Here is a 60,141-nt window from a genome sequence, read left to right as displayed (position 1 = left end):
TGCCTACATTCCATTTGAATGCATTTTTTGAGGACAAAAAAAAAAAAACTAAAGCGGTTGATTTTATTTGTGACCACGACCTCATTATCACGCCCCAATAGCTTCCCAATGTGTGATGAGCAGTCCAACACATCACACCCATCAAATGGTCCAACAAATCACTTCAGTATAGTCCACTCATAATAATCGATTTATATAACCTACACTTGAGTGACTAAATGGAAAATCAAATCAAATTTTATTTGTCACATGCACCAAATACAACTGGTGTAAAGTTTACCGGGATATGCTTGCTTACGAGCCCTTCCCAACAATGCAGTTTAAAAATGTAAATAAAATAGTAACACAATTGGAATCAAATAAAATACATAAGAATCGAGCTATATACAGGGAGTACCAGTACCAGATCAATGTGCAGAGGTACGAGGTATTTGAGGTAGATATGTACATGAAGGCAGGGTAAAGTGACTAGGCATCAGGATAGATAATAATAAGGTATTTAAGGTAGATATGTACATGAAGGCAGGGTAAAGTGACTAGTGATCAGGATAGATAATAATAAGGTATTTGAGGTAGATATGTACATGAAGGCAGGGTGAAGTGACTAGGCATCAGGATAGATAATAAGGTATTTGAGGTAGATATGTACATGAAGGCAGGGTGAAGTGACTAGGCATCAGGATAGATAATAATAAGGTATTTGAGGTAGATATGTACATGAAGGCAGGGTGAAGTGACTAGGCATCAGGATAGATAATAAGGTATTTGAGGTAGATATGTACATGAAGGCAGGGTGAAGTGACTAGGCATCAGGATAGATAAGGTATTTGAGGTAGATATGTACATGAAGGCAGGGTGAAGTGACTAGGCATCAGGATAGATAATAATAAGGTATTTGAGGTAGATATGTACATGAAGGCAGGGTGAAGTGACTAGGCATCAGGATAGATAATAAGGTATTTGAGGTAGATATGTACATGAAGGCAGGGTGAAGTGACTAGGCATCAGGATAGATAATAATAAGGTATTTGAGGTAGATATGTACATGAAGGCAGGGTGAAGTGACTAGGCATCAGGATAGATAAGGTATTTGAGGTAGATATGTACATGAAGGCAGGGTGAAGTGACTAGTCATCAGGATAGATAATAATAAGGTATTTGAGGTAGATATGTACATGAAGGCAGGGTGAAGTGACTAGGCATCAGGATACATAAGAGAAAAATAAAGAACCTGACTTAGAAGTTCCTCAGAAGCTTTGCTGTGGTGTTATTGTATCATACTACAATTGAAGGAAACAGTTAGCAATTATTACTTTTTTCTAATATTCCAGCCGTAGGCAAGACACCCTGTTTTGTTAAGAAAGAAAACAAAATAAAAAGTTTGCCTTCCTATTTTCTAGGCTAATATTCTACCAGTAGGCAAAAACTGTCAGCCTGATGACCACACAAGTGTTACACACAGAGCAGAGCAGTGGATGGTCTGACACCAGGCAGCCAATCGCGAGAGGGGTGATGTCACTGGGAGCTGGGCTGAGTCTGACAGCAGACCATTGGGCAAGGAGGCAAGCTCACAGACAGACTGTGTTGCTGTGGTAGGGACACCCACTGCAACTGGACTGAAGCAGACCTGGGATCAAACACTATTTCAAATACTTTAGCTGTACTTGATTGAGCTTGCCTGTTGCAATGAAACCAATAGCAGTCTCAAAAGTACAAACCCTGGCACTCCAGGCAGACTAAAGCAAACGCTCAAAGTTTTTGAAAGATTTCAAATAGTATTTGAACCCAGGTCTGGACTAGAGTCAGCCAGTTTCAACTCTGACCATGTTTGCATAGGCTAACTCTTCACTGTCCAGGCACAAACTGGCCATTCAGGAATAGTACAAGGAGTGGAATGTTAGCTGAACAGACTGCTACGCAGGCGAAAATAATTATCCTGTCTATTTAGTTGGACTTATTTAGATCTGAGAAGAGAGATCATTTTCAGTGGTGGTTCTTATCGGCTTGAAACTAATATATTCTCCAGTAGGGGGTGCAGATATGTTCGTTTTTGAAGAGAAGTTGGCCGACTGCCAAACTGAAACCGGTATTTTAGCTGTCTGCGCCCAAGCTTTATCAGAACGGTTCATTCAACTCACGATCAGTCAATGCACCAAAATGAACCCATTTAGCAGAGGCTGAAGAACAATACCATAGATAAACCAAGACTCTGGCACACACAGAAGACGGCGATCAGATAAAACGGATCAGATAAAAACGGTGAAGCAGTGTCTTGTTGCTGCTCACAGTGTTGGCCGGAGAGGACAACATGCATAGCAGGCGCCCACGGCCTGACGTTATGAGATAGCTTCAATAGGTGAGTGAGTCATGCACGTCCCGCACAAGATGGAACTGATCAGCAGGTGGCTGAGGAACTAGAGGAATGTGAAGAAACAGGAAGCAAGCACATCATGTCCAGAGAGAGAGAGCGATCTGAGAGAGAGACAGAGGATGTGTGTGAGAGCGGGTTAGCTGGAGAGGGAGAGTGAGTGAAAGAGCAAATTGCATTCAACCTGAATGACAGTCTAGGGAGCCCAGGAGACCAACATACAATCGTGAAACAACTGTTTAAGGAAGTGATGACATCTGTCGGCAAACAAGAACTTCAAGTCGTTATGAAAAACACTTAGGCCGACTGGTATGCATGTCGTCTGTCAGGAGGCACACCGACTAAATACACCAAACCTTTAGTTTGAGGCCTACGGTCAGGTTAAGGATTTGAATAAGCAATGTGATAGGTAAATACCACATTCAAAGGAGCTGTACAAGTGCTATGTATTTTTCTGTGCTTGGTGTTGCATGATAGTGTAAAGTTTATATTCTAGTCTAAAATACCATGATTCAGTAAAGGGAAGAGAGATTGTGAGAATAGGTCACAGAATAGTGAAACAGCATCCACCCATTGCCTGGGGACAAGGCCAGTCAGAGAATGGTCTTCTACAATAGCTGGAGTTTTAATTTATAATCACTTTAGGCAGTGGTGAGAATAACGCAGTATTATGCTGCATACACAGCACACCTTCACCAGGGGTGTATTCACCAGGAACCAAATGTGCCGAAGTGGGAGGGACTAATCTGAATTGTACAAATAAGAAACGCTTGTTTTCGTTTCATAACATTTCCCAATTAATATATTTTTTTAATGATCTACGGTGGGCACTTTGCAAAACAATTACATAGACAATGCAGCTGGGACGGGACCAGTAAATGCTAAGACAACGACATGTCTTTTATTCAATTAGGAACGGAGAGATTACAGAATTACAACAAAACTGACAGCAGAACATACTTTCCAACATGTAGAAAATTTGGTTTATTTACGGTACATACAGTGGGTAAAACATTCCTTGAAAAAAATGCGGCAGTTTTTTTAAGGCATTCAGACTTCAAGAAGTTAACACTGTACAAAATAATTGCACTGAAAAAAGTAGACCAAAGTGCGACAAATATTATTACAATTTGATGAGTTCATAACTAATCTGGAATCTTGTTTCTTCAGAGCCAAAACATTCGTTGAAATATTATGCAAAAATTGATTCCTAATTCCTCATCAGAATCTGATACTTTAAAGAATATCCCTAGATGTAAATCATATGGTCTTTCCTTTTACTTCCAATTTAAATAAGTGCTATCCGTTACTCTAGCTCTCATACTGTATATCTTGGGATATTCTCTCATACATACTCTTGCATCTTGGGATATTCTTTCAAGTATATATATATATATATATATATATATATATATATATATTTTAAGACAGTCATTAAATAACAACCCCGGTACCAAAGCAAATCTCTCATTCCTAGAAAGTGGAATTCCTATAGTTTTTCACGATCACTCCTAGAGTGTTCATTTGGTTGGACATCAATTGTTGGCGCTTTCTTTCCCTCCCCTATGTTGCATCCATCTTTTTCTAGACATGGCCATGTCTACAAGCAAAGTACATAACATTACTTCCATAAGGCATCTTGGGCGAGTCCTGACAAAATGTTTTTCTTCAAGATATCGAGACACGACATGTACGCAAATGCTCTCAAAGCCTCTTTCTTTCACATTGTCCTATTGGAGAAGGGAGACCGAAGTCCCGTATTCGTATTTCAACTGCAGTAAGAGTAAAAAATAAATACAAACAAGTATTTCTTTGTATAATAAAGACTGATCAGTATGTCATTTCACTACATTTCAGTGCAGAGGTGTCTCTGTGAAGCAGGATGGGGAAAAAACACCAACTGAAGTCACAGGCACCTTCACCCACACCAGAGGTATAAATCGTATTATACACAAATGACCCCGAGACCTTATGTATGTCCCAAACGGCACCCTATTCCCTATATAGTGCACTACCTATGACCAGAGCCCACATTGGGCCCTGGTCAATAGTAGTGCACTATATAGGGAATAGGGTGCCATTTGAAACTTGGAGAACTTCCTTCATCCTCTTCTGCAAGGAGGAAAGACTCCTGTTAAGAGCAACTTGGACAGGAGGAGACCACTGGTGCTTTCATGTGTAATGCCGCAGCAGAAGTGAACTTCTATGCCAGCCTATATAGAATAGGGTCTGGTATATAATGACAGCTAAAACAGTACGTTGACTATGAAGTAGGTAGGGCTGTTTCAACAGCAGCTTACAGTAAAATAAGACTGAAGTTGGGTGCCGTGATAAAATAAAACGTCAATAAACTAGAATTTTGAACTTGACAAAAGCTAGACTTCTCAGGACTTAAGACTACTCCACTCTTATGAAATGAACATCAGCAAAGCGCGACTGATTGCGAGATCGATCCTGACATATCGAAGAGATCATTTTTTGTCCGAATTGAACCAAACGACATGATCAAAACAAAACTTGCCTGCGTCGCCTTAACGTCAAGAAACCTCAAACTCCATTTTTTTTTTTTTCACTTAACAATTTCAAAAGTGCCACAGAGGGTTAATTAATAATAGCACATGAATAAATTAGAGGTTAATGTTCTTCCATCTTCATTGTTGGTGCACAGATGGCACAGGCAGGTAGTTTGGTTGGTGTAATGTTTCACACATTACACCATCTAGCTCCGCCACACACTTCAGGCTATTCCACAGATAACAAGACTCTCTAATCAAGACTCTTCAAGTGTCTGTGCCAATATGCCCATTCTTGCCACTATAAGCTCGCTTTGGCTAATAGTCACCTCACACAGCATTCATTTAAAAAACACAACATAAAAAAAATACACAATTTACTGAAAGGTCTAGGACCGTTTGCAAGCCAATATTAGTCTGAGGAACTCAGGAATAGGTTTTTAACTAATATAGAAATGAAACATCAATGAACCATGGTCTGATCACTACTATGTGCAGCACTACTAACTCCATCATCATCGCTGCAATTTACTACAGCTACATTCTTTCCATCTTTCGTTGGTTTGGCCTGTTTTAACATATCTGGTATCGGTCTTATCAAGTCCGTAACAGTTTGAGGCGGTTGAGACAACATTACTCAGCCAGTCTTGTGGCTGCCGTCACCGGTTCTCTGGGCGCGGGTCGAGATGAGGTCGCGGGACACCCTCTTGCAGTCCTTGGCCAGGCCCAGGAAGCACATGAGGTCTATGAAGGCGGTGGTGATGTTCAACTTCACGCCGAACTCACTGGTGGCGTAGTCGAAGGGAAAGGTGTGGTGGTAGTTGTGGAAGCCCTCACCTGGAAGGAAGGACACAAGACAGGACATTTTTTTTCATAAAAATGTTAAGACCAACAGGCCGATGTGCTATAGTTGTGCATCTATGAGAGTTACTTTTCCTCCCAATAGGCTTGAAAACATAATTTGATAAGAGTACAGGTGATATGTAAACTAAAGCACATGGAGACAGAAGTTCCACAACAGGGCTGGGTAACTTCAGTCTTGGTGGGAGGCTGTGTGGAAGCTTTCGTTCTAGCCTAGTACTCAAACACATGATTCAACTAAGTTAATTATAGTCTCCAACTTGAAGAACCAGCATTAGATGACTCAAACATGCACCAACTACAGCAGCCCTCTAAATCCAGAGTTGTAAGTATCTGAGCTATATTAGTTTAATCTTGGTTGATAGTCAATTACAATTCCCACTTGTTTTAAGCTATTCAACTAAAGCATGATTTTCACAGCTGACAAACAGGCAGCTCCTACAGAAAAGAGGTTACAGTAGCACAGTGGTATTCAGAGTCGGGTGTGAACTGCAGTGGGGTCACCAAAATTATTTAAATGGTCATTGGCTGTGTCTATACTCCTTTGAGGGCAAGGCTCTGGCCAAAAGTATTGCACTATATAGGGAATTGGGTGCCATTTCAGATTTGCCAATTGGGAAACCTGCATTAATTTATTATACCATCTATGGTCCCAACTTTTCTTATGCTATAAGAATACTTTATAGTGCCCGGGATTGGTTGCGAAATACAAGCCACTGCCCCCTGTGCAAAAAGTTCAATCTAAGCAAGCCTAAATGTTTATATTGAGTGATAATTCACATAAGTGTGTGGGGGGGTTTCTTACCAAGCTAAATTAACAGATCATGTTACTTATTGTAACCTAAAAAAGGATTAATGCAAGTGACTAATCTTATTTCAAGATATTTTACCTTAATTATAGGGTAAAATATCTTGAAATAAGAAGTTACTTGTATTAAGACTTTAGGTTAAAAATAAGCAAAATTATCTGTTATATTGGGATTGAATCCCATTCCCACCACACTTGTCCATCAAGCCTATCCTATCAATAACACTACTCAAAAATAAGGAAGGAGAGAGTGGCAGGGTTGAGGTCAATTGTATTTAAATTCACAAAGTAAACCAAATTCCAATGCCAAATTGCCCTCATTGAAGAGAATTGGAATTGAAATGCAACTCTGGAGTGGATCTCCCCTCACTCCCTTTAAAGAGAAAGCTGATCCGGCCTTACCGATGGCGCTGAAGGCCACGAAACGATTCTCACTGGGGTTGATGTTGCGGTCGTAGGGTCGGTTGCCCCACATGTGAGCGGCAGAGTTGACCAGCCAGGTAGCGTTCAGCACCAGAGCGTACCTCATGAGGCACGGGACGAAGTAGCCCACCCACAGGGACTCATCCCACAGGAACCAGGGCACCCACGTGGGCACCAGGAAACACAGCAGGACCACAGACAGCTTGTAGTACCTAGAGGGCAGAGATGAGACGTTAGAGATACACTGAGAAGAGAGACATTGTTTGAATCTAAACATAGTTACTAACGCTGAAAAGTCACCACCACCAAGCACCTAGATTCATAAACAGAGGTACTAAACCGCGGTACGTCACACCTACTTCTCAGACCACATAAAAAACATGTTTGGACAAAATCTTCTGATCAGTTGATTGTGTCTACCACCATATGTTAAATCACCCTTTTCTACAAGAGCTGTGGTGATACTAGTTTGGGACTGCATCCAAGAGTACCCGCTGCAAGTTGACCAATGGCCAGCCAGTCACTGTACTTTGTGTGGGTATGGCCTGATCAAGGTCCTGGCAGAGATGACAGCTCTTATCAAAAGATCAGCCACCAGCACCATCACGACCCAGACTACCACTTCCTGTGGTCGTGACTAGAATGTGGAACTGGTTCAGAGAGCAGCAGTGCAGAGAGCACAGTCAAGTTACTGGGGCTACTCTCATGCAACATACACAGAAGTATAGCTAACTACGGCATAGGTTTCTCATGTCTGGTCACATGGTCAAGAAAGCACCTGGTCCTAACAATGAGACATTTGTGTGGAGCACTCAAGAGTTTGGTTTACCTTAGATATTGTCATGCATAGACAATGATTTCAAAAACATCTAAACATTGATGAGTAACTGGTCTCACAGAACATACACACGTACAATAATGTGGAACACACCGGTTTTGGGTTGCTTGATTATCTTGTAGTGACAATATATGGTAGAGGGGGAAATGCAAAACTCAATGGCATCATCTGATCACTAGTCACATGCAGTCCGAATCTTGATGCGACATTCATTCTGTAACCACCGATTTCTATGGTGGATTTTATACAGAGGTCTTTCAAGTGTTCAATGAGTGCTAAATTGCCCCTCTGTGGTACATTGTGTGCCGTGCCACTGCCAATGGAGGTTTGGTACAACTTTTCCAGAATGCAAATAGGCTTCTAGCTATAACACTGCATGATTCAAAGCAAGGTTACTGCCAAAGGCCTTGGCAGGGCCAACACCTTTAAAAAGGCCCAGTTCAGTCAAAAATTCTATTTTTACTGTGTGGTGTATCACATTGTACAACAGCTGATGAAACTAACACTAAAGGTGTGAACAATTTTGATCATTGTTATTTCCTGATAGTTGCTGTTTGAAAATATAATCTATACAGGACCTTCTTATCAGCCTGTTTACATGGGAGGGAATTTCAGCTTGGTTAATAGACCAATAATAGACCGGTAAATTGGTTAATAGACAGTTCCAAACAGCTCTGCCAATAACAGCTAGTTTTAAGTTACCTCCCACTTAGACCACTCCTAGCAAAAATCTTGCTGAGAAATAGTTTGTTAACCTGTCAAGGTATAGGGGGCAGTATTTTCGATTTTGGATGAAAAGCGTGCCCAGAGTAAACAGCCTAATACTCGGGCCCAGAGTCAAATATTTGCATATTATTAGTAGATCTGGATAGAAAACACTGAAGTTTCTAAAACTGTTTGAATGGTGTCTGAGTATAACAGAACTCATATGGCAGGCAAAAACCTGAGAAATATCCAACCAGGAAGTGTGGAAATCTGAGAATTGTAGTTCTTTTGAATCCCTATCAAAACTACAGTGTCTGTGGGGTCACGTTGCACTTCCTAAGGCTTCCATTGGCTGTCAACAGCCTTCAGAAAGTTTCCATATTCTCCTGTAACCGGGCAGAGAATAGGAGCTCAGTCAATGAGTGGACTGCCTATAGACAAAGGACTTGGTGATGCGCGAGCCCGATAGCGTATTCATTCCAGAAGAAAAAGGAGGGGCGCGCTATTGTCCGGTTGGAATATTATCGAAGTTTTATGTTAAAAATACCCTAAGGATTGATTGTAAACAACGTTTGACATGTTTCTACGAACAGTAATGGAACTATTTGACTTTGTCTCTGGTACTGGGCTAGCGCATTATACCTTTGGATAGTGATCTGAACGCACGAACAAAACGGAGGTATTTGGACATAAATATGGAGTATTTCGAACAAAAACAACATTTCTTGTGGAAGTAGGAGTCCTCAGAATGAATTCTGACGAAGATCAGCAAAGCTAAGAGAATATTTATAATACTAATTCAGAGTTTTGTTGATGCCAGAACTTCGCGGGTAGCTGTATAGCTTGCTTCGATGGCTGAGCTATGTACTCAGAATATTGAACAATGTGCTTTCTCCGTAAAGTTATTTTGAAATCTGACAAAGCGGTTGCGTCAAGAAGTAGTGCATCTATAATTCTTTCAATAACTGGTCAATTTGATCAACGTTTATGAGTATTTTTGTAAATTGATGTGCACATTCACTGGAAGTTTTGGTGGGAATACATTTTCTGAACATCACACGCCAATGTAAAATGCTGTCTTTGGATATAAATATGAACTTTATCGAGCAAAACATATATGTATTGTATAACATGAAGTCCTATGAGTGCCATCTGATGAAGATCAAAGGTTAGTGAATATTTTAGCTGTATTTTGTTTTTTTGTGATGAATGTCCTCACTTGGAAAATGGCTGTGTGGATTTTCTTGTGAAGTTTATGTCCTAACATAATCTAATGTTATGCTTTCGCCGTAAAGCCTTTTTGAAATCGGACAATGTGGTTAGATTAACTAGAGTCTTATCTTTAAAACGGTGTAAAATAGTTGATTGTTTGAGAAAATGAAATTACATTTTTGCTGTTTTGTATTTCGCGCCATGCTATTTCACTGGCTGTTGAATAGTGTGGGACGATCACATCCCACCCAGCCCAGAGAAGTTAAAGCTATTTGTCTGTTTTAATGGAAAACTATTACAGCAAGGTACTTAATTGTTACCCAGAAAGAGAGATAAAAACAGCTGCATTGGGCCTTTAAAAAAAATACTTTCAACTGAAAAGTGACAGCAAGCTACTGTATGTAGATTTTTTAAAGTACAACAAGAATCCAGTTCCTCAAAAACAAATAAACACTGTTCATAATTGGTGGCCTGAGGGTATAACTGTTCTTATGAAAGTAGAGGGTTTTACGCACATCCAAGAACAAGCTCCAATACATGGAAAAGGGGAATGTGGCTCACTGTTTTGCTGCTCCCAAATGTTATCTTTTGATAAAGTTAACAGGTGATAAAATAACGCTGACGGAGATAGTCTTTGTTAGGTCAAGCTTTATCAAAAGATCACGTTTGAGGAGCAGCAATCTCTCTAAAGCAATATCTTTAAGTATTAAGATAACGCTTTATCTTTTTTCACAGAAATGTGCATTGCATCATAAATAAACTCATTACAGGAGATGATAGACAACATACTGTGTGGTTCAGTTGGTAAAGCATGGGGCTTGCAATACCAAGATCGCAAGTTTGATTCCCGCTGGGGCCACCCATCCAAAAATGTTTCCACTACCATGATCAACTTTTGACAAACGCGTCTGCTAAGTGGCATATAAGATGAAAGGCATGGAACTAGGATGGTACAGGGCATAGACTGGAAAACTGGCATCTTACTTTTTCTGGAACATGACGACTTTATCTGCCTTCAGGTCCGTCAGCTCCAGCTTCTTGCCCTTCTCGATGACGTCGGGGTGCTTGCGTACGAGCAGCCAGCCAATGTGAGCGAAGAAAAAGCCCCGCACTGCATTGTGGGGGTCGGCATCCGTCTCAGAGTACTTGTGGTGAACCCGGTGGTCCCTCGCCCACTCGTAGATGTCGTTCTGGAAGAAATAATGGTGATGTGGTTGTTTAGGAGCCACTTATATCCAACCTAAAAACACCACAAGAATCTGGGGCCGTGTGTATCAAGCGTCTCAGAGTAGGAGGGAGAACCTGATCACCACTCTTACTCTGAGATGCTTGATATATACAGTTTGGCCTTTCTACTATAGAGAACCATTAACATTGATTGTCATGCAAGCTGAAGGGCTCATACCCGAAATGTTCGGCAATACAAATGTACATTTAAGTATATTTACTGGAGTGCTGTCCCATTTCTGTTCTTTGTACCATAGAGATAAATACATGGTTTCTCTCTATGCTGTAATTCTACAAGACATTGAGATGTCAGAACACATTAATATTAATATGTATGGGCACAACACCAGAGAGAGGGTTTAAACACAGTATACTATGCATTTATAAACCTAGAAAACATATAGTAGAGAATTACAGTTCAATACACAATGTGTATTAAGAGGTGACCATCAGATTAAACAGGCAGCATCAGTCAGTCAGCACAACGCAGATTATACAGGCAACAGCACTCAGATTAAATGCAATCGTTAATTCCAGTGGAAATTTGCTAACACTCAATCATACTTTATATACCAGCATATTGCACAGTGGGTCACTCATTAATTAAGTTGTTATTGGTGGGGACTGGCATAGACCTTTTTTAACCAAACCCTTAACCTGATTGCATTGGTCACTTCTTTAATTAAGTCAAGTCATCAGTTTGTAAGGTTGTCATTGGGCCACGTGATGGTGCCTTCATAGATCTAATTTTGGAGATTTCTAGAATAAATTGGGTCTATTTCACAGGGATTTTGTACGAAATTTGGATAGGTATTCGTGTGTTGATGAAGGCTGGCTAAAGCCGCTAAATCGTTGGCACTTGGCGGTAGCCTCTGCTAGCTCTGTCCTGCTGTTTCTAACTTTCCCTCACAGATATGCCAACACAATAAAGGCCTTTTAATTGAAGCTACACTCGAGAAAGAGCCTTGGCGTTTTGGAAGAGCCATGTTGGTTGTTCGCACAAGTTTAGCCTTCAAGTTTATGATGTGTGTATGCCTGTGTCTGTTTTTGTCCCTGTAGGGGTCCTATACTGCATCCTCTCTGGGGTTCAATAAAGTTTTCCTTTGTTTACCTGAAAGGCCATGGAGTTAGCGAGGGCCAGAAAGACACGGAGAGGGGTGGAGGCTTTGTAGGACTTGTGACTCCAGAGGCGGTGGGCCCCCGCAGTTATACCCAGGGCACTGAGCAAGAAGCACAAAGCAGCTAGGGGAAAGAAAAAGAGATTAGGCTAGATATACAGACACCCATGTCTGGCTCACACACACACAGAATCATGTGAAACACAGAGACATTTGACTCCTAGTAGTTACAAGGGATATCGTGTCCCATGCCTGTTCCCCATCCCTGCCTAGTTTCTGTCATTATAGAGTTATTTCTGTTGGGAACTGGCAATGGCAGTACGTATGCATGCATGTCTACTCTCAGGGTTGTTGTTGTTGTAAAACTGTTGAATGTGTTTCTATGTGCAGCCACACAAGGCTGCTTAGGATGTGAGACCTGGGACCACTAACTGGTCCAGGCAGCAAAGAAGAGACATTCTGTTGTGGTGCCATGTAGCCTCACAATGGAATGTCTATTGGAATGCCGATTGTTCTTTGTCTTGCCCAATGGAATAATATGCAGTTCAGCATATGAGAGCTAGAGCGAGAGAGACAACAGTGGAAACACAGTTTTGGTTGTTTAGTATTCGTTACAGTATAATCCAAGTCATGAGTTCTGTCTATCTATTCTCACAAAAACAGAACTAAAACCCCTGCAGGTTTTTTCCTATGTCTAAACAAGCAAACAAAGATGGGTGCAGCTATTTTCTAATTCAGAAATATATTGTGAACAGACGTGCCTCGGGCCACACATTCCAAAAGTCTCTCCATCTGCACAACAGTAGGCCTAGCCTATGAGCTGTTCGTTCAATTGAAGATAGATGGTCCGTAAACTGTTAGGCTACATATTATACTATACGAGAGAAGTCACCCAATAGGCCCTTATGACTGTATGTTTGTTATTTCCATGGGGAAAATATTGAGTAGGTGTGCCCCGAAATAGATTTACCAACATTCAACACTATTCTTATAGGAGGGCGGGCAAGTAGCAACATGTCGGTGTAACACCACCAAACGCCTACTCCACAAATGCATCACCCGGCTCAGCACATTCTCTTCTCGTTGGTCGACCAGATAAACCATGCTGCGTAGACCCACAACTTTAACGAGGAAAAGGGCGTAGAAACCGATATAAGTGCAACAACATTTGAATAAAATGGCACATTAAGTAAATGGTGATACTTACTCCAAGCCAGAGTCAGGGCCGACGCGGAGGGCACGATCATCAGTCCATAAAGCGCTCCAATATGTAATAAAAACATTAATATGATGTTTCTCCACACCAGTCTCATCGGTGGTTTAGGGCCCTCTTTTGCTCTATAACTATCATCAAAAACATCATCCCTCGTCGACGTTTCTGGCATCACGGCATCTCCGTTTTGTTGCTTGTTGGGGTTTGTCGTCTCTGTCATTTTTGCTGTAGAATTCTGTAACGTGCCCAGTGTTGAGATGAGATCTGGACTTAAAAGAGGACAGATAGCTTATTCAGTTTACATGACAAACACCGGCATCATGGTCCATCCAACCAGGAAATCGAGCACGCACTTCACTGTGAAAGTGCGTGCTAGCAGCAAGATGAAAGTGGGTGCTCGATTTCCTGGTGGGCAAGCATCACTGTTTGCAATGCTAGGATAGCATAGGCTACTCTAAAACGAACACATCATTTGCTATCAACTGGCATCAAATACATAACTTACTGCGTGGAATGAAGAGAATCGTTAAAATGTACCAAAAGGGGCACAACGTGGAGATGGCTTCTTCGGGCGAAATTTGACAATTGAACGCGTCGTCTGCTCTACTCGTAGTGATGACTCCGCTTACCTAACCTGCTGCTGAGTTTCATCTTCAGACCTCGTTTTATAGACTGCAATTGGTCGAGGGGCATTTGATGCCACTTCTACCCTAATCGTTTCATTGGTTGCCTTCGTATCTGATGTTTATTTTACAACCCCTGGCAGTGAAATGTTGAAAGTCATCCAGATAACACCCCCCACCCCCCCTTTTTTGTTTGTTTCTTTACAGTCGCACTCATGTTAATTTATGTGATCACAAATTACGCAACTTGTGTCAACATGGTCGGATAGCTGTTTGTTTGATAGGCGTTGTCTATTTCGATAGACAGACACCACCTTTCCAAAGTCAGTGCCCAGCAGTAACCTTTCCATAAATTGGTCATTACAATAAGGAAAATTGCATTTTGTTGTTCATGGAGAGGATGTGGGGTGATGGGAGTTGAATAATACATTCCAACATTATGATTCATCACATCACTAGAAATATAGGCTAGGCCTACTTAATATAATATTGCAGAAAGTAATAACTATGAATATAATCTCATATACATATTCCAAATGTTCATTATTCAAGGTAGAGCTTGTCCTTTTGACACTCCTGAATCACTTGAATCAAAAGAGCGAGGCCAAAGGGTGATGGGTATTTTCTGTTATAATGTTACTCATTCTGTGTTATATTCTGTGAGTATAAAAACGATTAATATAAACTCATATACAGTGGGGTCTGAAATCATTGGCAGATAGGGGTCAACATTACTGGCACCCGTTGTCAGTACCTTTTAATACCTAACCTTGCTATGATAACAGCACTGAACCTTTTTCTAAAATGTTTTATGAGATTGGAGAACACATTGGGAGGGATCTTAGGGACAGATACAAATTATTGGGGGAGGGGTGGTCCAAAATAGGGGACCCATTTTTTTTTTTTGCTTTGAGGAGGGTTGTGTGTTTTTGGGGGGGCACAGGGGAGGGTAGTGTGTTTTTTGGGGGGCACAGGGGAGGGTAGTGTGTTTTTTGGGGGGCACAGGGGAGGGTGGTGTGTTTTTTGGGGGGCACAGGGGAGGGTAGTGTGTTTTTGGGGGGGCACAGGGGAGGGTAGTGTGTTTTTTGGGGGGCACAGGGGAGGGTAGTGCATTTTTGGGGGGCACAGGGTAGGGTAGTGTGTTTTTGGGGGGACACAGGGGAGGGTTGTGTGTTTTTTGGGGGGCACAGGGGAGGGTAGTGTGTTTTGGGGGGGCACAGGGGAGGGTAGTGTGTTTTTTGGGGGGCACAGGGGAGGGTTGTGTGTTTTTTGGGGGCACAGGGGAGGGTGGTGTGTTTTTTGGGGGGCACAGGGGAGGGTGGTGTGTTTTTTGGGGGGCACAGGGGAGGGTTGTGTGTTTTTTGGGGGGCACAGGGGAGGGTTGTGTGTTTTTTGGGGGGCACAGGGGAGGGTAGTGTGTTTTTTGGGGGGCACAGGGGAGGGTTGTGTGTTTTTTGGGGATAACAGGGGAGGGTTGTGTGTTTTGGGGGGGCACAGGGGAGGGTAGTGTGTTTTTTGGGGGGCACAGGGGAGGGTTGTGTGTTTTTTGGGGGCACAGGGGAGGGTGGTGTGTTTTTTGGGGGGCACAGGGGAGGGTAGTGTGTTTTTTGGGGGGCACAGGGGAGGGTGGTGTGTTTTTTGGGGGGCACAGGGGAGGGTGGTGTGTTTTTGGGGGGGCACAGGGGAGGGTAGTGTGTTTTTTGGGGGGCACAGGGGAGGGTAGTGTGTTTTTTGGGGGGCACAGGGGAGGGTGGTGTGTTTTTTGGGGGGCACAGGGGAGGGTAGTGTGTTTTTGGGGGGGCACAGGGGAGGGTAGTGTGTTTTTTGGGGGGCACAGGGGAGGGTAGTGCATTTTTGGGGGGCACAGGGTAGGGTAGTGTGTTTTTGGGGGGACACAGGGGAGGGTTGTGTGTTTTTTGGGGGGCACAGGGGAGGGTAGTGTGTTTTGGGGGGGCACAGGGGAGGGTAGTGTGTTTTTTGGGGGGCACAGGGGAGGGTTGTGTGTTTTTTGGGGGGCACAGGGGAGGGTGGTGTGTTTTTTGGGGGGCACAGGGGAGGGTGGTGTGTTTTTTGGGGGGCACAGGGGAGGGTTGTGTGTTTTTTGGGGGGCACAGGGGAGGGTAGTGTGTTTTTTGGGGGGCACAGGGGAGGGTTGTGTGTTTTTTGGGTTGCACAGGGGAGGGTAGTGTGTTTTGGGGGGGCACAGGGGAGGGTAGTGTGTTTTTTGGGGGGCACAGGGGAGGGTTGTGTGTTTTTTGGGGGGCACAGGGGAGGGTAGTGTGTTTTTTGGGGGGCACATGGGAGGGTAGTGTGTTTTTTGGGGGGCACAGGGGAGGGTAGTGCGTTTTGTCCCTGGTTTCCATATGCTCTTCTGCTCAACTGACTCCGACAGTTGAACTTGATATGAGGAAGTCTGTTTTAGGCCTACCAGAGTTACTCCTATAATCTAACAATATAATGCTTATCTTTATACAAAATATTCTGAGAGAAAATGTACAAATTAGCCTCCTGTACGTCTATATCTGTATAGAAGACGTAGTAGCCATCTGACATAAAGAAATGCATGTCAGTGCCGTAGCATGCCACCGCATGTCTCTATCTCTCTCTATCTCTCTGGGGTTAGGCCTATGCTTCTCTTCCTTTATATAGACTATATACACAGTATATATTTCAAAAAATATGAATATCATAGCCTATAGGCCTATGCATGCAATGCTCTGATACATGTAGTGCTTAAATCTCTGACAGCTGAACCGTGAGGTGGACAATTATTATTTTAGGAAAGTATACAAAAACACATTGAAACAGACTATAAAGTAATGCATATGCTACACATCGAAACACAAGGAATAGTGTTTTTTGTAATTTGTTATAACTGTTTTTAAGGACACGTAAATGTGGCTCATTTGGCCGACATCCCTTGTTGTGTCTGTATCTATGTAATGGTATTTATGTAAAAAAAAAAAACAGGGACCACAATGGAAATAAGTTCCCGACTTTATTGTGCAATCCCGGTACACTTCTAAAAATATTTGTGTATATGTATTTTTTGAACTGACAAATAAAATCAATCAATCAATTCAAACTGTGCAGCGGCCAAATGATGAATGGTAAGAGTCATCTGTTACAAAACATAAAAAATTTGAATGACATTCGGAGATTGTCAAGCCAAGCCTTCGATACTGGGTAAGCCTACAAGATAGGGAGTGATGTATTTTCTGTTTGTCGAGATTGACATAGTCTATTTATTGTGGTGTTGAAAACGCAAACCATGATATTGAAGTGCCCGAAGTCGGTATGGTTTGTTTATTGGTTGTGTGGTGCATTGGCACAGACACCTGTTGGTTGAAAATGAGTTGCATACTGTATATTTTATATAATTATAAAAATGGCATCAAAATGTTGAAATGTTTTCCTAGCTGATCATTGTCTGCAGCCGGCTCTGATCGTAGTGTAATGAAAGAGGTAGGGAGAGCTCCTCTGTGGTGGTCAGCGAACCTACAACCTTCTGGCCCGTAGCCCTGCGTAGCATCAACTGTGCCACAAAATCATGATGAAGTGGCGAAGTTGATATCCACGTTTATGAACGCAGGGTCGTGACAGTTGTTATTTTTGGCCGTAAACATTATTTTGAGTTAATTCTGTGAGGGGGGAGGGTGTTCAATTTATTTTGCAGGGTCGTGAAAATAATTTGAATGTTGGCGAGGGGGGTGCATTTTTTGTTGTTGATGACACCTTGACTTGGACCAGCCCCTCCCCGTAGTACATTTTGATCTGTCCCTTAGGCCATTTCTCCATACAGAATCTTTCCAGATCCTTGATATCCTTTTTCTGCACTTATGGACTGCCCTCTTCAATTCAAACTACAGGTTTTAAATGGGCTTCAAGTCCAGAGACTGAGATGGCCATTGCATAAGGTTGATTTTGTGGTCAATTAACAATTTCTTTGCAAATTTTAATGTTGCTTGGGGTTACTGTCTTGCTGGAAGATCCATGTTTCAGCCTCCTCACAGAGGGAACCAGGTTTTTGGCTAAAATGTCCTGGTACTTGGTAAAGGTCATGATGCCGTTGACCTTAACAAGGGCCCAGGACCAGTGGAAGCAAAATAGCCCCATAACATCAAAGATCCACCACCAGAATTTGCAGTAGGTATGGAAGAAAAGAACCCCATACCTACTGAAAAATCAGGTGCTGGATCTTTGATGTTATGGGGCTATTTTGCTTCCACTGGTCCTGGGGCAGTTGTTATGGAAGAAAAGAACCCCATACCTACTGAAAAGTCAGGTGCTGGATCTTTGATGTTATGGGGCTATTTTGCTTCCACTGGTCCTGGGGCAGTTGTTATGGAAGAAAAGAACCCCATACCTACTGAAAAGTCAGGTGCTGGATCTTTGATGTTATGTGGCTATTTCGCTATCTACAAAGAAATGGTTAATTGACCAGAAAATCAACATTTTGCAATGGCCATCTCAGTCTCATGAAGCAAATTGAAACTGCAGTCCATAAGCGCAGATGAAGGATATCATTCTGTGTGGAGGAATGGTTTAAAGATCCCTCCCAATGTGTTCTCCAATCTCATAAAACCTTTCAGAACAAGGCTCAGTGCCTTTATCCTCGCAAAGTGAGGTATTGAAAACAGAGTGCCAATAATTTTGAACCCTATCTTTTTCATTTTTATTAATATTACTTGCTCAACAAAATCTCTTTCTCTGAGCAATGGCATTAAAATAATCTAATTTCTAAAAATGTTTAGCATACAATACAGTTCAGTATTTGTATTATTTATTTTATACAGTGTTTTTTGCTCATATTTATCAAGGGAGCCAATAATTTCGGATCCCACTGTACATATTCGCCATACTAATTATAAAAAATGTAAACCTTTCCTTTGACTCTCCTGAATAAGCTGAATAAATAAAGGTATGCTTTTGCATAATGAAAATATTACTCATCCTGTAGACCAGACTCATATTTATATAACAAGGACATTATGAATGAGAGGACTCATGTTTCAAAAGCTGAAGAACATGCGCACATCCAGGTACATTTTCAAGGTGCTGGAGTTATAGGTGAACTCATGAAAAATCTAAATGAAAATGCGCCACACTGCTGTTCATGCTCCCAGGCCATTTTATTGATACAATGTTTCAACCCTTAGGTCTCCATCAGGCATCCATGACCTAAGGTCAAAACGTTGTATCAATAAAATCCCCTTGTAGCATGAACAGCAGTGTGGCGCCAGGGGCGGAAATCCCGGGGGGGACGGGGGGGACACGACCCCCCCATCCTGGGAAAAATATGATTTGTCCCCCCCAATATATCACTGAAACATAACTATATAATTTAAATAATATTAATAATACGCAATGAAAGCAATTGTGCTGATTATAGACACTTAATAGCTCGTGTTTAAGTTTCAAAAGATTGCGACCCCCCCACCCTTTGCCTCACAATGGTTTGATCCACTGCCAGTTCCTTAGCTTGCTCCGTAACAGAGAGGTCGTATCTACTGTCTGAAAGGCACGCAATGCACGTAACTGACGTGAGGTTAATCCAATATTAACTATTAAACTAGCTAGTACCTATTCCATTTATGTGGCGTCGTCAAAGATGGAATCTTTGCTATCGTCAATTTATTCCAAGATCAGCATGCATGTAAGTTAGTGCTTCAAAGTCCCTGTGATAAGGTTAGCGATAAACTGAACAGAACTACACTCTCTTCTACCACTGTTTTAAATATATTTAATGGTCTCGTTGCAAAAGCTAAATTGTCGCAAGGGAACTTTTATTTATATATTTTATTTCACCTTTATTTAACCCGGGTAGCAAAGATTATAGCAAACACCACTGAATTGGTGCTCGCTAGCTTTGCAAATTCAGCTATTGTTAGAAGCCAGCCAATATGAAACAAACGATTAAAATGACAAAAGGTTGCAGCATATGTTGTGTAAATGGTGAACTCATACAGCTGTCAACTCTTGTCACTGCAATCCGTTTCACATTTGCTAGCTACCTTTTAGATCGAAGCCCATATAGAATGATAAAAGATAAGATGATAGAAGCCCATCTCCTACTGTAAATAACCTACATACTGTGTGTGTGTAGCCAACCAGGTAGAAAAATGGCAGGAAAATGGCAGAAAAAAGATGGACATCAGAGTATTTTTCAGTACACCAAAACGCAAAGTAAGAACCCTAGTAGCCTAATATCTCAAAGACTAGTTGATAAAATGTTCATAAGAAAGAAATGAAATTCTAATGGAAATGTTTCACAATGATGTCATTAGGCAGAGCAGGCAACAGATGGCACACAGACAGAGTTGGAGACAGATATGCAGCGACAGACTGGCAGAGACAGGGAGTCTCAGGTAAGTTTGTTGAGTCTTTGTTTGGCAACATTATGAAAGGTTCTCAATTTTTTTTACTTGTAAAATAGGAACATAATTGGAAAATGCCATGGATACCTCCACTCTCAACTTAAACTGGTGACTGAACTAAGATTTGTTAAAGGCAATGGTATTGCTGTTGTGATTAGTTGTGTAGTTTTGGGTACCGGTAGTTAGGAGTACGGCAAACACCTTATTTCTTTGGTTCCCCAATATACATTCACCATATTAAACGTAGGCTATGTGTTACAGCACTACTTTTGGTGTCCCCCTCAGGAATTGCTCTTGAGAAAATGTAATGTAATTGTCCCCTCCAAAGTTGATATCAGATTTTCACCCCTGTGTGGCGCATTTACCTTTTTATGTTTCAACTCACGATCAGGCATCAAGGCTCGGGTGTTAGGCAAACACACCATAAAACGTGCCATATTGGAGAGAGTCTCAGTCTTAAATCATTTTCCACACACAGTCTGTGCCTGTATTTTGTTTTCATGCTAGTGAGAGCTGAGAATCCACTCTCACATAGGTACATGGTTGCAAAGGGCATCAGTGTCTTAACAGTGCGATTTGCCATGGCAGGATACTCTGAGCACAGCCCAATCCAGAAATCTGACAGTGGCTTAAATTCAATTTTCACAGAACCGCTTGTTGCAATTTTGATGAGGCTCTCTTGTTCAGATATCTGTAAGTGGACTGGAGGCAGGGGATGAAAGGGATAACGAATCCAGTTGTATGTGTCATCTGTTTCGGGAAAGTACCTGCGTAATTGCGCAGCCAACTCACTCAGGTGCTTTGCTATATCACATTTGACATTGTCCGTAAGCTTGGGTTCATTTGCACACAAATCATACAATGATGTAAAGACCTGTGTGTTGTCCTTGTTAATGCAGACAGAGAAGAGCTCCAACTTCTTAATCATAGCCTCAATTTCGTCCCGCAAATTGAATGTAGTTGCGGAGAGTCCCTTTAATCCTAGATTCAGATCACTCAGATCAAACATCACCCAGGTAGGCCAGTCATGTGAGAAGCGGTCAGACAAGTGAAAATTATGGTCAGTAAAGAAAACTTTAAGCTCATCTCTCAATTTAAAAAACGTGTCAATACTTTGCCCCTTGATAACCATTGCACTTCTGTATGTTGTAAAAGTGTTACATGGTCGCTGCCCATATCATTGCATAGTGCAGAAAATACACGAGAGTTCAGTGGCCTTGCTTTAACAAAGTTAACCATTTTCACTGTATTGTCCAGAACGTATTTCAAGCTGTCAGGCATTCCCTTGGCAGCAAGAGCCTCTCGGTGGATGCTGCAGTGTACCCAAGTGGCATTGGGAGCAACTGCTTGCACGTGCGTTACCACTCCACTATGTCTCCCTGTCATGGCTTTTGCGCCATCAGTACAGATACCAACATGAGCAGCAGCTATGTTTGGCTACATACAGACCGTTAGTGGAATTCCAGCGAGAGAGTAACGGTTAATGTGATTGGATATTAATTATTTGTCTAGGCTACCTGTATTTGACATTGTGTTGTTATATCACTGGTTTATATCGGTGGTTTAATTTGAATTTTGGCAGTGAAACGAGGCTTCGCAGGTGAGAAAAAAACCTCACCCAAATGTATAGCCCAGTTGGAAAAGATAAATGGACTGTTTGAAAATGTGAAGAAAAAAATAAGTATTAAAAAAAAAAATGCGATTCACATTTTTATTTGGCCTACCCTCAACGGCATTGCGCGTACCCCAGTTTGGGAATACCTGATCTAATACAACATGAGTATGAGGATATTATGAGTATATATTCCATATTGTCATTATTCAAAATAGAAGCTTTTCTGTTGACTCTCCTGAATCCCTTGAAACAACAGAGTGTTAGAGGTAGCCTATTGCTGCCATAATGTTAGTCAAGCTGTAACGTTAGCCTCATGTCATGTTTATAGAATAATGATTACATAATAACTATGAATAGAATCTCACATATTCAAAAATATATATATTCGACTCTCATGAATCACTTGAATAACTTGAATCCTCAACGGCCTATTTGCAGTAATAATATTGGTCATCCTATAGCCTAGACTCGTGTTTATATAATAGGGATATTATGAATGAAATGACTCAAATGTCAACACATGTTCAGGATCAAGCGAACACACCATAATAACGGCCATATTTTACCTGTTGAAACATGACCTCAATACTCCAATGAGTCAACCAACCATATACAGCTTAGACTGCAGTGCACTACAGATAAAGATCTTATTTCATTGCTTGAAAAGAACAGAAATAAAAGTATATGGATGCATAATATATATTTTCCTTTTTGCACGAGTAGAGCACCACCGGTCATACATGGAGTTTCCCACCTGGTTGAACTTTGACCAAGTATTTTCAATGACCAAGTATTTTCAATGAATTGGAAGGATCAAGAACACCATATTTTAAGCTTCCTGTTAAAGCCTTTAAGACTATCATTGCAATGCTAGAAAACTTGCTTTGTTGGTCCATTTGGATGGAAATCCTGTATTTGTTGCTGTAACAGTAACCAATCGGACACTTATAACACACAGTTAAGGGCTGCTGGAGCAAAGAACCTTGCTCTAGTGCACAACGGTGCTAGGTAGCATACGGGATGTTGAAGCCGGTAAACCTCTGGCTGCCGTCTCATTCCCTGCAGATTTCACCCCAGTCAGTTTGGGGATTGAAACAATGCAAGCCTCCAGTTACCAGACCGCTTCTCTAACCATGCCTCCGCCAATCAGGTTGGTTGACTCATGGCATGACTCAATCAACTTTATACAGTTTACTTGGTACATCTACACTGTAGATAAATATCTCATATCACTACTGAAGAGTTGTAAATACATAGTATATGGTTCTGTATTGCACAGAGCACAGCCGTCATACATGGATTTTCCCTGCTGGTTGAACTTTAACCTAATATTTTGCCAAAACGAGATCCTTAAAATGATCAAACACACAATTATAATCACGCGCCCTATTTTACCTGTTGGAACATGACAAGTGTTCAAAACTGCCATGAGCCATCCAATCTTACAACTCTTTGTAGGCAGAAGCATGCATTCTCTAATTTCGTTAAGTAAACATAACTTTTGACTGGTCAGTTCGAACTGTCAGAATAAGGCCTTCAAGATAGGCTTGAATACCCTATAAAGTACAGTATACAGTATGTTTGGATAATAAACTCTCTATTGTTCAAGTGGGATGGACACAGAACACCACACATCATATATTGTCTGCAGGTACCCTCGAGGTTAGAGCATTGGGCCAGTAACCAAAAGGTTGCTGGTTTGAATCCCAGAGCAAAGCACTTAACCCTGGCTGTAACCCCACCTGCAGGTGTCTCAGGGGGTGTTGGGATATGTAAAAAACTTGTGTAATTGCACAAATATAAGCACACCCCAAATGATTTGTTGTACATACAATTTACACTCTTGGTTTGATTTGAACCTGATATTTTCTGGTTGGTTTTTAACCTGATATTTTCTGGTTGGTTTTTAACCTGATATTTTCTGGTTGGTTTTTAACCTGATATTTTCTGGTTGGTTTTTAACCTGATATTTTCTGGTTGGTTTTTAACCTGATATTTTCTGGTTGGTTTTTAACCTGATATTTTCTGGTTGGTTTTTAACCTGATATTTTCTGGTTGGTTTTTAACCATGTTCACTTGCTCAATCACTGGATCCGTTAACAGGTGTAGTGTACAATAGATAAGGTATAGACTATATGAAATCAATCACTTTCTGAATGCACCTCTTTTGATTTGAACGAAACCTTCCTTACATGTTTGCCCAGTGGTCAGAAAGTGACTTTTTGAATCTGAATGCCTAAACGTCCAGGAGATAGAGGTGCTCAAAGTCGCTCATTTGCATACCCCACCACACCATGAGACTGTTGGGTTTGATATCATTTGGTTGGGTTTGATATCATTTGGTTGGGTTTGATATCATTCGGTTGGGTTTGATATCATTTGGTTGGGTTTGATATAATTCGGATGGGTTTGATATCATTTGGTTGGGTTTGATATCATTTGGTTGGGTTTGATATCATTTGGTTGGGTTTGATATCATTCGGTTGGGTTTGATATCATTTGGTTGGGTTTGATATAATTCGGATGGGTTTGATATCATTTGGTTGGGTTTGATATCATTCGGTTGGGTTTGATATCATTCGGTTGGGTTTGATATCATTTGGTTGGGTTTGATATAATTCGGATGGGTTTGATATCATTTGAAAGCTTATAAACAGGGTTGTCAAAAGATTTGATTATTACTTGAAAAAATGTTGTATTACATTTTTTTCTTTTTTTTTACCGGATGCCAACTTGAATGGGAATTCATATTCTATTATCTATATTTCTAGGATTTCAATAGGTTTCCTATGAAAGATTGACAGTTTAATTTAAAACATTGAATATTCCCACTCAAGTCAACATTCTCTGATATGTGTATCTTTGTAACCTATGACAGGGCAGGCAAACCGGTGACCCAGGGAGCTCCAATGTGCACACCTTGTCTTATCATGTGAATGATAATGGCAAGGAGAAGTAATCAACATTTTAAAATGAATAGATTTGGTAGATAGTTTTTCATTATTTGACCTCCCCACGCTATAATTTAAAGAGGAAGTGTAAACTCTAACATAGCCTAGTGGCTAGAAAGGTAACTCCAAAACATTTCCGCTAATGCCATGTTCACATACTAGACGTGTAGTTATACACGTGCCGCATATAACCAGTTAGCAAGGCATAAGAGCACCTGTTTAGCTGGTTAAAGGCCCAGATGTGTTTTTCCTGTGTTTTATGCAGCATATGTTTCTACACTATGAGGTTGGAATAATACTGTGAAATTGGGAAAATTATGATAATGCCCTTTTAGTGTAAGCACTGTTTGAAATTACCACCTGAAATTTCGGCCTGTTTTGGTGGGATGGAGTTTTGGCCTTCCGTGGTGTCATCACCATGCAGTACATTAGTTAATAGGCCAGTACGAAAGAGAGTTCCAAACCTCTCTGCCATTAACAGCTACTTTTCCGTTTTCCCCTCTCCACTCAGATCACTCCCAGACAGTCCTAGCAAAATTCTTTCTTGAGAAATTGCTCTTTGCTAGAAGCTATTTTTGTAACTTTTTGACCATTTTAATTGAATACTCAAATACTCCAGTGAGTGTAATTGGCTCCAATGAGTGTAATTTGCTCAATATTAGAAATTTGCTCACTAGAAAAACATATATTATCATCTTTTCTACTGTAAGTACTGTATGTTGGGGCGGCAGGGTAGCCTAGTGGTTAGAGCGTTGGACTAGTAACCGAAAGATTGCAAGTTTGACTCCCCGAGCTGACAAGGTACACATCTGTCGTTCTGCCCCTGAACAGGCAGTTAACCCACTGTTCCTAGACCGTCATTGAAAATAAGAATTTGTTCTCAACTGACTTGCCTGGTAAAATAAAGGTGTAACATTTTTTTTTTTTAATTCAAATTTTATTTCTTCTGTTGGTGCTAGCAATATTCATAAAAATGCATTATATACATTTTTGAGGACCCCCTGTTGAATACCCCTGACCTAAAAGGCTAAACTGATTCTAGATCAGCACTCCTACCCTAAGACGCTTTATGATTACAAGTTCCAATGTGATGTTGACTGATATATCAGAGAACATTCTTGAACTGTTTGATGCAAATCTAGATAAGCAAAAAACCAGGTAACTCCCCCTGTAAGACATACCATAAAGTGGCACTGACTGACACACACGCAATAAAGATAAACAAAACATGCCAACTCATCTTGACCCCCTGGAATGCATTTATCTCTTTCTCAACTACATTTGACTATGTGGTCATCTGTCTAGCCAACCTGGCACTATTGTACTAGCCTGGTCCCATATCAGTTTGTGCTGTCTTGTCAACTCAAATGCTGGTTTGCCAACTAATATGGTCATTGTCACAAGACAGCACAAACAGATCTGGGACCAGGCTTCTTATCTCCTGGCTTAGTGGCCAGTCTGTGACTAGGCCTGCTGGTCAGCAGGTCTGGTGGTCTAGGTCTGGCGTGACATCATCCCTCTGACCTCTTGTGTGGGGAAAATAACACCCCGTTGTTAGGCAGGCCAAGGGACAATTGTTGCAACACATTACAACACATAGAGTGTAACCTCTCTGGCTCAAACAGGTTTTTTTCCTGCTGTATATTTGAAACATTGCTTGCACATTGAGTGCAATAAGTCAGTCAACTAGACTGTCAGTGAACTACAGTGAACCAGTACCTAAAAACCAGGGCTCGAACTGAAATGCTTTGAGATGATTTGGGACACATGCTAAACTGTATAAGTTGTACTTCATTTAAAGTGGGACTGACAATTACTCACTTCCTACATTGACCCCAACATTGCCAAATTATTAGGTACATCACCCGTTCATGAGAACTGATCGCTCCTACAGACAGTTAGTCACGTGGCCGTGGCTTGCTATATAAAGCAGGCTGACAGGTGTTGAGGCATTCAGTTACTGTTCGACTGAACGTTAGAATAGGCAAAAAGAATGACCTAAGCGGCTTTGAGTGTGGTCTGATTGTCGGTGCCAGGCGTGCCGGATCCAGTATCTCAGAAATGTCCGATCTCCTGGGCTTTCCACTCACAACAGTGTTTAGGGTTTACCGAGAATGGTGAGAGAAACAAAAGAATCCAGTCAGCGGCAGTCCTGTGGGTGAAAACAGCTTGTTGATAAGAGAGGTCGAAAGAGACAAACAAATAACTGTGCAGTACAACAGTGGTGTGCAGAACAGCATCTCGGAACGCACAACTTGTTGATCCTTGTCATGGATGGATGGGCTATTGCAGCAGACGACCACACCAGGTTCCACTTTTATCTGCTATAAACAAGAAGACGCGGCTCCAGTGGGCACACGATCGCCAACACTGGACAACTGAGGAGAGGAAAAACATTGCCTGGTCCGACGAATCCCAGTTCCTGTTGCGTCATGCTGATGGCAGTCAGGATTTGGTGTAAGCAGCATGAGTCCTTGGACTCATCCTTCCTGCTTTCAACAGTACAGGCTGGTGGCGGTATTGCACTGGTGAGGGGAATGTTTTCCTGCACACGTTAGGTCCCTTCGTGCCAATTGAGCAACGATTTAATGCCACACCGTATCTGAACATTATTGCTGACCAAACCCAATAGAGCATATTTGGGATGAGATGGAACGGGCTGTTCACAGCATGAATGTACCACCGTCCAATCTGCAGCAACTACGTGATGCCATTGCGTCAGCATAGACCAACCTCCCTGTGCAACCTTTCTGACACCTTGTAGAATCCATCCCCCAAAGAATTCAGTCTGTTCTGGAGGCAAAGGGGGGTCCAACCTAATTAACTGGCCACCGAGTATGTCCATAATGTCTTTTGTTCTTTTTTTTATATATAAACCATGGGTTTTTAGAAGGGAGAACTGATCAAATACTGTAGATTTCACCCTAATGGTGATTCAATTTAAGGGTTCTTCCTGTCTTTTATGTCAGCAATAATGTAAAACAGGTAACTCAAGGCGACACATTGGAAGTTTATAGTTGACTCCATAGCACCACCTAGTGTACATATATGGAGTTTACGCCTATGCAGTTCAGGCATGCAACATGACATAACAGATGGAGTACAGCATGTGCCTCAATCAAACACAGAAGAGAAGAAGATAGAAGAGAATCTACTCCAGCATTTTGTGAGCAAGCAACCCCAAACACATTTCACCCTGCTCTCCACCCATTTCCTACTTTGATCCATTTACAAGGCAGACATTTTTTTGATTCACTGCTGCTGTAGGATATAGAGACACAACCCCTCACAATGCAGTATCTGTAGTTTATGCTTCTGAATAACGTACAACATTGATTTAATATTCTACATGACATTGAAAAGCTGTTAGAATTTGTATTTTTAAGTAATGATCACTTTCCTTTTTGAGAGGATTTTGGAATTGAATTTCCACAGATTCGACTATTTTATCTCTGTAGTCAACACACAATCCAGAGGACAACATTCACAATGTATAAGAATTATAAAAACTAGAAAAGGTTCAGATGTAGTGTAAATTGTAGTTGTAGTGGTAGTAATGAACTATCTCTTAAAGACCAGCAACAGTTTGGAGTGTGGTGTGTGAGGGAACATATCCACAGGCACAGTTACAGTCAGACTGAACGCCTCCCATGTCAGCTTCCTCTATGGGTCAGGACTGCAGCACAGATCCCTGAAGTTCCTCATGGGCTCTCCTTCGGGTTTACAGGAGATATAGAGCAGCCTGCGGGTAGATGAGGGATTTCTTAGAGCCCGGGCAGGGTTCACCACAGCTGTGAGTGGGCAAATGTCTGAGGAATAGCCCAGGACCTCCATGATCAATTGATTTGGAAATGTCAGTCCTTGTTCCACAATAACCTACATTGCTAAACTATTCCCATGTAGTTACAAAGCAGTTACTATGTAACTACATGATAAAACAATGTTGTTCTACAGTTATTACTGTGAATTTTCATAGGTATAGAAGGGCAAATTAAAGGGATAGTGTACCCAAATGACTAAATTATATATTGTTTTCTTACCCTGTAAGCAGTCTATGGACAAGCTATGACAGTGTTCCATGCGTTGGTTTTGTTTACCTGGCTACTGTTTCCAAATGCTAATTTCCAATCTAATGGAAGTCAATTATACTGATATTGTGTAGCTCTGTGAAGTTACTTATAGATGATTTGGAAATTAAGTGTGAAAAATGTGAATACCGGTACCATTGACCTGCATTGGATTTGTGCCACAAAGCTAAAAAGTTTGCATTTGGAAACAGTGGCCAAGTAAACAAAACCAAAGCATGGATTGCTGCCATACCCTCACAGCATTGTTTTCAGGATAAGGAAATCAACATATCATTTTGTAATTTGAGTGAACTATCCCTTTAAGGTAAAAGGTTACCAAATAAAACTATACCATTCTCTTACTATAGCCTTTTTATACACTGTGCATGTTAATATATTGTGTACTGTATTGCATTCTATTCATCACTTCCTGTTGTATGTGTGGCAGGACATGCAGCAGCTTGTAGGGGGATTCCTCGTGGCTGCAGCGACTCGTGGGACTCTCCTGGAAGTACTGGGAGTCTAGCTGGCAGATAGCACCAGGCCCCTTGGTGAAGTACTCCACCAGGAAGGACTTATGGACCTCTATCTCATCCGGGGTGAGCCTCTGTGGGTGTGGTGTGGCATGCTGCGTTGGTCCTCACTGTCACCTGTGAGCGTGTAATGTATAGGGTTCATTTCAATAAATGAGTACTGTGTGTCCAAGACGATTGAACCCCCGGGGACAATAAAGCTTATCTTATCCCAGCCTTTCTCATCCCAGTTCTTTGGGCCCAACAGTCGCTCCATATATTTGAAGTATTCCAACACAAACACACCTGAAATGAGTTAACTAATCTGAAAGCCAATGGGCTTGTTCGACATTGCAGCCGTCACCGCGGGCAACTGCCGACTGACTGATTTACAAATCACCTTGCATCATAAATAAACTACTTGTTATTATTTGTAGATCACTCAGTCACAATTTACCCACAATGCATCACGGATTTGACGCTCTTGACACTGTCGCCCCTAGTTACCACAGCCACAAACTCATAAACCATGCCTATTTCTACAATTTCTTTTATTAAAATATGATTATTTTAAATCTAAACATAACCACACTAGTTACCTTGTTCCTAGCCTAACCCTAACTTAAGACCAAAAAGCACATTTTTGTTTTAATGAATTTTACAATATAGCCAATTTTTACTTTGTGGCTGTGCAATCTAGTGGAAACTCTTGAACACAGTTGAGTTCCTGCCTGACTACGTTACAGACGCATGCCAGATCTTACAAAGCATGGATAGGTATTTAACATATCATCTAACCACATCATATGACATAGCTATCTGATGTCCAACTGCACAGTCGATGACATGGTGTGCAACCATTGGTTGATGCAATGCAACGCCTGCTCATAATGTTGGGCAGGAACTCAACCAATTGTGGTGTTCCTGCCTAACTACATTGCGGACTATGGCTGTGTTTGAGATTATCAAACTTGTAATGTATCATGGGTAAATTGTGACTGACTGACTGATCAACAAATAATATTGAGTTGTTATTTATGATGCAAGGTACTTTGTAGATCAGTCAGTCGAACACGGCTATCACAGCTTTGATGCTCTTGAACACGGCGGTTGCATTGCATCAACCAATGGTTGTGTGCCACGTCATTGACTGCACAGTCGGGGATCAGATTTCTATATTATATGATGTAGTTAGCTGATATGTTAAACACCTATCCAAGCGTTGTGAGATCTGATCAGGCAGGAACGCCACCAGTGTTGATTTGATTTGAATCAGTTGTGCTGGTGTTAGGGTACATCAAATATATGGAATGACTGGTGGGCCCTTTGAACTGGGTTGAGAAAGGCTGTCCTATCCTATCCTACCTCCCTCCAGTGGCCTCCGTTGTGGAACAGCAGACAGGCCTCCAGGGGTGAGTTGAAAGAAGTCCTGGCAGCACCTGGCCACAAGCTTGTGTCTCTCTGGCATGTTGAGGAGGTGGTCCCCATTCACATACAATGTTGCCCGCCTTGCCCATGCCCATCTCTCCTCAGAGCGCAGCTGTTCATTTAATGCATGCTTGTTCCTGGAATTATTTCTCCATTTCTTCTTTGTTAATGGTGGTAGTTTCCCTGGGTTTGTGGTGGTATCATCCATCCATGGCTGCAGAGCATAGACATGCCTTCACCAGAACTGTAAGGGCTTATGTTTACGTAATGCTGCTTGTATTAAAAGTATGGCTAAGGGGGAACTATCCGACTAAACTTTACACATAAATACACAGGTTTAAGTGGCTATACATACATTGTCAATATTGATCATTGGAAGTGCTTGACTTGGACTGAAATAGGGGCCGGTATTCATTTTGGCTGCCGGTACTGTTTATATTTATGTGCAGGAGCTCCACAATACCTTTGAGCTAATATTCTGTTACATTCCCCAGCAAGAAAACAAAAAAATGTCGCTCAAACATAAGGGGGAACTAACAAAGAGTCACTGACAACAACCAAAATGAAACAGGTGGGGTTCTAGGAGGGGTTCTGAAAGACACTCATGGGGGTGTCCACAGAAAGTTGCACAATAACAACAACTGGGACCTAAAAGACACCCACCATGAGCACCCACTAAATTTGCCCACTAAGAGGCAAACAAGAAAAACTCACACCAAACTTAAAGACAGGAAGCAAACCAAAAATGAGGCGTAAAATGAAAACAGGGAAGATCAGACAAATTAACACAAATAGGGCGCGACAACTTAAAACCTGTTGGGGCTAGGGGGCAGTATTTGCACGGCCGGATAAAAAACGTACCCGATTTAAACTGGTTACTACTCTTGCCCAGAAATGAGAATATGCATATAATTAGTAGATTTGGATAGAAAACACTCTAAAGCTTCTAAAACTGTTTGAATGGTGTCTGTGAGTATAACAGAACTCATATGGCAGGCCAAAACCTGAGAAGATTCCATACAGGAAGTGCCCTGTCTGACAATTTGTTGTCCTTCAGTTGCATCTCTATCAAAAATACAGCATCTCTGCTGTAACGTGACATTTTCTAAGGCTTCCATTGGCTCTCAGAAGGCGCCAGAAAGTGTAATGGGGTGTCTGCTGTCTCTGGGCAAAGAACAGCAGGAGAATTGTGAGTGGTCAGCCTGGGAACAGTGACACTGGAGATGCGCGTTCATGAGAATTCTATTTTTTTTATTTCAGCCTTTGAATGAATACAACGTCGCCCGGTTGGAATATTATCGCTATTTTACGAGAAAAATAGCATAAAAATTGATTTTAAACAGCGTTTGACATGCTTCGAAGTACGGTAATGGAATATTTTGAATTTTTTTGTCACGAAATGCGCTCGCACGTCACCCTTCGGATAGTGACCTGAACGCACGAACAAAACGGAGCTATTTGGATATAACTATGGATTATTTGGAACCAAAACAACATTTGTTGTTTAAGTAGAAGTCCTGGGAGTGCATTCTGATGAAGAACAGCAAAGGTAATCCAATTTTTCTAATAGTAATTCTGAGTTTGGTGAGGGCCAAACTTGGTGGGTGTCAAAATAGCTAGCCGTGATGGCCGGGCTATGTACTCAGAATATTGCAAAATGTGCTTTCGCCAAAAAGCTATTTTAAAATCTGACACCGCGATGGCATAAAGGAGTTCTGTATCTTTAATTCTTAAAATAATTGTTATGTATTTTGTGAACGTTAATCATGAGTAATTTAGTAAATTCACCGGAAGTTTGCGGTGGGTATGCTAGTTCTGAACGTCACATGTTAATGTAAAAAGCTGGCTTTTGATATAAATATGAACTTGATTGAACAAAACATGCATGTATTGTATAACATAAATGTCCTAGGAGTGTCATCTGATGAAGATCATCAAAGGTTAGTGCTGCATTTAGCTGTGGTTTTGGTTTTTGTGACATATATGCTTGCTTTGAAAATGGCTGTGTGATTATTTTTGGCAGGGTACTCTCCTGACATAATCTAATGTTTTGCTTTCGCTGTAAAGCCTTTTTGAAATTGGACAATGTGGTTAGATTAACGAGAGTCTTGTCTTTAAAATGGTGTAAAATAGTAATATGTTTGAGAAATTGAAGTTATAGCATTTTTGAGGTATTTGTATTTCGTGCCACGCGATTCCACTGGCTGTTGACTAGGTGGGACCCAGGGAAGTTAACATTTTACATATTTTAGCAGACGCTCTTATCCAGAGCGACTTACAGTAGTGAATGCATACATTTCTTTTTTTCTTTTTGTACTGGCCCCCCGTGGGAATCAAACCCACATCCCTGGCGTTGCACACACCATGCTGGCGTTGCAAACACCATGCTCTACCAACTGAACCACAGGGAAGGCTCAAGTTAAGGTGTTGACCCTCCACATCTCTCAAGACCACTGGGCCAACACAGATGAAACCTCTTCCAACTAACGAAATGGACAAACCAGCACAGGTTGAACACATACTGACCAACGAGGTGACGCCAATCAAATCAAATAAAATTGTATTTGCCACATGCACCGAATACAACAGGTGTAGACCTTACAGTGAAATGCTTACTTACAAGCCCTTAACCAACAATGCAGTTTTAAGAAAAATACCCCCCCCCCCCCCAAATAAATAAAAGTAACCAATAATTAAAGAGCAGCAGTAAAATAACAATAGCGAGGCTATATAGAGGAGGTACCGGTACAGAGTCAATGTGTGGGGGCACCGGTTAGTTGAGGTAATTGAGGTAATATGTACATGTAGGTAGAGTTATTAAAGTGACTATGCCTCAATAAAAACAGAGAGTAGCAGCAGTGTAAAAGAGGTTGTGGGGGCAATGCATATAGTCTGGGTAGCCATTTGATTACATGTTCAGGAGTCTTATGGCTTGGGGGTAAAAGCTGTTTAGAAGCCTCTTGGACCTAAACTTGGTGCTCCGGTACCGCTTGCCATGCGGTAGCAGAGAGAACAGTCTATGACTAGGCTGGCTGGAGTCTTTCACAATTTTTAGGGCCTTCCTCTGACACCGCCTGGTATAGAGGTCCTGGATGGCAGGAAGCTTGGCCCCAGTGATGTACTGGGCCGTATGTACTACCCTCTGTAGTGCCTTGCGGTCAGTGGCCAAGCAGTTGCCATACCAGGCAGTGATGCAACCCATCAGGATGCTCTCGATGGTGCAGCTGTAGTTCCTTTTGAGGATCTGAGGACTCATGCCAAATCTTTTCAGTCTCCTGAGGGGGAATAGGTTTTGTCGTGCCCTCTTCACGACTGTCTTGGTGTGCTTAGACCATGTTAGTTTGTTGGTGATGTTAGTTTGTTGGTGATGTGATGCCTGGCCGTGCAGTCATGAGTGAACAGGGAGTACAAGAGGGGACTGAGCACGCACCCCTGAGGGGCCCCCGTGTTGAGGATCAGCGTGGCGGATTTGTTGTTACCTACCCTTACCACCTGGGGGTGGCCCGTCAGGAAGTCTAGGATCCAGTTGCAGAGGGAGGTGTTTAGTCCCAGGGTCCTTAGCTTAGTGATGAACTTTAAGGGCACTATGGTGTTGAACGCTGAGCTGTAGTCAATGAATAGCATTCTCACATAGGTGTTCCTTTTGTCCAGGTGTGAAAGAACAGTGTGGAGTTCAATAGATATTGCATCTTCTGTGGATCTGTTGGGGCGGTATGCAAATTGGAGTGGGTCTTCGGTTTCTGGGATAATGGCGTTGATGTGAGCCATTACCATTCCTTCAAGGCACTTCATGGTTACAGACGTGAGTGCTACGGGTCGGTAGTCATTTAGGCAGGTTACATTAGTATTCTTGGGCACAGGGACTATGGTGGTCTGCTTGAAACATGTTAGTATTACAGACTCAGACAGGGAGAGGTTGGAAATGTCAGTGAAGACACTTGCCAGTTGGTCAGCGCATGCTCAGAGTACACATCCTGGTAACGTCCTGGTAATCCGTCTGGCCCTGCGGCTTTGTGAATTTTACTCACATCGGCTGCGGAGAGCGTGATCACACAGTCATCCGGAACAGCTGATGCTCTCATGCATGTTTCAGTGTTACTTGCCTCAAAGCAAGCATAGAAGTAATTTTGTTTGTCTGGTAGGCTCGTGTCACTGGGCAGCTCTCGGCTGTGCTTCCTTTTGTAGTCTGTAATAGTCTGCAAGCCCTGCCACATCCAACGAGCATCCTGGGCCGGTGTAGTACGATTCAATCTTAGTCCTGTATTAACGCTTTGCCTGTTTGATGGTTGGTTGGAGGGCATAGCGGGATTTCTTATAAGCTTCCGGGTTAGAGTCCTTGAAAGCGGCAGCTCTACCCTTTAGCTCAGTACGGATGTTGCCTGTAATCCATGGCTTCTGGTTGGGTTATGTATGTACAGTTACTGCATGAATGACGTCATCGATGCACTTATTGATGAAGCTAGTGACTGATGTGGTGTACTCCTCAATGCCATCAGAAGAATCCCGGAACATTTTCCAGTGTGCTAGCAAAACAGTCCTGTAGCTTAGCATCTGCTTCATCTGACCCCTTTTTTTACCAATCTGCTAAAGTCCAATCTCAAAACATAAATGGAAAAAATGGGACTCCCAATCAGGGCCGGATGTATTACAGCCTGGATTCGAACCAGGGTGTCTATAGTGACGCCTCAAGCATTGAGATGCCGTGCCTTAGACCGCTACACCTATTACTAAACCTGATCCTCTTAAAATATGATTATAAACCTTAAAAAATATATAACATTTTTGAAAACTTTTTGTGTTAATTAATGACGATCAGGCACAACGCCGATAAGGTCATAGCTAGAAGGGATCCAGCTTTTGTCTAATTAAGGTCAACATTTTTTTGGTGCATTTTAGCTAACCCAAACCCATTTCATAACCTTAACCTAATTATCATAAACTGCTGCGTAAATTATACTAACCTGCTGCTACAAAAAGTAAATCTGACGTTAATTTGTAAAAAGCTGGATCCCTTCTAGCATGACCCTCCAATTTATAGTCCTACTTATATCAGTACACTCATAACAACCTTATCATTACGAAACTTCTATTAAGTCAAATTAGCCACAAATAACAAATAAGCCATTACATTTTTTGTTAACCAAATTCGACACTCTCGTTGACCTCCATACAAATACTCCCAGTTATCCTTCTCCATTCGCATCTTCTGGTGGTTTCAAGTCAGAGATTTCCGAGTTCCCAGTTTCCAATTGTTTCGATTGCGACATTAATTTCTGCGGGGATCATATGTCGAGTTCAAAACAACAGGGAACTCTGAAATTTAGACATCAGTGCGTTCAAGACAGGGGCGAAAATCTGATATCAACTTTGGAGGGGACAATTACATGAAATTTTCTCAAGAGCAATTCCTGAAAGGGACACCAAAAGTAGTGCTGTAACACATAGCCTACATTGTAATATGGTAAATGTATATTGAGGAACCAAAGAAATAAGGTGTTTGCCGTACTCCTAACTACCGGTACCCAAAACTACACAACTAATCACAACAGCAATACCATTGCCTTTAACAAATCTTAGTTCAGTCACCAGTTTAAGTTGAGAGTGGGGGTATCCATGGCATTTTCAAATTATGTTCCTATTTTACAAGTCAAAAAAATTGAGAACCTTTCATAATGTTGCCAAACAAAGACTCAACAAACTTACCTGAGACTCCCTGTCTCTGCCAGTCTGTCCTTGCATATCTGTCCCCAACTCTGCTGTCTGTGTGCCATCTGTTGCCTGCTCTGCCTAATGACATCATTGTGAAACATTTCCATTAGAATTTCATTTCTTTCTTATGAACATTTTATCAACTAGTCTTTGAGATATTAGGCTACTAGGGTTCTTACTATGCGTTTTGGTGTATTGAAAAATAGTCTGATGTCCGTCTTTTATTTTTCTGCCATTTTTCTACCTGGCTGGCTGGCTGGCTACACACACAGTGTGTAGGTTATTTACATCTTCAATCATTCTATTTGGGCTTCGATCTAAAAGGTAGCTAGCAAATGTGAAACGGATTAAAAGGACAAGAGTTGACAGCTGTATGAGTTCACCATTTACACAACATATGCTGCAACCTTTTGTAATTTTAATAGTTTGTTTCATATTGGCTGGCTTCCAACAATAGCTGAATTTGCAAAGCTAGCGAGCACCAATTCAGTTTCAGTGGTATTTGCTATAATCTTTGCTACCCGGGTTAAATAAAGGTGAAATAAAATAAATAAATAAAAGTTCACTTGCGACAATTTAGCTTTTGCAACGAGACCATTAAATATATTTAAGACAATGGTAGAAGAGAGTGTAGTTCTGTTCAGTTTGGATTTCAGTTTATCGCTAACCTTATCACAGGGACTTTGAAGCACTAACTTACATCATCTGCATGCTGATTCCATCTTTGATGATGCCACATAAATGGAATAGGTACTAGCTAGCTTAGTAGTTCATATTTGCGCGCTAGCTCTGCATATTCAGCTAGTGTGTGTGCGCGATTGACTGGATTAACCTCACGTCAGTTACGTGCATTGAGTGCCTTTCAGACAGTAGATACGACCTCTGTTACCTAGCAAACTAAGGAACTGGCAGTGGATCAAACCATTGTGAGGCAAAGGGTGGGGGGGTTGCAATCTTTTGAAACTTAAAAAGTGTCTATAATCAGCACAATTGCTTTCATTGCGTATTATTAATATTTTTTAAATTACATAGTTATGTTTCAGTGATATATTGGGGGGGACAAATCATATTTTTCCCAGGATGGGGGGGGGTCGTGTGTCCCCCGGGATTTCCGCCCCTGGTTCAAGACAAATGGGAACTCTGAAAAAATTTGCTCTGACTGGGGGAGAGAGGTCGCATTGGGCAATGTTCCTCCGTGGCTATTTCCGAAACCAAGTGTAGATGTTGACATGATTGAGGGCAGGAGAAAATGGGTTGAGGACGTGAGATGGTGTGTGGAGAGATGGATAATCGGTTTTATTTGTTTATATTTTTAGTTTGTTTAAGTTCAATTTTGCTATTATGTTTTATTTCTTGTTAAAGATTTTTTTACTTCAGTTTATTTTAGTACATTTTTCTTAACTGCATTGTTGGTTAAGGGCTTGTAAGTAAGTATTTCACTGTAAGGCTACACCTGTTTGTATTTGGTGCATGTGACAAATAACATTTTGATTTGAACTATGGTGGATGCGTCGCCAGGCCATTGCAGTGAAATCATTCTGAAGTTTAAGATTTTTGATAAAGTGCATAATTATATTTTTCAATATATTGGATACATTTCTGTGTGTTTTTGTCTTCCAGAGGAAGGCTTGCTGTACCTTGCTCATCATTTCGGAGACTCTGACTTGTACCAAAGGGCTCAGCGGATGGGAACGCCTACGACTGTCAGAGATTTAGATCACGATACAGGGATAAGAACCCACAGACATACAGAAGGGTACGTTGTAATGGTGGGCACCAATATCTAAAATTCCCACAGACATACACGCATATAAATTAATGCTACACACAAATCACAACTGCTGCTGCCAGACTCTTATTATGATTGCTAAATACTGCACAATTTAAACACTTGCCCCCAAATCCCCCCTTCCCCAAAACACATGTAAATATTGGACTATAAATTGTACCTTACTGTATTATTCTTATGCTAAAATGTTTATTATATTCTACTGAGACATTTACTTTATGTTGGTATTCTTATCGTTTATTATTTCTTATTGTTGTTGCATTGTCAAGAAGGAAGCTGCAAGTAAGCATTTCATTGGCTGGTGTATACCACGTGTATCCTGTACGACTAATAAAACTTGAAAAATATATCAGTATCGCTTGATACTGTTTTGACTTCAATATTGTTTGATTTGGGGTTGATATCGATATGAGCAAGACATATCGTGATATTGGTTTATCCTTCCTGTTAACCTATGCTATTATGTAAAAAGCATACATGACTGTTCCTGCATGCACAAAATCCTCTCGCAGATGTTCACATGCTCTCAACTTAATATACTTAACGTGAACATTTTTCTCCAATAAAAAAATGCTTGAACATGTGGTGCGGCAGGTAGCCTGGTGGATAGTGTTGGGCCAGTAACCGAAAGGTCGCTGGTTAGAATACCCAAGCTGACAAGGTGAAGTCTTTCTGTGCCCTTGAGCAAGGCTCCAGGGGCGCCGTACTACCATGTCTGACTCTGTAAAACAACACATTTCACTGCATCTGTGACAATACATATGTTTTTTTTCTGGTTTAGGAAATTTTGTTAATTTGGCAATGTGAAACCAACTGGACCAAATGTAAATAAAATACTATAGCTCAGAGCTATGTGTGAAATGCCCTTACTTGCCTGCTGATAGATCATTGACAGTGGATGTGTTTCCCATTGCAGTTAAACTGGTTGACTAAAGTTAGGCTCCCAGAACATTCCCATCTGGCCAAATGAGCAATCAGCAACCAGTTCAACTTCACAGATCCATGAAAGTGAAACACTAATGAACTTTTACACTGTTCCAATATTTTTTATTAACCAATGTGTTATTAAAAAAATGTAACTGATAGATGCCCATGATTAACATTTTTGATGTGTGCTTGCATGACCTGCTGCCCATCTGCTCTGATTTGAACCTCAATGAAAAAGGTTCTGTTGTTGGAGATCCATTTGATGTTTTGATTGCTCCATACTTATTTTCCCCCTCAGATTATTTGGTACTTGAATCAAATGTGAAGAAATCAATAGACAACAGTCTATTCAAGCCAACACACACATATTGGAGCGTAAGATTGGAGCAGCAATTAGAGAGAAAATGCCTTGCAGACATATGGGCTGTGGGGGGACCCCTCTTTCTCTCTCTGCACACTCCTGCAGACAGACTTAACTTCCTGTAGAACTGTGAAACAAACTGACAAGGTGATGGCTGGTTTAAATACAAACACTAGTGTTTCTCTTTTTTTTTAAACCTTGAAATGTATTTTTGAATGATATACTGCTACAGCTGCTATAATAAAAGCTCTTTCCCATATTATGCTTTGATAAATATTTAGAAGAACCAACTCAAGGCCTTTAAGGATAGACATCTGAGACAGTTTATATAACATTTATAGTTAGTACCTGTATAGTACTATACATTTTCTATTACATGGGCTAGATGGAATTATGTAGCTAATGTAATTATATAATTGAATGTACCCTGTGGATTTGCTTGTAGCTTGGTGGATTATAAATTATTGCACAAATGAATCTGTATTTATTCAAATGAAACAAATGTTTCTTTATAATCACTATATAATGACCTAGTGTGGGTTTATTTTATTACAGAGACAAATATTTGATCCAGTAACAAAATATTTCACATGGATATTTTAATTTGAAAATGTATTTTAGTTCTTCAGTTTCAAGTTCTTGAAGGAAAGTACAAAAAGCAGTTCAGGTGAATATGAGTATCAAATACTGTCTAATCAAATCCATGGTTCAAATAAATACTGTCTAATCAAATCCATGGTTCAAAAACAGCAGTTTTGCGTTGTCTTAACGGCCATATCTTACATTCAATTGTCTCCACATGTCAATTGATGTGGAAAAGCTGCCATAAGATGTGTTCCCTAGAAAACATTCAATACATTTTAGTATATACGAAAAGAAAAATACATGGTTAACATTGTTGCACAATCTTTTCTTTCCCCACTATGGGAATTTAGAGCATCTTCAGAATTTGACTATTCAAGGTACCTACACACTCTCAGAAGTGGAGTGAGTTTTCTTTAGGTACATTGGTGACCACATTGGAATATCTGAATTCACTTTTTCACCCAGAGCCATACAAGGCTTCTCTCAATGTAGTGTTGTCTTCAGTCCAGAGTCACAGACAATATTATATACATCCGACCAGAGTCAAAGTATTGAAGCGTGCTTGATTTGCACTTTTGGGACCATTACATTGGTTCCATTGTACCAGGCAAACCAAACAAAGTGCAGCATACTAAGTATATCAAAGTATTTCAGATATGTATTACTAGACTCAGGTCTGATATCTACTAAAACACACCCATAGCTCTTGCCAGGTCAGCACTCTTCAACGAGCAGCTCTCCTGAAGTGTACAGCTTTCTTTTGATAGCCCTGAACCCGGTACTGAGCCTGAGTGTGTGTCTCCCACTCTGCATCTGGGGGGACACAGCCCTCCGGCCCCCAAAGAGCCTCTGCACCTTGGGCCACAACCCCCCCACCTCTGGCCGTAGCACGAGGGTGAGATGGAAGGTAGGAACCAGGTTATGGTCAACGGCTATCTGCTCCACACTACACAGTTCTCCTTGTTGGTCCCCCTGCTCCACACACAGATCAATGAGCGCCCCCTTGAGGCCGCAAGGCTCACTAGCAGCCAGATGGAGAAGCTCCCGACTGATGTTGTGCAGGAGAGGATCTGGTAGGACCAGTTTGGAGCAGCACAGGACAGTGTCTGTAGCATCGGAGAGGCTCTCGACAATGGTCTTTACAATGTGGGCACAGAGAGACTCCTCCAGTGGGCTGTAGAAGAGACCACTGTCAGACTCTGATATCATGGACATGTCTGTGACTGATCCTGGAACAGAAAAGAAAATGATAAGGCTACTTTTCATTCATTGTACTGTATAGTGCTGTAACAATCGATCTTGAGGTGAACTTTTTCATATGAAGCCTATGGATAAGCAACTATTGATGCCAAGAAAAAAAGTGTTATAGATTTAAATCTGTTTTGGAATCAATATTGCTGCATACCTTTTGTGTGATACATTATTTTTGCAACGTTGTAGCAATCCTAAATACAGCAAAGACAGTAGGCTACTCCTCACTCAGGCAAAAGGCTGCAGTGCTAAACAAACACTCACCAGTGTCACTATTCCAACTGCAATGATCTTTGTCTGCCAACCGTTGATTGATCCTTTTGATTACGGTTAGTTTCTGCACCAGATTCCCCCAGGACAACCGTTGAGAACCCAGGTCTTCCTGTGGGGAGGAAGGGAAACCGTCGTCCAGCGAGTTGTTATGAGAAAACGTAAAGTACATTTTTTAAACCCGTTGACGGTGAAATAATAAATAAAATAAGTGCTAAGAGCGCTATGTCTTTCACCACCAACCAGACCAGCTGGACTACACCAAAGACAATAATAGAATGGAACTAGCTAAATAAATAGCCGCGTAAACACTCCTCCCACATATGCCTACCGACCAATCAGATGATCTCGCACGTTCCCAACGTCCTAACTTAACGTATTAGCGAGTGCCAAGGTCGTCACTAGTTACCACAGCCACAAGATCATAAAGCCCGCCTATTTCTAAAATTCACATTTTTTTAAATCTGATTTTAAACCTAACCCTTACCTTAACCACACTGCTAACCGTATACCTAACCTTAAATTAAGAAGAAACAAATTTGCTTGCATTAATGTTTCCAATATAGCCAATATTTACTTTGTAGCTGTGGTAACTACTGGAAACCAGCTTGCCTTGTAACATTTTGTGTCCTTTGATGAAGCCCCCCACCTCCCGGAGCCCCGAGCCCTGTGCCCCACCCCCTCTCAGCTCCACCCCTCTCAATTTTACTGTCAAACGCCACGAAACCCACGTAACCCACGTACCAAAAGATAGTATCGACTATCCCCACACCAACCCTTGAAATGTACACAATTTGGTATTTCTCAAGGGAGAAAATCACATTTGGAGACAGTGCATGCACTGTAATACTATGTCATGACCCTTGAACAGTAAACTTTCCCAGTTTTGGGGAGAAGTGAGCTACATGTTGTTCAACTGGTAATTTAACTACATTTTGCAGTAGCTTGGTGGTAGTTTAAAAAGTAGTTAATTACTTTTTGACATCTAGCAGTGTAGCTAACTACTGGAACTACACACTACTTATTTTGCTAAAATAAAATATGGGTAAAGTAGGTAACAGCCTAATTTCCTTTCTTTTTTTGGTATCAGACCTGCCTAATTCTCACTTGAACATAATTTTTGTGTTTAATATGCTAAATTACAGATTGTATTAACATATAAAGTGATTTGTTCTTATAATTTGTAGTCTATGACCTTTCAGATTTTGCCTAAATATGATCATGTTTCACAGAGAAGTTTGGATGTAGTGAACTACTTTTTCAAAGTCATTTAGTTAAGTAAACTATATTTTTTCTTAACGGTAGCTTTAGTGTAGCTTAATCTTCCAGTGTGAAATAATTGGTAACCTATATTTTCAGAGTAGCTACCCCAACACTGAATGTTTCTAGTTATTTCATGACATTTAATTTAAGCTTTGTTTTCTGATATGTTGGGCATGTATGCTACCTAGGCACATCTTGAGTAATTTGACATATCTACAAGGCCTCATTTATAAACGTAGCGTATACAAAATATACCCCAATACATGTGTGCACCAGTTTTCACACAAAAGTTGGCATTTTTTGTTTTTTTAAACTCTTTTTTAACTTTTTTTTAACTCTTTATCGAGTTAATCACAGTTTTAGCTGTGATTAATCATGATTAATCTCAAATTCAGAATTTGCTCAAATTGAGCTGTACTTAAGATTGTTTTTATATGAAAAGCATTACAACAATTTGTATGTCTTAATTTTGTCCATAGTAATGGTTAGCAAAATCAGGAAAATTGATGAAGCACACTTTCTTTAACCTCTATTGTTTTGACATCACATTGCTGTTTTTAGCTGTAGACCTATAAATGTATGTTTTGCGTGTATTTTGAAAGCTTTCAGACAATGCGATTAATCACGATAAAGATTAAATATGCATTAAAATTACAAAAAGTTGACTGGAGTTAACTAAGCTCTGACAGCCCTAATAAAAACTGAACTTGATATGAGAATGTGCGTAACTCCCTGCAAACTTTAGACCATGCGTTTGCACAATATCTAGTGGTTGAAGTGTTACATTGTAAGCAGGCAAGTAGATTTTGTGAAAGCGGGGGATAAGATGACATGCCTTGGCAAAACAAACGGAAAATTCCAAGCATTTGCCGTCAGTGAGAAGAAAAAATCTATTATTTTATCTTTGCAATCTAGAAATAATAATTGAATAATAATTAGAAATATGAATATATTTAAATATATATATTTCCTGTTTATTTATTTCATTTCATTTATTTCCTTTCCATTTGGTATTTTATTAAGATCGACATTAGCTTTTGCAAAAGCAGCAGCTACTCTTCTTGGGGTCCACACAAAACATGAAACATGTCATAATACAGAATGTTAATGGACAAGAACAGCTCAAGGACAGAACTACATCAATAAAAAAATAAAAAAAGCCACACGTAGCCTATATATCAATGCAAACACACAAACTATCTAGGTCAAATAGGGGAGAGGCGTTGTGCCTCGAGGTGTTGCTTTATCTGTTTTTGGAACCAGATTTGCTGTTTATTTGAGCAAAATGAGATGGAAGGAAGTTCCATGCAATAAGGGCTCTATATATATTTCTTGAATTTGTTCTGGATTTGGAGACTGTGTAAAGACCCCTGGTGGCATGTCTGGTGGGATAAGTGTGTGTGTCAGAGCTGTGTATAAGTTGACTATGCAAACAATGTGGGATTTTCAACACATTAATGTTTCTTATAAAAAGAAGAAGTGATGCAGTCAGTCTCTCCTCAACTCTTAGCCAAGAGAGACTGGCATGTATAATATTTAAATCAGCCCTCTGATTACAATTAAGAGAAAAACGTGCTGCTCTGTTCTGGGCCAGCTGCAGCTTAACTAGGTCTTTCCTTGCAGCACTGGACCACACAACTGGACAATAATCAAGATTAGAAAAAACTAGAACCTGCAGAACTTTCTTTTTGGAGTGTGGTGTCCAAAAAGCAGAGCATTTCTTTATTACGGCAAGACCTCTCCCCATCTTTACAACCACTGAATCCATATGTTTTGATCATGACACTTTACAATCTAAGGTAACGCCAAGTAATTTAGTCTCCTCAACTTGTTCAACAGCCGCACCATTCATTACCAGATTCAGCTGAGGTCTAGCACTTAAGGAATTATTTGTACCAAATACAATGCTCTTAGTTTTAGAGATTTTCAGGACCAGTTTATTACTGGCCACCCATTCCAAAACAGACTGCAACTCTTTGTTAAGGGTTTCAGTGACTTCATTAGCTGTGGTTGCTGATACATATACAGTTGAAGTTGGAAGTTTACATACACTTACGTTGGAGTCATTAAAACTCGTTTTTCAACCACTCCACAAATTTCCTGTTAACAAACTATAGTTTTGGCAAGTCGGTTAGGACATCTACTTTGTGCATGACACAAGTATTTTTTCCAACAATTGTTTAGACAGATTATTTCACTTATAATGAACTGTATCACAATTCCAGTGGGTCAGAAGTTTACATACACTAAGTTGACTGTGCCTTTAAACAGCTTGGAAAATTCCAGAAAATGATGTCATGGCTTTAGAAGCTTCTGATAGGCTAACTGACATTATTTGAGTCAATTGGAGGTTTATCTGTGGATGTATTTCAAGGCCTACCTTTAAACTCAGTGCCTTTTTGCTTGACATCATGGGAAAATCAAAAGAAATCAGCCAAGACCTCTGAAAAAAATGTGTAGACCTCCACAAGTCTGGTTCATCCTTGGGATCAATTTCCAATCGCCTGAAGGTACCACGTTCATCTGTACAAACAATAGTATGCAAGTATAAACACCATGGGACCACGCAGCCGTCATACCGTTCAGGAAGGAGACGTGTTCTGTCTCCTTGAGCTGAAGGTACTTTGGTGCGAAAAGTGCAAATCAATCCCAGAACAACAGCAAAGGACCTGTGAAGATGCTGGAGGAAACAGGTACAAAAGTATCTATATCCACAGTAAAATCGAGTCCTATATCGACATAACCTGAAAGGCCGCTCAGCAAGGAAGAAGCCACTGCTCCAAAACCGCCATAAAAAAGCCAGACTACGGTTTGCAAATGCACATGGGGACAAAGATCGTACTTTTTGGAGAAATGTCTTCTGGTCTGATGAAACAAAAATAGAACTGTTTGGCCATAATGACCATTGTTATGATTGGAGGAGAAAGAGGGAGGCTTGCAAGCCGAAGAACACCATCACAACCGTGAAGCACGGGGGTGGCAGCATCATGTTGTGGGGGTGCTTTGCTGCAGGAGGGACTGGTGAACTTCACAAAATAGAAATCATCATGAGGAAGGACAATTACGTGGATATATTGAAGCAACATCTGAAGACATCAGTCAGGAAGTTAAAGCTTGGTCAAAAATGGGTCTTCCAAATGGACAATGACCCCAAGCATACTTCCAAAGTTGTGGCAAAATGGCTTAAGGACAACAAAGTCAAGGTATTGGAGTGGCCTTCACAAAACCCTCACCTCAATCCTATAGAAAATTTGTGGGCAGAACTGAAAATGCTTATTGAGTGTATGTAAACTTCTGACCAACTGGGAATGTGATGGAAGAAATAAAAGATGAAATAAATCATTCACTCTACTATTATTCTGACATTTCACATTCTTAAAATAAAGTGGTGATCCTAACTGACCTAAGACAGGGAATTTTTACTAGGATTAAATATCAGGAATTGTGAAAAACTGAGTTTAAATGTATTTGTCTAAGGTGTATGTAAACTTCCGACTTCAACTGTATGGTTTAATCATCAGCATACATGGACACACATGCTTTGTTTAATGCCAGTGGCAGGTCATTGTTAAAAGTAGAAAAGAATAGAGAGCCTAGAGAGCTGAGCTGTGGTACACCACACTTTATATGTTTGACATTAGAGAAGCTTCCATCAAATAAAACCCTTTGAGTTCTATTAGACAGATAGCTCTGAATCCACATTATGGCAGAGGTTGAAAAGCCATAGCACATATGTTTTTTCAACAACAGGCTATGGTCAATAATATAAAAGGCTGCACTTAAATCTATCAGTACAGCTCCCACAATCTTCTTATTATCAATTTCTTTCAACCAATCATCATTCATTTGTGTCAGTGACATGTTGAGTGCCCTTCTCAATAAGCATGCTGAAAGTCTGTTGTTAATTTGTTTACAGAGAAATAGCATTGTATTTGGTCAAACACAATTATTTTCCAACAGTTTGCTAAGAGCAGGCAGCAAGCTTATAGTTCTGCTGTTAGAACCAGTAAAAGCCGCTTTACCACTCTTGGGTAGCATATTTACTTTGGCTTCCCTCCAGGCCTGAGGACAAGAACTTTCCTCTAGGCTCAGATAACAAATATGACAGATAGGAGTGGCTATAGAGTCAGCTACCATCCTCAGTAGCTTTCCATCTAAGTTGTCAATGCCAGGAGGTTTGTCATTTTTGATCAATAACAATAATTTCCCCACCTCTCCCACACTAACTTTACAAATTTCAAACTTGTAATGATTTTCTTTCTTTATTTGTTTTTTTTATGCATGAATACAATTGCTCACTGTTCATTGTTGGCATTTCCTGCCTAAGTTTGTCCACTTTGCCAATGAAATAATCATTCAAATAATTGGCAACATCAAATGGTTTTGTGATGAATAAGCCTTTTGATTCGATGAAAGATGGAGTTGAATTTGTCTATCTGCCCATAATTTCATTTAAAGTACTCCAACGTTTTTTTCCCATCATTCTTTATATCATTGATCTTGGCTTCATAATAAAGTTTCTTCTTCTTTTTGTTGAGTTTAGTCACATAAATTCTCAATTTGCAGTAAGTTAGCCAGTCAGATGTGCAGCCAGACTTATTAGCCACTCCTTTTGCCCCATCTCTTTCAACCATACCGTTTTTCAATTCCTCATCAATCCATGGAGCCTTAACTGTTCTAACAGTCAGTTTCTTAACAGTTGCATGTTTATAAATAATTGGAAGAAGCAATTTCATAAATTCATCAAGTGCGGCGTCTGGATGCTCCTCATTAATCACATCAGACCAACAAATATTTTTAACATCATCCACATAAGAGTCACAATAAAATATTTTGTATGATCTCTTAAACACTATTATAGGCACAGCTGTTTGAACTTTGGCTTAAGCATAAAAAAGCATAACACATACGTTTTTTCAGCAACAGGCTATGGTCAATAATATCAAAGGCTGTGGGAACCACACATGCGTAGATCATCCGTTCAACTACTCTGCATCTCACAAAGACACGGCGGTTGGAACCAAAAATCTCAAATTTGGACTCATTAGACCAAAGGACAGATTTCCACCGGTCTAATATCCATTGCTTGTGTTTCTTGGCCCAAGCAAAGTCTCTTCTTCTTATTGGTGTCCTTTAGTAGTGGTTTCTTTGCAGCAATTCAACCATGAAGGCCTGATTCACACAGTCTCCTCTGAGCAGTTGATGTTGAGATGTGTCTGTTACTTAAACTCTGTGAAGCATTTATTTGGACTACAATTTCTGAGGCTGGTAACTCCAATGAACTTATCCTCTGCAGCAGAGGTAACTCCGGGACATTCTTTCCTGTGGCGGTCTTCATGAGAGCCAGTTTCATCATATTGCTTGATGGTTTTTGGACTGCACTTGAAGAAATTTTCAAAGCTCTTGAAATGTCCAGGAATGACTAGACTTCATGTCTTAAAGTAATGATGGACTGTCATTTCTCTTTGCTTATTTTAGCTTTTCTTGCATTAATATGGACTTGGTCTTTTACCAAATAGGGCTCTCTTCTGTATACCAACCCTACCTTGTCACAACACAACTGTGTCAGGTCTACTCCTGCTCCTCCCCTCCAGTGTTCGATGTCACCGGTTTACTAACCACCGGTCCAGGTATTCATCATTACGCGCACCTGCTCTTCATCAATAGGCACACCTGGACTCCATTACTTCACTGATTACCTCCTCTATATCTGTCACTCCCTGAGTTCCATTTCCCAGTCAGTATTGACTATGTGGTTCATATCTGTACGCTAATCAAGTATCTTGTATTGTGCCGCTTATTATTAAACTCACCACCTGCGCTTGCTTCCAGCATCCACGTTACAGAATACTGCCTCACCAAATGGAAGCAGCAGGAAATCAGGACACCTCCCAGATGGTTGACGAACTGGGATACCTACTTCGTAAGCAACACGACCAGCTGGCAAACCTGGGGACGGCTATAGAAGAGGTTCTTCAAAGTTTTGAACATGCCAGAGAGGCGTTGCCCTCCACTAGTGGAGGATACCCACCAGTCAAGCCAGCACATCAGTCCATTCAGCAGTCCGCCCAGGTCAGCAACGCACGTTTGTCTCTTCCAGATAAATATAAGGAATCCCATCTGAATGTTATGGCTTCTTACTCCAGTGCTCCCTATATTTTGCGCATCAGATGGGAGCCCCCACCACCAAGAGGTCCAAGGTAGCCATGGTTATTTCTCTGCTGACTTGGTGGGTGTTGGAGTGGGCTATGGCCATCTGGGAAAGAGGAGAGGAGGAGCTGGCTTCATATGAGGGGTTCAGGGCTCTGTTCAGAGGTATTTTTGATCATCCACTGGAGGGTAGAGAGGGGGGTGAGCTGCTACTCCAACTACGGCAGCATAACTAGATCACTGCCGAGTACGCACTCACCCTCCATACAGTAGCAGCATCCAGCGGATGGAATGAGACGGCGCTCCGTATGCTTTTCCGAAGAGGACTGCACATGGAGGTCCAAACGGAACTGGCATGTCCTGACGACTACCACTCCTTGGACGCACGATGGCCATCTGGTTGGATAATCTACTTTGGGAGCGTCGGTACCCACATCGCTTCTCTCCCTCCCTCAGTGAACACTCTGATGCAGAGCCTGAACCTATGGAGGTAGGGGTCACATGCCTCTCCACGGCAGAGCGGCGCAGACGGAGACAGCTGAGGCTCTGTCTCTATTGTGGTCAGGGGGGCACCAGCTTCAGCAGTGTCCGGTACGTCCCAACTTGGGATCCATGAGAGCAGAGGGACGGTCACGTTATCTTCCACCTCCTTGGGCAGGTGTGAGTATCCCATCTTCATCAGTTTCTGTTAAGCCCTTTTTAGCTGGCTGTCCCTCATGTACTGTTTCTACAGTGCTAGTGGATTCCGGTGCCACGGAACTTTATTAATCAGACCCTTGCCTCCTCTCTGAACATCCGCTCTCCTCTCCGTTTCTGGTTCAAGCCCTTGATATTCGGCTACTTGGATCCGGAACCATCACACACATCCCCACACCACTCACCCTCACTGTGGAGTCCATTCATCAGGAAACCATCCCCTTCATCACTAGTGCACCAGCTCACAAGATCATTATCCAATGCCATAACCCCACCATCTCATGGTCAAGGATGCAAATCCCGGACTGGTCACCCGAATGCCGGAGGATCTGTTTTCATGTTCCCTCTCGTGTCGTAGCCCCTGTGGTCTGGGACGTAGATGTGGACATTCGCCAGGCTCTGGAGAGGGAACCCACTCCCACTACCTGTTCTCCTGAGCGCATCTACATTCCCATGGAGGTAAGGGAGCGACTGTTGTCCTGGGCACGCACAGCTGTTGTCGCTGGACATCTTGGGATCACCCGTACTATACAATCACTCTCTGAAAAGTACTGGTGGCCCGCCTTGGTGCAGGACGTTACTCGCTGCGTCAACTCCGGTTCTGTGTGTGCCCAAACTAAGTCTCCCCGGCACGCTGCAGCAGGGAAATTCCTTCCCCTTTCCTTCCCGTGCCTCAGCGTCCCTGGTCTCATCTGTTCATTGACTATTACCAATCTCCCCCCTCTGACGGTTTCACCAACATTCTGGTGGTTGTAGACAGAGTTTCTAAATCATGCCGGTTTATTCCTCCCTCTGATCTCCCTACCTCTGTTCCAGCAGGTCTTCCGGCACTATGGCCTTCCGGAGGATATCGTCTCTGACCGTGGCCCCAATTCACATCACGGGTATGGAGGGCTTTAATAGAGAACCTGGGGGTCATGGTCAGCCTCACTTCCGGGTACCATCCTCAGTCCAACGGGCAGGTGGAGAGGATGAACCAGGAGCTGCGGAGGTTCCTGAGGAGTCACTGCCAGGACCGGCAGGGGGTGGGCCTGATTCATTCCCTAGGCGGAATATGCCCAGAATTCATTGTCACGCCTCCACCGGGCTTACTCCCTTCCAGTGTGTCCTGGGTTATAAACCGGCCCTGGCTCCGTGGATTCCGAGCCAGACCGAGGCCCCTGCGGTGGACGAATGGTTTCAGCGCACAGGAGGTTTGGAGGGATGCTCTGGTGTGCCGTCCATCGACAGAAGGAGCAGGCGGATTGCCACCACAGTGAGGCGCCCGTGTTACATTCTGGTGATTGTGTCTGGCTCTCCACCAGGAACCTCCCACTCTGCCTGCCCTGCAAGAAGCTGAGCCCCCGGTTTGTGGGACCGTTCAAGTTTTTCCAGAGGTTCAACCAGGTGAGGTATAGGTTACAGCTTCCAGTTGACTGCTGTAGCTCACCTTCGTTTCATGTCTCCCTTCTCAGGCCATTGGTTCCTGGTCCCCTGGCTGGTGCTGTCCCCCATGCCCTCCCTCGACATCAAGGGGAGGGGTGTCCCGCCTATGCCGTCAGATCCCTACTGGACTGACGACGTCGTGGGGGTCTGCTCTAGTACCTAGTGGACTAGGAGGAGTACCGCCCAGAGGAGTGGTGTTGGGTTCCAGTGGTGGACACTCTGGACCCCAACATCATCCATGATTTCCATCTTCACCGGCCCACTCCTCGTTCTCAGGGGCCGGCGTCGTTCTGCGCCTTGTGCCATGCGTCTAGGAAGGTGTACAGTCACGTATACTCCCCCTCCGGCGTTCGACGTCATAGGTTTACTAAGCACCGGTCCTGGCATTCATCATTACGCACACCTGCGCTTCATCAGTAGGCACACCTGGACTCCATCACTTCACTGATTACCTCCCCTATATCTGTCACTCCCTGAGTTCCATTCCCAAGCAGTATTGACTGTGTTTCTTGTCAGTACACTACTCATGTATCTTGTATTGTTACATTTATTAAACTTACCATCTGCACTTGCTTCCCGACTCCCATCGTCCACGTTACAAACTGATTGGCTCAAATGCATTAAGGAAAGAAATTCCACAAATTAACTTTTAACAAGGCATACCTGTTAATTGAAATGGATTCCAGGTGACTACTTTATGAAGCTGGTTGAGTGTGCAAATTTGTCATCAAGGCAAAGGGTGGCTTCTTTGAAGAATCTCAAATATAAAATATATTTTGAGTTGTGTAACACTTGTTTGGTTGCTACATGATTCCATATGTGTTATTTCATGGTTCTGATGTCTTCACTGTTAGTCTACAATGTAGAAAATAGTAAAAATAAAGAAACCATTTTATGAGTAGGTGTGTCAACTTTTGGCTGGTACTGTATGTTCCTCAAGTTCTTGGCTCTTTACAGAACAGCTACCTTGAACCTCAGGATCTTGACTATCGGCCAGGGCCTCTCACCTGGGCCGGGGGTGGGTTTTCCAGTCCTGTGGTCCATCTTCAATTTCTCAGATCATTTCCCTCGCTTTGTCCTCAGACTCCATCTAGGTCTCGTGGAGATTCTGCAATTCTGTCCACAACCATGTTCTGCCTTGATTGTCCCTTGAGTCTGATTTATCCGTCATGGATTCACACACAGAACTGATGTCCTCTTAATGGCTTACAGATTGCTGTCATCTTGCCGTCATGTCTGCTCCTGTTCTTCCACCGCCAGGCTGCCCTGCATTACGTACTCCTGCCGCCATCATTTACACACACCTGCCTTCCCTCGTCATGTGCTTCAGCGATACTGGACTCAATCACCTGTTTATTACCTCCCCTATATTTGTCAGTTCCCCAGCTGTTCCCTGCTGCTGCATTGTTATATGTCTGTGTTACCCGTGTGTTGACGCTGTTCCTGTCTTGTTCTGTCTGTTCCCGAATAAATGACTGACTCCCCGTACCTACTTCTCCTGTCCGACGTCGGCCCTTACATCGTTCTCCTGTTTCAACTCATTGAGCTGACCCTGGGAGAACTGCAAACTGTTCCTCAGGTCCTGGACCTCTCTGGTCAGATCTTCCATTATTTTATTAGTTGAATCCACCAGTATTTGGACAAAACACTTGAAGCTATTTTCCTGTAACAACTGCTTGTAGAACTCTTTTTGGTTGTTTAAAAGATCCTTCACCTGTGATAGAGAGACACCACTGTCCTCAACGGTACTCCCGCTGGCTTTGGTCTTTGTCATGTTAGCAACGTAGGTTACACTGTTACTCCTCGCAGGTCACAGGGAAGATTGAAAACAAACAGCAGGGATCTAGACAGCCACAAACCCGGGACAATCCGCGATCCCAGCCACAATGGCTAACCGCATCGCGAGCTGTGTTCAATCCCTCAAGAAAACCATACTAGCTTGATAGGCAGCTAGCTAGTAGCTAGGCTAGCTACTACGCCAAATAGCTCAGACCCAGCCTTAGTCGGCACTGGACAGAGAGTAGCAGTCCCAGCAACTGATGCCAAAAAAATAACCTTTCCAATACACACTCAAAACAACAAACCGAGCTCTCCCTCGTTGTTCGTTCAACAGGATCGCCCATGATCATTGTAGAAAAATTATCACACACACATAGGTTCTATGTATTAAAGTCAGTTGACAAGACATACTGCATTTATTTTAATTTTGACTCCAATGGGACACAATGGTCATGTAGATATGACCATAAAATTGCAACCATCGATGGCTACCAGATTATCAGCTGGGCTTAGTTTTTCAAAATGTTTAATCTAGATCAGATTATCCCGAGTCTGTAAAACTGCATTTAGACTGTAACACAATTCTGATCTTTTTTTCCACTAAATTGTTATTTTGACCAATCAGATCAGTTCTAAAAACAGATCTGATGTTGAAGAAATCTGATGTGAATGGTCAAAAGACCAATTAGTGGAAAATATATCAGAGTTGGGCTGGCTAACTAAACGCAGCCTAATATTATTTTGTTGCAATCCAGGATCAGATCAATCTGGCTGTTTTTGAGCAGGTTTTTCAGAAAATAATCTGATAATAATTTTGATCCAGATACCACAATATAAAAATCACAGAATCCATAGTGCATTGAACAGGCCTAGACCATGCCATCTACTAGACAGGTTAGGGTACTACTTCTACACTGTAAACTACATACATGAAGGTACCTAAGATGAAACATAATATAGCCTGCATATCACTTGTAAGTACATTAATTTATTTGACACTTCTCAATATAACTGACCACATACCAGGGGAGAACGACTGCCCCCTCATTGAAACCACGGAATTTCAAGGCCAATCGCGGTACTACAGGCATTCTTAGCAGAAAACATGATCCCCCATGAAAGTGTATGGAAATATGGCAATCTTCATGTAAACATTTTTTTTAAGACAATCATGGTACAAATAATTGCTTCTAATACATCAGATGTATGTCCTTGAAACGATTATTTTAATATCGCACTCAAAACAAGACGATAATGTACAGGTAACTGCCAAAAATAATGGAAACACGATTAAATGAGGGATACAAAGGATATTGAAAGCAGGTGCTTCCACACAGGTGTGTTCCTTAGTTAATTAAGCAATTAACATCCCATCATGCTTAGGGTCATTTGTAAAAATGCTGTGCAGGGCATTATTTTGGCTACCATGTCTATGCCCCATAGGATGACATTGCCCCCATCCACAGGGCACGAGTGGTCACTGAATGGTTTGATAAGTGTGAAAACAATATAAGCCATATACTATGGCATTCTCAGTCACCAGATCTCAACCCAACTGAACACTTATGGGAGATTCTGGAGCTGCGCCTGAGACAGCATTTTCCACCACCATCAACAAAACACCAAATGATGGAATTTATCATAGACATCCCTCCAATATACCCTTGTAGAATCTATGCCAAGGTCCAAGGTTCTGACTCATTGAAGACACTTTATGTTGGTGTTTCCTTTATTTCGGCAGTTACCTGTAGATGCAGCCTGCAGTACCATAGTCGGCCTTCAACATGAGATACTTAATAATGAGAGGGGGCAGCACTGAGCTAGCCTGCAACATCACTTCCCATGGTAGCTCAAACTGTGCATGTTATGTTTGAGACGCCATCTTAACCGACTTCATCTGGTTTCAATGCGCTATTGAGTCTTCACATAGGAATTATCCAGATTTTCAGCAACAAAACTATTCTAATCACTAGCTTTTGAGTTTTGACACAAAACAACACTTAATCCTGATTAAAGGACAGATCGGATGACCAAATCCAAATCCATATCTGGATGATCAGAATAAAAAAATTATGTTTTGAAGTTTCCAATTGTAACATTTAATCCAAACCGATTGCTGAAATGCGATCAGAAAAGTGTTCCCAGATGTGCCGTGGCTTTAAGAACTATCATCATTACCCCATCTTCTTGGGGGTCCCTAGTTACCACAACCACAAAGTAATAAAGCTTGCCCATTTCTAAAATGTTTCTTTTTACAATCTGGCCCCAACCTTAACCCTAACCTTAATCACACTGCTAACCTTATGCCTAACCCAAACCTTAAGTTAAAACCCATTATTTATTTTATTTTTTTATAAATGTTTACAATATAGCCAATTTTGACTTTGTATCTGTGCTTGGTGGGTATTATCAAATCGTTGCAAAATCACATCTTAAAATGGTGTAATATATGGCCAGCTTTAGTCCTGCTTGCTACCTAAATCTTTCAAGGTTCGTCCTCTGGTGGGTATTAAGATCGGAACAACATTATCCAACTTTCAAGCAGACTAAGGACGATTTATCTATTTGACAATCATTCCGTACCATAGCTGCGGGAAGTAGGGGTGCTGAGGGTGCTGCATCACCCCTGAGAAATCAGGAATACATTTAAAAAATGTAATATTTAAAATAAAAATATATTTTTACTAGTCCTGTATTAGCCATCCTTTATAGCCGTCTGTAGCACTTGTAAAATGTTTTCGTACCACTCCCACCCCCAAACATCTTTCTGTGGCTATGTTCCGTACAACTGAAATAAAGTATTTCCTTGTTTACCGCGGAAAACTTACTGTGGCAATGATTACCCGACATGTTATATGAATGAAACACTAACGTTGGTGTAGCCTACTTTAATTATTTTATTAGTCTCCAATTTATGTAATCCATTAAATACAACAAGAAATGTGTCTCATATGGTCATTTCTTATCAAGATCAAGGTTAAAAATCTCTAGACTGCACATATTTGAAATGTGTAATTTTCTGAAGTAATACACTACTCAAAAAAATAAAGGGAACACTTAAACAACACAATATAACTCCAAGTCAATCACACTTCTGTGAAATCAAACTGTCCACTTAGGAAGCAACACTGATTGACAATACATTTCACATGCTGTTGTGCAAATGGAATAGACAACAGGTGGAAATTATAGGCAATTAGCAAGGCACCCCAAATAAAGGAGTGGTTCTGCAGGTGGTGACCACAGACCACTTCTCAGTTCCTATGCTTCCTGGCTGATGGTTTGGTCACTTTTGAATGCTGGCGGTGCTTTCACTCTAGTGGTAGCATGAGACGGAGTCTACAACCCACACATGTGGCTCAGGTAGTGCAGCTCATCCAGGATGACACATCAATGCGAGCTGTGTCTGTCAGCGTAGTGTCCAGAGCATGGAGGCGCTACCAGGAGACAGGCCAGTACATCAGGAGACGTGGAGGAGGCCGTAAGAGGGCAACAACCCAGCAGCAGGACCGCTACCTCTGCCTTTGTGCAATGAGGAGCAGGAGGAGCACTGCCAGAGCCCTGCAAAATGACCTCCAGCAGGCCACAAATGTGCATGTGTCTGCTCAAACGGTCAGAAACAGACTCCATGAGGGTGGCATGAGGGCCCGACGTCCACAGGTGGGGGTTGTGCTTACAGCCCAACACCGTGCAGGACGTTTGGCATTTGCCAGAGAACACCAAGATTGGCAAATTCGCCACTGGCGCCCTGTGCTCTTCACAGATGAAAGCATGTTCACACTGAGCACATGTGACAGACGTGACAGAGTCTGGAGACGCCGTGGAGAACGTTCTGCTGCCTGCAACATCCTCCAGCATGACCGGTTTGGCGGTGGGTCAGTCATGGTGTGGGGTGGCATTTCTTTGGGGGGCCACACAGCCCTCCATGTGCTCGCCAGAGGTAGCCTGACTGCCATTAGGTACCGAGATGAGATCCTCAGACCCCTTGTGAGACCATATGCTGGTGCGGTTGGCCCTGGGTTCCTCCTAATGCAAGACAATGCTAGACCTCATGTGGCTGGAGTGTGTCAGCAGTTCCTGCAAGAGGAAGGCATTGATGCTATGGACTGGCCCGCCCGTTCCCCAGACCTGAATCCAATTGAGCACATCTGGGACATCATGTCTCGCTCCATCCACCAACGCCACGTTGCACCACAGACTGTCCAGGAGTTGGGGGATGCTTTAGTCCAGGTCTGGGAGGAGATCCCTCAGGAGACCATCCGCCACCTCATCAGGAGCATGCCCAGGCGTTGTAGGGAGGTCATACAGGCACATGGAGGCCACACACACTACTGAGCCTCCTTTTGACTTGTTTTAAGGACCTTACATCAAAGTTGGATCAGCCCGTAGTGTGTTTTTCCACTTTCATTTTGAGTGTGACTCCAAATCCAGACCTCCATGGGTTGATAAATTGGATTTCCATTGATTATTTTTGTGTGATTTTGTTGTCAGCACATTCAACTATGTAAAGAAAAAAGTATTTAATAAGATTATTTCTTTCATTCAGATCTAGGATGTGTTGTTTAAGTGTTCCCTTTATTTTTTTGAGCAGTATATATACATATATACATACATATACACACATATATACATACATATATACATACATATATATACACATATACACACACATACACATATATATATACATACATACATACATACATACATACACACACATATACATATATATATGCATTCATTTGGACCCGGATTGGTCTTCTAAAATCAAGACCTGTACTGATTTGATCAGCATCACAAGGAGGAGGCAGAGTTTGCAGTAACCATAGAAACGCCATGCTTTTTGTGGAGAGAGGGCCTCCTGGTATTAGAAGGTCAAAGGTTAGAAAATCTGACTGTGGATGTGTTTTAGAAATGGAGTGCGCTGTGTTGGATGGGAGTAATATAATGTAGTGAGTTTACTTGTTTTGTTTAAAATGTTTTTAACAGAATCCCCTCACCACACACACACACACACACACACACACACACACACACAAAAAGACAGGGGTGTACTTAGCTTAGGCCGTCCCAGTGCTGGCTAGACTAACATTGCATAACGCTGCAGATAGAAACAGAGTTTACAGATTGGATATGGTTCTCTCCATGCTACAATATCTGTCTGTAGAACATTGCAGTGTTCCATCAGTTAAATGAATCCCAAATTCTTCTGAAAGAGTTTTCTCTTCACAGTAAAATACTTATGACAAAAGGATTATATCAGAACATGTTTGTTCAGAACACCATTGACTGTCATAGTTTACCAGATAAGATTGTAATGGTTGATAAGTGAACAGCTAGTATGGCAACATTTCAACATATTGACCCCTGAAATGAGTCCTGTCCAGAATGCCCAGATAGTTTTGAATTACTCAACATTAGGCGGGGAGCGCACCTAGGCTATATCTGAAGTTGCTGTGTGCAGAGTAATACAATGTTAGCGTTGACATGAAGAACAGTGGGTCTCAGCGAGATTCTCCAACCATTACAGATCTGTTTCTGCCTCCTCCAGCATTAAATCACACAACCCTAAAGAGTGCATTATCTTCACTCCAAACTCCAGTCGCAGATGCAGAGTCAGGCAGAGAGAGAGACAGACAGACAGACAGACAGACAGACAGACAGACAGACAGACAGACAGACAGACAGACAGACAGACAGACAGACAGACAGACAGACAGACAGACAGACAGACAGACAGACAGACAGACAGACAGACAGACAGACAGACAGACAGACAGACAGAGGCAGAGACAGAAAGAGTGGCAGAGACAGAGAGAGTGGCAGAGGCAGAAAGAGACAGAGAGAAAGACTTCTCTCTGCTCAGGGCTGCAGTAGCTTCTAATTGAACATGGCCTCTGCTCCAAACTCCAGGCAACTCCAGAGTCAGAGAAAAAGAGAGAGAAAGAGAGAGGAGAGCCAGAGAAAAAGAGTGAGAAAGAGAGAGGCAGAAAGAGGGAAGTAAAGACAGAGATAGAAAGACAGAGGCAAGGGCAGAGGCAGACAGAGAAACAGAGGCAGAGATACAGGCAGAGGCAGAGATACAGGCAGAGACAGAGATAGACAGGCAGAGGCAGACAGAGAAACAGAAGCAGAGATACAGGCAGAGACATAAATAGGATAAACACACTACCACATCCCTATGTTTACTCAGGTCTACAGAATCTTGAGATAAGGACAGGGTTCCATTACAGGTGTGCTGGGAACTTTCATAACAAATCTTAACTTTAATTTACATAAAGAATAGACCCACATTACTGTTAAGGTCACTCCCATTACTGTCCCTCATAACTGTTCTCAAGCTTTGTCCAGCCCAGATTGCCAAGACACATTTCTTTAGGTGAGCTAATTGGATAAGATTACCTTTAACCCAACTAAACTGATTGGTACGGTTAATTTGAATGTGGAATCCCTCTGGTCTGGATTTTAGCCTTGAATGGCATCACATTTTCTCTTCAGGCACTTTACCCATAAAAAACATGTTTATAATATTAATATTATACCATAGCCTACCATGTCTGTGTATATATTCTCTTCAGGCGTTTCCCCATACAATATCAGTGCAATTATACAATATCAGTGTAATAATTCAATGTCAGAGTAATAATACAATATCAGTGTCCTAATACAATATCAGTGTAATAACACAATGTCAGTGTAGCAAAACAATATCAGTGTCATAACACAATGTCAGTGTCATAAAACAATATCATTGTAATAATATAATGTCCGTGTCAAAACAGAATAACAGTGTCTAAATACAATATCAGTGTAATTACACAATGTCATTGTCATAATAAAATGTCAGTGTGATAATACAATGTCAGTGTCATAATACAATGTCAGTGTGATAATACAATGTCAGTGTCATAATACAATGTCAGTGTGATAATAGAATGTCAGTGTCATAATAGAATGTCAGTGTCATAATACAATGTCAGTGTGATAATACAATGTCAGTGTCATAATACAATGTCAGTGTGATAATAGAATGTCAGTGTCATAATACAATGTCAGTGTGATAATACAATGTCAGTG

The 60,141-nt window shown here is 41.6% G+C and overlaps 2 protein-coding genes and 2 long non-coding RNA genes across 7 annotated transcripts; 2 read left to right on the top strand and 2 right to left on the bottom strand.

Moving 5' to 3' along the window:
- Nucleotides 1–3,243: 3,243 nt before the first annotated feature.
- On the bottom strand, nt 3,244–14,101 carry scdb (stearoyl-CoA desaturase b). Of its 4 annotated transcripts, none has more exons than XM_014155112.3 (6): nt 13,792–14,101; nt 13,281–13,555; nt 12,067–12,197; nt 10,713–10,918; nt 6,953–7,185; nt 3,244–5,718 (listed from the first exon to the last, which is right to left on the bottom strand). In XM_014155112.3, exons 2-6 carry the CDS (start codon nt 13,504–13,506, stop codon nt 5,519–5,521), a joined length of 996 nt encoding a protein of 331 aa, XP_014010587.1. In that variant the 5' UTR covers nt 13,507–13,555; nt 13,792–14,101; the 3' UTR covers nt 3,244–5,518. The 4 variants fall into 4 exon arrangements, with proteins under 4 accessions (XP_014010587.1, XP_014010589.1, XP_014010588.1 ...); XM_014155114.3 differs by having other exon boundaries at nt 13,824–14,072; XM_014155113.3 differs by having other exon boundaries at nt 13,281–13,550; nt 13,792–14,048.
- A 5,330-nt stretch (nt 14,102–19,431) lies between these two features.
- On the top strand, nt 19,432–20,626 carry LOC145861652 (uncharacterized). Its single transcript, XR_014381302.1, has 3 exons — nt 19,432–19,565; nt 20,016–20,095; nt 20,197–20,626. It is a non-coding gene; the product is annotated as an uncharacterized LOC145861652 (long non-coding RNA).
- Nucleotides 20,627–26,753: 6,127 nt separating this feature from the next.
- LOC106577212 (uncharacterized) lies at nt 26,754–38,704 on the top strand. The gene is made up of 3 exons (XR_006760415.2): nt 26,754–27,380; nt 29,368–29,518; nt 38,189–38,704. It is a non-coding gene; the product is annotated as an uncharacterized LOC106577212 (long non-coding RNA).
- A 1,523-nt stretch (nt 38,705–40,227) lies between these two features.
- Nucleotides 40,228–42,041, bottom strand: LOC106577211 (DNA damage-inducible transcript 4 protein). Its single transcript, XM_014155116.3, has 2 exons — nt 41,746–42,041; nt 40,228–41,459 (listed from the first exon to the last, which is right to left on the bottom strand). The coding sequence occupies exons 1-2, from the start codon at nt 41,921–41,923 to the stop codon at nt 40,945–40,947; spliced, it is 693 nt and encodes a 230-aa protein (XP_014010591.1). The 5' UTR covers nt 41,924–42,041; the 3' UTR covers nt 40,228–40,944.
- Between the last annotated feature and the right edge of the window lie 18,100 nt (nt 42,042–60,141).

The sequence above is a fragment of the Salmo salar genome, chromosome 18 (genome assembly GCF_965601325.2).
Source record: "Salmo salar chromosome 18, fSalSal1, whole genome shotgun sequence".
Lineage (NCBI taxonomy): Eukaryota > Metazoa > Chordata > Actinopteri > Salmoniformes > Salmonidae > Salmo > Salmo salar.
This window is presented reverse-complemented; position numbering and strand designations above follow the sequence as displayed.

Coding starts and splice junctions, on each gene's coding strand:
- LOC106577211 (XM_014155116.3), bottom strand. CDS start 41,923: ATGTACTTTACGTTTTCTCATAACAACTCGCTGGACGACGGTTTCCCT. Junction 41,460..41,745: donor CAGTTGGAATAGTGACACTG/GTGAGTGTTTGT, acceptor TTTCTGTTCCAG/GATCAGTCACAGACATGTCC.
- scdb (XM_014155112.3), bottom strand. CDS start 13,506: ATGACAGAGACGACAAACCCCAACAAGCAACAAAACGGAGATGCCGTG. Junction 12,198..13,280: donor GGCCCTGACTCTGGCTTGGA/GTAAGTATCACC, acceptor TCTTTCCCCTAG/CTGCTTTGTGCTTCTTGCTC. Junction 5,719..6,952: donor CGTGGCCTTCAGCGCCATCG/GTAAGGCCGGAT, acceptor CCTTCCTTCCAG/GTGAGGGCTTCCACAACTAC.